The 72089-nt window shown below is 46.2% G+C and overlaps 3 protein-coding genes across 3 annotated transcripts in view; all 3 read right to left on the bottom strand.

Moving 5' to 3' along the window:
* Positions 1–6742, bottom strand: part of LOC142470849 (vitelline membrane outer layer protein 1-like) — a 7426-nt gene extending 684 nt beyond the window's left edge. Inside the window, exons 1-4 of the mRNA XM_075577647.1 lie at positions 5665–6742; positions 2772–2887; positions 1032–1144; positions 1–329 (exon numbers count right to left, since the gene is read on the bottom strand). The exon at positions 1–329 is cut by the window's left edge and continues 684 nt beyond it. Coding sequence (XP_075433762.1) covers positions 1–329; positions 1032–1144; positions 2772–2887; positions 5665–5899 — 793 coding nt within the window. The 5' untranslated portion in view covers positions 5900–6742. The remainder of the gene's footprint in view (positions 330–1031; positions 1145–2771; positions 2888–5664) is intronic.
* Positions 6743–10975: 4233 nt separating this feature from the next.
* LOC142471187 (uncharacterized) lies at positions 10976–22455 on the bottom strand. The gene is made up of 4 exons (XM_075577975.1): positions 22166–22455; positions 20690–20767; positions 19715–20324; positions 10976–11159 (listed from the first exon to the last, which is right to left on the bottom strand). Exons 1-4 carry the CDS (start codon positions 22440–22442, stop codon positions 10976–10978), a joined length of 1149 nt encoding a protein of 382 aa, XP_075434090.1. The 5' UTR covers positions 22443–22455.
* A 10006-nt stretch (positions 22456–32461) lies between these two features.
* On the bottom strand, positions 32462–58765 carry LOC142470850 (vitelline membrane outer layer protein 1-like). The gene is made up of 3 exons (XM_075577648.1): positions 58453–58765; positions 34390–34499; positions 32462–32986 (listed from the first exon to the last, which is right to left on the bottom strand). The coding sequence occupies exons 1-3, from the start codon at positions 58615–58617 to the stop codon at positions 32689–32691; spliced, it is 573 nt and encodes a 190-aa protein (XP_075433763.1). The 5' UTR covers positions 58618–58765; the 3' UTR covers positions 32462–32688.
* Positions 58766–72089: the final 13324 nt, after the last annotated feature.

The following is a 72089-nucleotide window of genomic DNA, read 5'->3' as shown; positions in this document are numbered from 1 at the left end:
GAGACCCTTCATGGGGAAGCTGAGAAGAGAGAAGACTGTTGCAACAGCAGGTGAACTGGACATCATTGAGGGCCGTGTCATCTCTTTTTCCTTGGGGTCCCTCCACCTTGGTGCGGATGCCACAGATCGATATTTCGCAGGACTGGCTCCAGGGTCCGTATGTCCCCCACGAGAGCCCAGATCCCTCTAGTATCGATTCGTCTGAGCACTTAAATATGATGTTGTTGGCGGCGGTGTCGTCGCCGAACCACTGAAATTTCTGTACTCTCAAGGAGAAGCCGATGAGCCGTCCTTGGCGACAGAAAACAGGGGAAGTCCATGAACCCCAGCTGAGAGAGAAGAAGGAGGACGTGGTTAGTGGTGAAGAGGAAACTTCCTAGGTTCTTCTGCAGAGGAGACCTGACCTGTAGGACGGGGCACAGGACTTTACGTGAGGTCAGACCAATTATCTATACAGTGGCATTTCTCCTGTCCTACGTCCTTCTGGGGAGTATAGGGGATTTCTAATAGGGTGATAGTAAAGGGGATTTTTAATCTGTAAAGAGGTATCACCCCCTCCCTTAATCTCTTGTGATACCCCTCTCTATATACCCGAACACCACGCTATCCTCCCAGCTGCCTTAATTTCCCTCCCTATACACCCCAACATGTTGCTGCCCTCCTCACTGCCTTATACACCCCCGCTTATATTCCCCAACATCCTGTCATCCTAATAGTGTATATGTTTGGAAAGCTCTGTACATGTGAAGAAGAGACCTGTGTGGTTTGGAAATCTCTGTACATGTTAAGAAGAGACCTGTGAGGCTTGCAAAGCTCTGTACATGTGAAGAAGAGACCTGTGTGGTTTGGAAATCTCTGTACATGTTAAGAAGAGACCTGTGAGGTTAGGAAAGCTCTGTACATGTGAAGAAGAGACCTGTGAGATTTGCAAAGCTCTGTACATGTGAAGAAGAGACCTGTGAGGTTAGGAAAGGTCTGTACTGGTGAAGAAGAGACCTGTGAGGCTGTGAATGTTGTGAAGACTTACTCACTTTCCTTCAGCAGATTGAATTAAACGTTCCTTCTGACTGGCATATTTGCTAACACAGTGCAGTCGTATCCCGTTCAGAGCCGTATCATCACCCTTCCCCTGATCTCCTTTCACCTGTATCAGGAAGATCAGTTACAATGGTTCCATCTCATATATAACTACGCATAGCCCCTCAACCCATTAAACACGTCCCTGTCATTAGGTCACTTTGGCCCTAAGTGGGACTGACCCTTTAACCCATTAATAACGTACCTGTCATTATGTCACTTTGCCCCTACGGGGGACTGACCCTTTAACCCTTTAAACACGTCCCTGTCATTAGGTCACTTTGCCCCTACATGAGACTGTCCCTTTAACCCATTAAACACGTCCCTGTCATTAGGTCACTTTGCCCCTACGTGAGACTGACCCTTTAACCCATTAAACACATCCCTGTCATTAGGTCACTTTGCTCTGATCACAACAGCCATAATTAAAGGGAATGGAAATCGCTGGAGGGCGTTATAGTGAGGTTTGGGATTAAGGGGATAATGGGAAAGCAAAGAGGATTTCTAATAGGGGAGTAAGAGGGATTCTTATAGGGGGAGTAAGGTGGATTCTAATAGGGAGCGAAAGGGAATTCTAATTGGGGGGAATGGGGGATATTAATAGGGGGAGTACGGGGTGTTCTAATAGGGTGATTAGAAAAATATCTAATGGAGGGAGTAAAGGGGATATTTAGTAGGGAAAGAAAGTAATGGGTAATTCTAATAGGGGGAGAGAAACGTGGATTTCTAATAGGGGGGAGTAAAGGGGATTTCTAATAAAGGGGAGAGAGTAAAGGGGATTTCTAATAAAGGGGAGAGAGTAAAGGTGATTTCTAATAGGGGGAGAGTAAAGGGGATTTCTAATAGGGGGAGTAAAGGGAATTTCTAATAGGGTGAGAGTAAAGGGAATTTCTAATAGTGGGGGAGTAAAGGGAATTTCTAATAGGGTGAGAGTAAAGGGGATTTCTAATAGGGTGAGAGTAAAGGGGATTTCTAATAGGGTGAGAAAATTTAAATGGATTTCTAATAGACATAGGGTAAAGGGGATTTCTCATAAGGTGTAATATGTGGGATATTTAATAGGGGGGAGTAAGGGGGATTTCTAATTGGGGGAGAGTTAAGGGGATGTCTGTACAGGTAAAACAGAGGTCATCTCTAATAGGGAGAATAAATGTGTTTCTAAATTAGGAGCTGTGGTAGGGGACATCAAGGGAAGTCTTGTATTTCCCATATATAGCACTGTATGTATGTTCCGGTGTCAGGTAAACACACCCCGTTTTTTTATGGAAAATTAAAGGGGTTTTCTAATGGGGTGGAATAAACAATTCATTTAATAGGTAAAGTAATGGGGATTTCTAAACGGGGGATTTCTCTAAGGGGGAATAAAATAATTTCTATTGGGGGAAATTAAAGGAGATTTATAAGAGGGAAAAGGGGTTTTGTCTGATATAAGATGGTAAAGGGGATATGTAATAGGAAGAGTTTAGGGCATTATGTATTGGGAAAGGTAATTTCTAATACAATGATTAAAAAGCATTATTCACAGTTAAAAAAAAGGAGATGTATTTGCAGTAATATGCTGGCCTCTGAAGTGGTCTTCGGATAAGTTAATTGATGTCACTCCGACTGCAGAATTAGTGCCAGCAAAATCCCATATACATCACAACATACATTGCCATGCAAGAAATAATATTGTTAATATATATATGTCTCACCTTGAGATCGAATCCTTTGACATGGAATCCTTCGGGACAATATTCATAGTCCCCCCACTTCCCCCAAGAACCTCCGTTGGGGACACCGATGAAATTAGGTTTCTGCCCGTATCCTACTGAGAAGAGAGAGAGGAGGAGGAGGGATGAGACCGCCTGGAACATCATGGTGGGTTCTTGAGGAACTCAACTGGAGATGTCAAGAGATGTCAACTGCATTGTCTATTTATAGACCAACCCATCCAGAATGAGCCAACCCAATTCCGGATCTTCTTGAGTTAACACCTCCCACCCAACCCCCCTTCTAGATTTTGCAAGAACTCCTCTAACCGGTTGAAATTTGAGTAGCTTATTTGCCCAATTAGAAATCCCCTGTACAATACCACCATTATAATTTAATTTACTTTCTTTATTAGAAATTACAATGATTTTACCTTTTAAGACATCCCCGTTACTCTCCCCCTAACAGAAATCCCCTTTACTCTCCCCCTAACAGAAATCCCCTTTACTCTCCCCCTAACAGAAATCCGTTACTCTCCCCTAACAGAAATCCCCTTTACTCTCTCCCCCTAACAGAAATTCCGTTACTCTCCCCCTAACAGAAATCCCATTACTCTCCCCCTAACAGAAATCCCCTTTACTCTCCCCTAACAGAAATCCCCTTTACTCTCCGCCTAACAGAAATCCCCTTTACTCTCCCCTAACAGAAATCCCCGTTACTCTCCCCCTAACAGAAATCCCCTTTACTCTCCCCTAACAGAAATCCCCATTACTCTCCCCTTAACTGAAATCCCATTACTCTCCGCCTAACAGAAATCCCTGTTACTCTCCCCCTAACAGAAATCCCATTACTCTCCCCCTAATGGAAATCCCCTTTACTCTCCCCCTAACAGAAATCCCCTTTATTCTCCCCCTAACAGAAATCCCCTTTACTCTCCCCCTAACAGAAATCCCATTACTCTCCCCCTAACAGAAATCCCCTTTACTCTCCCCCTAACAGAAATCCCCTTTACTCTCACCTATTACAATTTCTCTTTACTCTCCCCCTAGAAATCCCCTTTACTCTCCCCCTAACAGAAATCCCCATTACTCTCCCCCTAACAGAAATCCCCTTTACTCTCCCCTAACAGAAATCCCCATTACTCTCCCCTTAACTGAAATCCCATTACTCTCCCCCTAACAGAAATCCCTGTTACTCTCCCCCTAACAGAAATCCCATTACTCTCCCCCTAACGGAAATCCCCTTTACTCTCTCCCTAACAGAAATCCCATTACTCTCCCCCTAACAGAAATCCCCTTTACTCTCCCCCTAACAGAAATCCCCTTTACTCTCCCCTTAACTGAAATCCCATTACTCTCCCCCTAACAGAAATCCCTGTTAATCTCCCCCTAACAGAAATCCCATTATTCTCCCCCTAACGGAAATCCCCTTTACTCTCCCCCTATTAGAAATCCCCTTTACTCTCCCCCTATTAGAAATCCCCTTTACTCTCACCTATTAGAAATCCTCTCTGCTTTCCCATTATCACAATAATCCCAAACCTCACTATGAAGCCCCCGAGGGGTTTCCATTCCCTTTCACTATGTCCGTGTTGTCAATCCTCTAAGAATTACCCTGTAACTCAGTCCTGCAGCCACTGCAGCCTTCTTATCCCGTTTAGGTCTGATCCCTTAGTGATGCCTTAATGAGAGCGGTGTCCCCGATAACCCCATAAAGTGATGAATGTTCCAAAATCCCACTATTAGCTTTTATCTGAAAACCATTTAATGGGTTAAAAGGTCAGTCCCACGTAGGCGCAAAGAGACCTCAGGACAATAACGTGTTTAATGAGTTAGAAAACCACACAGAAATTGCCCACAAGGTCACGATGACCTCGTGCTTGGTTTATAGGGTAGACAACAATGGACAATGGGTAGCTCCAGGATGTTGGCCAGTGGAAGAGAGCCAGGGAAGGTAGACCACGAGTTGATGGAGCTCCTCCATAAATAAAGAGCTGAAGAGCTTCCCTCATTCCTTGTGCATGAGACCCTCAAGGAGACAAGATGGTGCTCTTGGCATCTCTCTAGCCCCTTCTCTTCTCCTTCCTTATGTGTGCGTTTAATTGCGTTTAATTACGTTTAATTACTGAGGCAAAATATAAACGTCGTTTGGTAGTTTTTTTTTACACTGTCGTGAAAACGTCAATCTCGCAGCTGGTTCATGATAGGGCTGGGCTTATGTTGTTTCAATGGGGAAAAAATAGTCCGTAAGACATAGGAAAGGAATGAGGAAAATCAGATTTCAACAGAAGTGTGTTTTGGACCAAACACATGATGTCTCGTTTCTGCGCCAGTGACCTCTCCGGGAGAAAATCCCGATCTATGGTAACGTAATGTGCAGGGATTTCTGGTTAATCCTTGATAGAGAAAAACACTGAGGAGCTCTGATGGCAATGCCAAGATTAAATGTATACATATGTGAATATAATACAAAATGTGAATAAAATCAAATAATAATACACTACAATTATTTGCTGTGCTGCACTACCCAATAGGTCCTCATGGGGAACGTAAAGTCATTCATAGAATGCAAAAGTAAATTCACGCATAGTGCAATATTGTAACAAGTCCAATGTGAGGTAAGATGTAGGAGTAGTATTAAATGGACGATTGCCCCATCTCACATGTCTCAGTGAGAATAAAGTGCCTTAAAAGGTATCTTTAGGAGATCACCCTCAGACGCCTTCTGTCTAGCAGGGTCTGGCACTTAAATGGTGGATGGATGGTACAGTAGATGTATACTTTTCCCCACATGTAGGACCAATGGTATCCCGCAGTATTCAATGTGCAAAAAGATAAATGGGGGTATAAAAAAACATTTATATAGAACACGTTAAAAAAGCAATAAAGCACTTACAAGTAGTGTAGAGGCTCTGACAGACAGCAGAATTAGATGACACACAGTTCCTCAGACCGCTCCGGGGAAGTAGAGTCCCAGCTTCCGCGTCTGCCCGTGAACGTTCTATTCTTGACTCCAGACGGCCACCGTAGGTCATTCCAGCTCCAGAGATCAGCTGTGCAGCAGGCCCGCTATCCGTACGCGGAATTGGGGACTCTCCTGTAGCGCAGCGCTCTGAGGAACTGTGTGTCATCTAATACTGCTGTCCGTCAGAGCCTTACATTGTATTTTTATTGTACTGTTGCTGCCCTCGGAGGACATGGACGGGTGGGATGGTGATGAGAATGGTCTTCATCCTGGCAGGGGTAAGTGCAAGTTTTATTTACTTTATTTCTGTTGGCTGGCTAATGTTTGATTTTGATTGGGCAAATGAGCTATTATCCATAGCTGTCTTGTTATTTCAGCACTGCTGTAAGTAGGATTCCAATTTTACTCCTACTGGATGAACTTGTTCTGCTTATGTCCCAAGCCTTAATAGGCAATTGTTTGTCTTTTTTATATTCATTTACACTGTTTTATTAAATTGTAACAGCTATTTGGTTATTCTTTGTATGTGTTTGAATTTTCATGCTTTATTTATTAGGGCTGCACTATGATTTTTTTCTTTGTCTTTTTTGTCTCTCGTGTTTGTTTGTCTTTGCTGTGAGACTTCAGTCAAGATCCTTCTCAGGAACTGTTTGGTATCCGTGATTGGATTCTTCATCTGCTCAGAATTTATTCACCGAGTTATTTTATTGTAGGGGCCGGCTGTTTGTTTTTTTATCTGTATTAGATCTGTCAACTATCTCCGGTCAGCAAAATTTAACACAGATTTTGTACACATCTGCCCCCCAACATTCACCCTTAACATCCTGCTCCCAAAGTCCCAGTTCTGCAGCAATTTCCTATAAGGGACCCTTACCACACATGGCATCCATAGCTTATAACCCTGCGGGGGACAATATTAGGGGAGCAGAGTAACACGGAAACATAACAATGTACATTACGAGACCCAAGAGCTGACACTCTCAGCCCTTGAAACACTTTTTTTTTTTTTATAACTTCAAGTTTATTGGAAATTTTCAGTATAAATAGCATCGCGATACATATAACATGAACATTCACAGTATTGCAGTCATTTACGATACTGTTAGACTTTCCCACTGGTACATCTGGTGATCACATATAAACATAATGTCCCTGATACCAGCCGGTATATTTAGGCAATTTAAACTTAGGGGAACAAGAAATTAAAATTCAGGGGGGGAGGGTGGGGGGGGGAGGGGGAGGAAGGGAGGGGGGAGGGGGCGGGCACAGGCACTCTACTCTACCTTTTTCCTATAAGTGGCTGACTAATTTGCTGTGCACGATTTGTTTGCAAACCCCTTGGGCTGCCCATAATGTTCACACGGTGTACCCTCATCTAGGTCTCATAGTCCGGTTCGCTCTCTTTGAACGAGAATGCACCTGGGATTATCATTGCCAAATCGTGGTTACCTCAACCCCCGGGATGTCTGTCTGTTCCAGCCAAGGCGTCCAGACTTTTAGATTTTTGCTACCAGTGTCATTGACCAGACTCGTCAATTTTTCCATCTGGCATATGTACCATAATCGATTCCGAATCTTAGGGATATTTGGGATCTCTGGTTGTTTCCACATAGCTGCGATCTCGCACCTCGTTGCTGTTGCAAAATGTGCAACTAGTTTATTGCCTGATTTTGGTAGGCCGTTCCATGGTCTGTTCAATAGGAACAGCCACGGATCAGGGGGAATTGTGAGGTCAAAAATCCTCTGGATCCAATGTCTAATTTCTTCCCACAGCTGTGAGATCCGAGGGCAAGACCACAGCATGTGTAACAGGTCCGCCGATTCTCCACACTGTTTAGGGCACAGCGGGGAGTATCCAGTGACAAACCTTGATAATTTTAGTGGGGTGAGGTACCACCTCATCAGTACTTTATATGCCTTCTCCTTCAAAGTAGTGCATATGGAGCTCTTAGCAGTAGCCTCTAAGATAGCCGTCCAGTCGTCCTCCTCCAACTCCTCCCCTAAATCCGTTTCCCATCTAACTTGGTACGCCAGTTTTTGTCGTTGCTGTGAGCTCCCAGAACCGACCACTTCTCTATAAATCTGCGATGTAAGTCCCCGCGTGTCTGCTTTCGTCAGACAGAGCTTTTCAAATGTGGTTAGGGGCGGGAAGGGAGAATTTTTGGCGAAGAACGCTCTGACCTGGAGGTAACGGAAGAATTCGGAAAGTGGGACATTTTTTTCAGATCGGATTTGTTCGAATGATTTAGCCCTGTTCGGTATACCCTCCAGATCTCTTAGCCTATGATATCCGTATCTTTTCCAATGCCCCGCGGCGTTTGCTGCTAGTCCCGGTGCAAAGTCAGGGTTGCCCCACAAAGGGGACATCATGGAGCGTCTTGAAGTCAAGGCATGTTTATATTTCGCGGTCTCCCATACTGACAATGAGTTGGCCACCATAGAGAGCGGCCTTTCAGCCCATTTAACAGCTGTTTTGGGTAACCACAGCAAATTATCTATCTCTAATGGGGCACAAGCCCTCTTTTCTAAATCCACCCACCTTTTCAGTAAACAAACAAACAGGGAAGCGCTATATGAGTTAGGATCAGGCCCAGCAGAAACTTTATGTTGAAAACCACATATGAAATGAGCATAAAATTGCATGAATAATTACACAAAAATATATAAAATAAATAGCACAAGTCTCTGCCAGAGAGAAATTGTCCAGGTGGTGTGGATACAAGTTAATGCCCCTGTCTGATAGGACAGACTCGGGCAAGAGTGGCCTGTGAGAGGTGAAAATCCAGAATGGTAGCTAGGATGGAAAGCGCTACCAACTGTGCAGGTATTGAAGTGTGTAGAAATGGGAAGGTGCCGTAGGCATCAAATGTGGAAAGCGCTCACCCAGACTCCATACACTTCGCGCTGGTGGCTCCTTTTCTTTCCTCCTTACCAGCACTTGTTGCAGAAACACCGCTCCACAGCTCTCCTGAGCTCGCACACCAGCTAGGAGGAGGAGCTTTGAGGGGTTACAGCTTTTGTGCATTCCTGTCTCATTGCCACAGTCCTGGTGGTTTAACGTGGAGTCCCTTGGAGAGTATACTGCGGAGGCTGTGAAGATTCTGAAGCTGTGTGGGGTGTGTGAGATTTGGCTCTCAGCCCCTGTGCGCTCCGGTAGTTCCAGGCAACGGCCGGGAAGGGTTGGTGAGTCACGTCCAGCCGTGACGTCATACCCGGAAACCCGGCGCCCTGTGAGCAGTTCCATCACTGGTGTGCGAGCTCAGGAGAGCTGTGGAGCGGTGTTTCTGCAACAAGTGCTGGTAAGGAGGAAAGAAAAGGAGCCACCAGCGCGAAGTGTATGGAGTCTGGGTGAGCGCTTTCCACATTTGATGCCTACGGCACCTTCCCATTTCTACACACTTCAATACCTGCACAGTTGGTAGCGCTTTCCATCCTAGCTACCATTCTGGATTTTCACCTCTCACAGGCCACTCTTGCCCGAGTCTGTCCTATCAGACAGGGGCATTAACCTGTATCCACACCACCTGGACAATTTCTCTCTGGCAGAGACTTGTGCTATTTATTTTATATATTTTTGTGTAATTATTCATGCAATTTTATGCTCATTTCATATGTGGTTTTCAACATAAAGTGGCTGCTGGGCCTGATCCTAACTCATATAGCGCTTCCCTGTTTGTTTGTTTATTGTCCTTATATAGCAAGGTTTGGGTACCTTGCATTGGAAGCTGCTTATCTGTTTGGGTCAATTTGGTTCCGTTTGCCATTTTTTGTTTTATATCCACAATCAACCCCTCTTACTCCTAATGGTTCATGTCACACAACCTATCTATGGTTTAAAGTATATATATTTATAGGATTCAATTTTATTCACATCATTAAGGTGTATTTCGTTTTAATTTATTTATTTTATTTTTCAATCACACCTGGATTTATTTGTCAATACCTTGTACGGTGAGTGGTTTCACGAAATGATCACCAGGCGCACGAATTTTTCTTTTCTTTTGTTGGCTTGTTCACCTTTTCAGTGCTGGGTTGGTCTGCCATTGTGTGAGTTGACACAATTGCGCCGCCTTATAATAAGAGACCAGGCAGGGTACCGCTAGGCCTCCTGTCTGTGTGTTTTTTTTCATAATTGTCTTATTTCCTCTCGGTTTTTTCCCTCCCCAAATAAACTCGGAGATATCAGACTGAAGTGAGAGTATATCCTTCAGTCTAAGTGGCACCGGTAGAGTCTGAAACAGGTATAGGATACGGGGGAGGAGATTCATCTTTACACTATGTATCCTACCTATCCAGGAGATCTTATAGGGCATCCATTTTTTAAAGTCCGCTTTCAGTGTCTTAATTAGCTTGGGGTAATTAGCGTCATAGATGCCTCTTTAATCTTTGGTGACGTGTACTCCTAGATATTTAATGTGTTTCGGTTGCCAATTAAAATTAAAGTTCAGACTCAGTAGTTTTTCAGTTTCTTTTGGGAGGCTAATATTCAAGGCCTCGGATTTGGTTTTGTTTATTTTGAATCCTGATATTCTATTGAATTTATCCAACATGTCAAATAGGTTCGGCAGGGAGGTTAGAGGCTTGGAGATCAGCAGCAGTATATCGTCTGCATACAGGGCAACCTTATGGGATTGTGAATGTACCGTAATCCCTGATATATCCGGGTTGTTATGGATCTGCGCTGCCAGAGGCTCCATACATAGGGAGAATAACAGGGGGGATAATGGGCACCCCTGTCGTGTGCCGCTTTTAATTTGAAATAGATTCGAGGGGAAACCCTGATGTATGACCTTGGCAGCGGGGCCCGAGTATAGCGACATTATCGCCCTACTCACCCTTTCCCCAAATCCGAATGCCCCGAGCGTCTGTTTTAAGTAGGGCCAGTCAATCCTGTCGAACGCTTTTTCTGCATCCAGACTCAACATCATAACGTTTAATTTCTGATTAGTGGCTATTTCTAGCAGATCAATGATTCATCGGGTGTTGTCCGCAGCTTCTCTAATCATTATAAAACCGACTTGATCTGGATGAATGAGTCTGGGCAGGATATGACTTAATCTATTGGCCAGTAGTTTGGCGTAGATTTTAACATCCGTGTTGATTAGGGAGATTGGTCTATAACTTTTGCAATCCTGCGGATCTTTCCCTGGTTTATAAATTACTGATATTGACGCCTGGAGCATCTGCTTCGGGAACGGGGCTCCTGCTAAAACAGCGTTATACATTCAGAGCAGCCACGGGGCTAGTTCTTGGTGAACGCCTTATAATACTGCCCTGAAAACCCATCCGGCCCCGGGGCCTTTGAGGGTTTGAGGTCTGTGATGACCTGGGTAAGTTCTTCCAATGTGAAATCAGCCTCCAACCCCTCCCTGTCCTGCGCGCTCAGCACTGTTAGGTTGGACCTTGCTAGAAAATCTTCCATGGCCCTTGCCGTTTTGAGATTATGGGCCTCATGCAGTAAGCGTTGATAAGGGAATTATCACCATTTTATAGCCAAAATTGGGTTTGAGATTCAGTAAGCGCCGATAAGTGCTTGATTTCGCCAGGTTTCGGAGCCGATTATTTTGTTATGGCCAGTCGGCTGCCGATAAGCCTGTTTTCGCCACTGATCGCCACTTTTTTAAATCGGCTGGATTCAACAAAAAAAAACAGCTTATCGGGCCTGATCGGCACTACGAAATTGAGATGTTATGGCCAATTTCTCCCGCCAACTAAAGTTGGCAGTTTGGAGGGGAGAACGATCGCTAAGGCTGCCGCAACGGCACTTAGAAAAAAAAAACTTCTGTACATCAATGGAGTCAATGGAGCGGGGACGTATAACAGTAAAGTACTGTTTACGTTTCATTGCTCACAATACAAACGTCATTTGCATTACAGTGTGGGGGCATTCCCTGCATTGTGTCACAGCTGACGTGTATTATTTGCATAACATTATACTTTTACATGTTTGCAGCATTTGCGGGTCACATTACTCATCATGTGATGATGTGCCAAGGGAAAATACTATACTCAACTCTTAAAGGAGAACCTCACATCATATCACACATTTTAATGAACTGAGCGACAATTATTTACATGATGTTACACATGTCACACATGTCACACATACACAGTATATTCATGTTCCTTTACATTACACAATGCTTGTAATGTGTCACGCATCTTTAAACGTTCATGTACATCTAAATTCTCATGTTTACATATACTTTTGGGTCCTCCCTATTTTCATGACGTCACTTATTGGACGCTCAATCACATTGCATGTTTACATTGTAACCGTAGCATTACAAGCACTTCAACCTAACTTATACACACATGTACAGTAATTCAGCATTGGGACACCTTGTTAACTCATTCTATACCAACTATCCTCCTTACAGAAATGCATGCATATGCACACGACTATTCATTGTTGTCAACATGTCACAATAACATGCCTAATTACACATGTTACACAAAACTTTTCCCACGTCAATCTCAGCCTTTTTGCCTAATTACATGACTGACTGTTGCGTTCACAAGTGTTACATGCATTGCACATGCAACTATTTATTTGCAAGCAATGTTTCTACAAAGGTTCACGTCACATCATTGCCAAATATCATCATTCCCTGCAGAATACACACAACAAATACTTATAACAAGAACTGCACACAGCTTGCCACAGAAGTACTTTATTATGTTAATGTAACACCTTGCATTTTACTATGTCACCTGACATCATCACATACCTATTTAAAGGACGCCCATTACCTGATGATTCACAGCTACTCATTTCAAAATGTTGAGATTGTTTAGGAGACGGAGGAACATTCTTTTCTATGACATGCTTGATGATGAAGACAATCATATAGGGCAAGGGAGGGACACACCGAGGGACAGTGACAGTGACAGGGACAGTCACGCGGATACGACAGAGACAGGGAGAGGGACAGGAGATCAGAGGAGAAGACAGAGGAGACAAGTTGTGCCTCGTCCGCGTCTGTACAGGGAGAGAACCCTGTTAGATGGGATGAGTGAGGAGGAGATTGTAAGTCGCTATCGTTTGAGTTCAGCAGCAATCTTAGCTCTTTATCAGGAGATAAGGGGAGATTTAGATTTTTTCACAGCCAGAGGTCGTGCAGTCCCTGGGCTTGTTAAAATGCTGTGCTCATTACATTATCTTGCTTCCGCGTCATACCAGACAACTGTGGGCATAGTGGGCGGGGTCTCGCAATCTACATTCTCGCGGGCCTTGACCCAGTTTCTCTATGCACTCAATAGACGCGCTAGGAATTATATTCATTTTCCTACAGAAGCGACAGAGTGGCTGGAAGTCAGGACTGGCTTTTATAATATAGCAGGGATACCATGTGTGCTGGGTGCAATCGATTGCACACATGTTGCTTTGATTGCACCTAGTCAGAGTGAGCATGTGTACCGCAATCGGAAGCACTACCATTCACTCAATGTACAGGTGGTATGTGATGCCACGATGAGGATAATGCATGTGGTACCCAAATTCCCTGGTTCCAGTCACGATTCCTCTATCCTGAGGAACTCTTCAGTCTTCCATGCGTTCGAAGAGGGACATTTTGAACATGGTTGGCTGCTGGGTGAGTACACATTTACATGTTCTAACACAAAACACTTTTTTATTTAAGAATGTTGGCATTGTACAATTTGATCACTAATGTCAGCTTATGTGTGCTCCATTCATTATAGGTGACTCAGGATACGGAATTAGGCCGTGGCTGTTGACTCCGGTGCTAAACCCTCAAACTGAAGCAGAGGACAGGTACAATGCAGCCCATATCTCTACAAGATCTGTTATAGAGAGGACATTTGGCCTACTCAAGACCAGATTTAGGTGTCTGGACAGAACTGGTGGGGCTCTTCTATACAAGCCTCAAAAAGTGTCTGATATTATCCTTGCCTGTTGCATTTTGCACAATGTTGCACTGAGGCACAATGTACAGTCAGACCTAGCTGAGCCTGTGGTAGACGAGCATCCCACCCATGTAGCTGCTGAAAATGAACAAACAGCCAGTGGTGGCCAGACACGCCAGAATCTCATCAATTCATTTTTTTCTTGTAAGTACAAACATATATGTTCCAAGTTCTACTTTTATACTTACATTATGTTATCTTAACAATAATGTTTTTTTATATACCCTTCTGGTAGGACACAGATGAATATGGGTTGCACACCTTTCTTCTCTCTGCTGTGTGCACAAAGGGATGTGGCACCGGTATGTTATTGTTGCACAGGTTATATAATCCCTCTTCAATTTTACTTTAGTTGTGTGTATGTGAATACAACTGGGGTAACAAAGCACTAATATTTTAGCATTGTGTTGTTCCTTATGCTAACACAATACACATATTATGCCCATACTCATTCATGCTTCTAGTATGCTTACATACAATGTTATTGGTGCAGTGTAACATGTACATCCATATGATGTGTACACCAGCCTAGTTTACATTTTGAATGTCATGAAATATACATGGTGTTGCACATTTAACACCAAATACACACTTTGCTGTGTTGTTTACGGTACTGAAGATGGCATGTCAATGTTTGCAATTTATATATTGTTCCTTTGCATTATAGGTATATCTCCAGTATGACTGATCATGGTGTGTTTATTTGCTGACATCTCTCATAAGATGTGCCTACTTCAATCTTCCTATAATTATTTGAAGTCAAAACCCAACATATTGGTTTAAACACAAATGTTACATATATGTACTTTCTGTATCATGTATATGCATTTAGCTACTCTTGAGCTTTCATGTGCATTGTATTAGAAAATGATTACTCCCATTTCATCACATTTTATGTATGTTTCCTTATAAATTCCATTAATGTAATATAGAGGTGTTTGGAGACAAGGGGATAACTGTAGTTATTTCTTTACTTACGGGAGATCATTCATCACGGATGAAATTGACTGATCATAAAACTCCATGCATGAATGCCTGCAATCACAACAATGCGTACTACATCTTATATTTAGCAATGTTGGTGTTTTGTAATGCTAGGAATTAATAGTCAACATTAATTTAAATTTGTGACATGTGTATGTATAAGTCACACGTGTGTGGATGTGTCCTACATGTACCAAGTGTTAAACTGTTAACAGAGAAGACAAATTTGTCACTAATGTTACTGTCATTTAGCATTTATAATTTACCAATATGACAATGTTGGTAATATTTTTGCAATATAAATCACGTCACTTCATCATTATCATGATGATAATTATCAAGTATTGTCACAATTGTAACGTCAATCACGTGCACATTAGCATAGACACACTTTGTAAGACAACTGTTTGTGTCTGTATCAATTTGTGTAGGATCCATGTATAACACCGACAAATGATAACACCAGCTTTATTATGGTAGCTTATATCATCATATTGACTATACTATGTATTTTTAGAACGTTTAATAAACACAGTAAACTATAGTTAGTTAGGTTAATGAAATATACACAGAAACGTACTTCATTACATGATGTTGATGTCATAATCAGAACATCATGCATTGTAGGGGACCACAACATCTGGCCAATAACATTATTTGCTACAGTCCCAAACCATTTTATCAACATACCCATGTAACAAGAGATTTTTAACAAGAAATGGCTAGTTGGTTGTAAGTGTCCTTTACATTGGGAGAAGGAGTGGCTCAGTGAGTAAAGACACACACTGGCACTGAGATTTTGAAGCAGGGGAGTCTGGTTCAATTCCCGGTGTCGGCTCCTTGTGACCTTGGGCAAGTCACTTTATCTCCCTGTGCCTCAGGCGGCAAAAAATACATTGTAAGTTCCACGGGCCAGGGACCTCAGCCTGAAAAATGTGTCTGTAAAGCGCTGTGTACAACTAGCAGCGCTATACATGAACATGCTCATATTATAATTATTATTATTATTATTATTATTATTATTGTTACATAGTTTCGACAGTCATACGTTCCATTACACAATATAATTCACAAATGTGTTAGCAGAGTGGGAATGGTTGTTATATATAAAACACACCATGCCATAAAATGATAGTAGTCATTAAAGAACACTCAATAAAAATTCATGAGGCACTATTTTGCAACATCATTATGTTAATTAAGTGCTTATGCAATATAGGCATAAGGGTATCACATTTTTTTAATTGTTTGTTAATAAGCGCTGCAAGCAATATAAAATTAGTTCCATATGTAGTATAGTAGTCGGTGGCTCCTCCTCACAATCATCTCATATAAAGGTAGACTCTTCTGAAATCATACATTGATCCGATTGTATCTTCCCCGACATCTCTGAAATACAGCAAACACATGATGGTCAAAGATGGCACTTTACTATATATGTATCCGTGACAACGCATTACACAGCTCTATATGATTGTGTACATACACACGTCACTCACTTATATGTTAGAAGTACAAGTGTACATCAGTATGTAATGTTTCTTTAAATTTGTAGCAGGCATAACTATGTATATGATGTGAACGTTGCCTGTATACTGAAAATTGTGCGCGCACATCTTAGTGTGCGCACGCACTTCACGCTTGGCTGCACTAACTGTTAGCGCATGCGCAAAACAAAGCGTACGTTGTGCGTTCAATACATCTTGAAAATACCATTAAACATAAAATCTTTATTTCAAATACAATGAATACGAAACTACATTCGTTCTAAACGAGTACATCTGTATTCTTTTTAAACAGACGTGTTTGGACAGAAAGGACGGCCGATAACACAATGCGCAAATGCAATACGTGTGACGTCATGTTAAACCAGCGTGAAACGCACGCTAACACTCCTCCCACTCAATTAACATTCGGCTAACGCCCAGTGTACGCCCCCACTGTATGACACACTGCAGTTACCGTTACTATAACAAAACATGACAGCCAATAGGCTTTGAGGCGCGCACGTCGCTTGGGGGCGGGACTTACATCCGTAATCCTTTGTAAGGACGCCTTGGCCCATGACAAGGGTCCCACGTCATACGTGGTGGACCCGCTTTTAAATGTTGTAGATGTAGCATGATAACAAAACAGGTATGTGTTAGAGTTATGGTAAAATGTTGCTAATATGTTTAAAGTGATAGGAAAGTACGTATATTTATTCCGTCAGCAATGTTTACTACTCTTTCAGGTTCTACTATATTGTATTCGGAAACAATTTGTTTGTGATCGCTACATGTTATGCAGTCTGCTATGTTACGCTGTATCCACGCATTGAAAGGGAAAATGGTGGTTAGAAAAAAAAAATATTTAAACGCAGAGTCAACTCATAACGGTTGTTATATTTACCATTCTTCTAGAATTAACTCTTCGTCTGGCTGCAACTGGTCGCTCCAGAAATGCAAGGCTTTTTCATCCACGCTTGACCCACCCGCTGAATCCAGTATGACACACATCTCCTCCATGAAGCGCTCATAGGAATCGCCACTGCTTTCTTCAAACAATTGGTCGGGAGGTATGTTCATTTCTTCGGGTACCCATTCCAATGCATTTTCAGCTGAAAGGCTTGGTACATAATCATAGTAGTTATGTTCTTGTACAATGTGGGTTTCAGGAATGGAGGGTGCAGATATTGCAGCAGGTATCGATTCACACGGAACAGTAGTAGCGGATCCATTGCTATTGGCATTAGGAATAAATATGCCTTTAACCACAATATATGTGCCTTCTTTCACGGTGAAATGTTTTTCTTTGGCAATCTTCCAGAAACCATAGTTGTGTTCTAGCTTATCCTGCACACGTTCAAAAAAGTCATTAGTTGATAAAGTGAATGTTATTGAGGAATTAAAATTGCGCGCATGCCGACGGTTTTGGTAATAAGGATATTTTGCTCAAATCAAATCATAGATTTGGCGTGTGCTTGCTTGGTGTCCGCAAGTTGATAAAATTGCTTCTGAAATCATGTATTTATAACCTAAATTCGGATTCATAATTGTCACCAATTCATCAGACATTGCAGAGTAGCACAAAAGATGTGTGCAGGTATCTGTTCTTTGCTCATCAAAATGAAACTGCTCAATGGCTAACAAATTGCTGTGTTTCCTTTTCAAGGTCAACAAAAGTATAAACTGTAACTCCTTATTTCAAACGCCAATTGGATTTCTAGTTATAATTGCTTGAACATTTGTGGTTTGTGATAGCCGCATGTGGGACAAACATGTATCCTTTTTTTATCTCGTTTCTGAAAACATTACTACACTTTTCATTCAGTAACATTGAGTTTTCTTGCAAAATAACAAAGAGCAGTGTGTGAAAATAGTGCTTAGACAGCCATATCAGTAAATACACACACCTGCAAAATGAAATGTTTTGTTCCCACATACATTTCTGTGTGTATTTGAAAGTCTGGTTAAGTCCCTGTCTGCATGAGTTTAAATACGTGTGTATCTATATATATATAAATATATCTCTCTCATAAATATATATATATATATATATATAAAGTGTATATTGTACTATATGTATATTGTGTGTATGTGTATGTGTATGTGTATATATATATATATATATATATATATAAAAATTAAAAAAAATTTTTTTTTTATATATATATATATTATATATATATATATATATATATAAAAAAAATGTTTTTTTTTTTTTTTTTTAAATATTGCTGGAGTACACACAACATATTGATGGCAGTAAGTAGGCCTTGTATGAAACCTATTTAAATGGTGATAAACATGAGTGAATTAAGTAATAAACATTTGTTTGCACCCAATAATGTTAGAGGCTCACACTTAGTATAGTTGTCAAACATTAGGCCTGTATTATTAAAATAGTGTGTTTTCACAAGGAAGCATGAAGTGTATGTTTTTTGGAAATACATCTATACCAGTTTAGATAGTACTATATACACACACACACACACACACACACACACACACACACACACACACACACACACACACACACACACACACACACACACACACACACACACACACACACACACACACACACACACAGTGTGTGTCTGTGTGTGTGTGTGTGCATATATCAATACATACTACATATATATTAGTATCAATTCAGAGATGTTCTTGAAACAAGAACACATAAATGATTAAAGGACAACATTACAATGGCCACCAAAGGTAAGTAATATTTAACACAAAATTCTTCTGTACACGTACAAGAAAGATGTTTGCAGTTAAATAGGTGCTTTTATAATTGCATGAAAATAATATGCACATGCAATGATTACATCAATTAACACACCCAAATGCAATGTTTTGCTGCAAAGTCAATGGCAGCTTCTCTAAACTTAGCAACTGACTCCTGGTGGACCATTACTGAACAGACGATTAAAACATAAATATTTATAACACTATTCATTAATTAGGAGTGTTAACATTTCCAAAACTTCACGTGTACAAAAACATACTTGAAAGTTTGGAAACAACACAGTCTTCAGCATACATACAATAGTAATTAGATAATCTGAAGTCAACAAAACAAGGCCAAAGACATATTTTCTGAATTATAACATTTATTTTTTTTGTTCCTTTTGCGAGCGAGTAACAGGCCTGCTTGTTGTCTCTTGAATTTTCCTTTTTCTTTTGCCACCAACTTTAGGCACAACAGAGCCACTTTGAGTGGCCTCTGGCACTTCACGGGCAGGGCTTGTGGCCAGTGACTCACCTACAGGGCTTTTGGGCAGTGACTGTTCACCTACGGGGCTTGTGGCCAGTGACTCACCTAAGGGCTTTTGGGCAGTGATTCACCTACAGGGCTTTTGGGCAGCGATTCACCTACAGGGCTTTTGGGCAGCGATTCACCTACAGGGCTTTTGGGCAGCGATTCACCTACAGGGCTTTTGGGCAGTGACTCACCTACAGGGCTTTTGGGTAGTGACTGTTCACGGACAGGGCTTGTGCCCACTGACACATGTGAGCAAGTTGATAGACACTGCACAAGTGATGGTTGGTCTGTTTCATGTGTGTCTTTTGTTGTTTTTGACCAAAAACTGGTCAGTAGTAACTGCTTGTGTTTTCTTTTTGTGGCCTCCTTTGTAGGTGTCAGCTGCTGAATTTGTACAGATGGCAGCGGTAGGATGTCGTCAGGAACCTGCACAGCAATGTCTGCTACTTGACCGGTAACATTTGGGCCTGGTGAATGAATATCAGATGAATGTGGTGAAAACTGACCTGCATGAACAGATCCTGGCTGTGAGGTGTTGAATTGTGGTACATTAGTCATTCTCCAGTAATTAGCTTGTGTTTGCTGAACAACTAATGCTTCGAATGAGGTGTTGATTTTTTGCAACTGTTTAGGCACTTCAATGAAGACTCTGTGGAGATGTGCCAATTGTGAAACTGTTTCTTCCTGCAGTGCAATCATCCTTTCCAGCACTGTCATCAGGTCAGAATGGCGACGATTTTCTGCTTCCACAATTTTTCCCTCAGAAGCTACAATTGCATCATATGTGGTATTTGCTGGACGTTTTGGCGGTAAAACAGTTTCAATTGGAACCTCTTCATGGTCACTTGCTTGTATTTGTGTGTCTATGGCGGCGGCGGCGGCATCATCATCATCATCATCATTATCATCAAAATCCTCTTCATCATGTTCTACAAATAAATGTACACATTATTAAATGGCATGTTAATCTCTGCTGTGTTACTATGTAATTGTACTGTGTCATAAGTAACAACTAACATGTTTCCATACGTTTTATAACCTCACATTAAAAACTACCTTGACTTAAGAATAATGTTTGGACTCAGTATGAAATATGAGTGAATGAAAACTTGCTGTAAACTCACAACTCCTACATGATATTTAACATCACTAACACAATACAAGTTGGCTTACACTTCATTTTCACTGACACTAAGTAATCCTATTTAAAGAAGATGTGCAAAACAAATAATGAACATGACAACATAACATATAGAAGAGCACATATTATATGGCCACCAACTGATACACTCACCTTCTAGGTGTGTTGAGCTGGCTGACCCAGGTGAAGACACTTGTTCAGTCTCAGGTGACACATGTCCTTCAGGGGCAACTATATATAACAATAACATAAGTTTTACATTTACATGTGTAAATATTGAACAAACAGTTATTGTATGTTCTGTATTTATGAGTACCTAACAGCATCATTTCCTTAACCCAAAATGTGTGTGTGAAAGTGAACATAAATAGTTGTAATAACAATGTACATGCCTGTGTACTTAGAACTTTTGAGTTCCCTAACATAAAACATACTATGTTCCTGCAGTAATGCGTGAGGATAAATAGATTAAATTTGAACATAAAAATCATATGTTGTGTAGTGATATCAGTATCATAATGTACATAACTATCATGAGATGACCATTCACAATGGTTATCATGAAGGTGGTCATATTGCACAAAGTGTTGTTTTTGGTAGAGGATATGTGTGGTACATTAATATAAGATGTGGCACACATGAATGTGGCTGTGACTAAACAAGACAACACATGCAGTGTGTGATAATGTGTCGTTGATAGTAGTAGTTCAACTATAGATATGAGTGTACTAATGTGTGACGTACGGTTTGATAAGTAATGAGTTGTTGTGGCATTTAGTAGCTAAAGTGAAGCTTTCAAATGAGTGTGATTAACTTCAGTTGTGCTAGTCAGGTTGTAATAACGGTATTCCCTTCCCCAAAAAGCCTAATCAGCCACACCTTTCAATGACTTGAAACAGGTGAAAATGGTGTGAACTAAGTTGACCCTAAAATGAGGCTGTAATTAGTGTGTGTGCTGAACCCCACCCCCTCTGTTGAAGTGTATGCTGTGATGAGATATTAATTGCAGCTGCTTTAACACAATGGTAGATGAGCTAAATAGTCGTGTGCAGTTTTTAAGTTATGAAAACAATGACATAAAATATGATACGTGTGCCTCATTATGCTGTCTGTATATGAGTTAAAGTAAAAATGGACCTTTTCATAAACAACTATAGATGTGTTAGTGCAAGTGATGTTTGTAGGCCGTTGCATGCAATATATTTGATGCATGCTTAAAATAGGCAGTAATGTCATGTTTGTCGGAGTAAAATAAATAAAATACACAATAATATTCTACATATTTCTGTTCTGTACCTGTAGCTAGTAATAATTTCTCATTAACATGTGTTACACATGTGTACTACCCTGTTGTTCCCCATCTTCGCCCACCATCAATTGCTTCCACTGCAGCAATGCATTTTGGGAATTCACATGTAAATGAGCACGCAATGGCACGTGCTATATTAGTTACTGCTTTTAGTAGGACTACAACATATATGTCTATTTTGAGATATATATATATACAGAATCAGACATATACATATATAGATGCAGGTATGCTTATATTGTGAAGACAGTATAAAAAGCAGTGTAACTATGCAAAATAACTGTAAGCAATGACACGCCTAGTACAGTAATATTTCTCACCTGGTGGAAATTGTGAGGGGTAAATTCCTATATCACGGTCACCAGGTAAGCCTTCCACGACGACGGGAAGTAATTTTGGCCGAAGCAGCTCCTCCAATGGACTTAATATGAGACGTTGTGGTGTGGGCCCACCTCCAGTGCCAGTAGCATGCATGCGTTGGTGTTGTATTTTCTTTTTCAATTTGGACCTAATATCATCAAATCTCTTGTGACAACTCCGCTTGTCCCTCACATGATTCCCACACGCATTGACACCAATGACTATTGTGTCCCACATCTCTTTTCTGCTTGCTGAACTTGTCCGCCCTTGAAAAACATATAAAATATATGAGGTAAATTAATAATAATATAAGCACCAGTTTCCTACACTGCTAGCTGTTCCAAGAGATAGCAAACATGCTGTTTTAGGTGTAATATGTGAAGCACATGAGCATTCACTACTAAACCTATACATGTAAGCAAGGTTGCATTCATATTGTATGCAGTTATGGCAAATTGACCGCCTGTGTTTAGTTGTCCTTGTAAGGCATGATAAAAAGCTGTGTTTCCAGACTAATTAACATAGAAAGATATTGTGAACCCATATTTGCATATGAACAAAACTCAGATGACCTAGGATCACATGTATTTGAATAATAAATGTAAAGGTACACTTACCTAGTAAATGTCCATATATACTGTCATAGTGCTCCAGAATGCCAGTGACAAGAGCTGTATTTTCCTGGTCATTGAAGCGAGGATTACGTGGCTTCTCCACACGTTTCTTCCGAGCAGGTTTAGGGTCAGAGCTTGGCTGGTGCTGACTGGACTCTCCTTCTTCCAATGGAAGAGCCTCCAAAAGCTGCCCACCAGCAAGCACGCCACCACCATCCACCCCATCTGCAACTGCGCCACCAGCAGCACTCCCAGCACCAGCACTCCCACTCCTAGCACCAGCACTCCCACTCCTAGCACCAGCACTCCCACTCCTAGCACCAGCACTCCCACTCCTAGCAACAGCACTCACACTCCTAGCACCAGCACTCCCAGCACTCCCACTCCCAGCAACAGCACTCCCACTCCCAGCAACAGCACTCCCAGCAACAGCACTCCCACTCCCAGCAACACCACTCTCACTCTCAGCAACATCACTCCCCTGAACAGTACGTTCACTCTGACGCGTACTCGCACGAGTAGCACTCCCACTCCCACCGGCATCACTCTTCCCACGCTTTGCGGGCATACTTCCAGCACTCACAAAAAACAGACAAGAAATGTACAGGCAATCACACGAAACACTTCCACATATAAAACAAGACAAAGATGTAAACAAAACAACAAAGGACAAAGCTTTCCCAATACACAACAAGTCTCTCAGTCAATATGCAAATCTTAAATCACCAAGCTCTGTGCGTCTCTCTCTCTCTCACTCCCAACAACACAGAGAATGATTAGCAGTACACGTTGCCTTTAAATATGGCGCGCAATCCAAAACATGCTTGTTTCGCCTGATTCAGCAAGATTTGTGATTGGGCAACCTAACAGCACCGCGCCACGCACGCCGATACACCTGTGTGTGATCGGCTAATCATCGTGAGAGTGGGCGGATTTGTTTTCGGGTTGATTTTGAATGTATTCGGCACTTACTGCATACGGAGAGGAAAAATCGCCAATAACATGACTAATCGGTAAGATTGCCGATTTCACATAATCGACGCTTACTGCATGAGGCCCTATGTGCCACTTTCTCTCCATTATATACATTTTCGTAAAATGATTTTAATTCCTCGACTATGCTTTTCGGGTTGGATGTGGACGAGACGTCTTTCAGACGCACCGCCTGTATGTTATAATTGGGCTGCCTAGTGTGTAGTTTGCGCGCTAGCATGGTATCCGGCCTGTTCGCCTTTTCGTAGAATTTCCTCCGTGACCAACTCAGAGATTTATCAGCCTGGGAGACCAACAGCAAATTTTGTTCAATTTTGGTGTTCTTTAACTCAATTAGGGCCCTCGGATCTTGTTTCAGTTTGTGCCTTGATGTAAGAGAATTTAATTTGGCTTGGAGGGCTGCTATCTTATTATTGTGGTCTCTCTTTCTACGGGCTGCAATGCCAATTAGCGTGCCCCTTATGGTTGCCTTATGGGCCTCCCAGAGGGTGAGGTCTGAGCTCACCGAACCATAATTAGTCGTAAAGAATTGATCAATCTCCTTTCCGACTGAGCCACAGATATCTGGGATCTTAAGGAGTGACTCGTTTAGCTTCCAGTTTGCACCGGGTCTATCAGGACGAATTTGGTTGCACCTCAGCTCTAAAGGCGCGTGATCCGACCATGAAATATCATGGATCGTTGCCTGGGCGACCAAGGGGACCAGTCTACTAGATATGAAGAAGTAGTCGATTCTGCTGTAAGCGTCGTGGGGGTGAGAGTAAAAAGTATAGTTTTTTTCAGTGGGGTGAATTCCCTCCAAATATCCACTAACTGGGCTTTCTTAAGACCTGCTTTGAGATTGTCAATTACTTTCTTATGACAGTTTCTAGCGATACCTGATCTGTCTAGCTTCGGGTTCATGGTAAGGTTGAAGTCTCCTGCTAATATTATGTGTCCTTTGGCTACCTGATTTCGTTTCTGAAAAAAGTCCCTAAGGAATTCATGGCTTTGTTCACCAGGGGCATACATCGAAGCTATCGTTAGTGACTGTTCTTGTACCGAACCCACCACTATTAGTATACTATACTATCAAGTATCTGCCTTCGCTATCTCTCCTGATTGTTTCTAAAGTGAATGGTACCCTGTTGTGGAAGAGAACTCCGACCCCTCTTTTTTTTTTTGCAGCGGACGCCAAGTAGAATTGTGTGAATTGTCTATCTAGGAATTTGGGTGCACTGTTATGGCTGAAATGGGTTTCCCGTATTAGGAGGATGTCGGCCTGTTTTGTCTTAAGATCTGTGAATGCTACTTTTCTTTTCGTAGGGTTGTTGAACCCCTTTACGTTAATAGATATGAAATTCAGCTCCATAAAGTAAGATCGGTGTCTGGGATCCGCCTAGTTCTGATTTTATTCTGAGGTGTTCTAAATCTGGGCCTCCTATTATCGTGTGTGTGGTCTGTGGTAGAAATGTGCATCAGGGTTAAACTTATTCTACTCTGACGAGAGGCCCGCAGCCCCAAGGGGTGGAGAGGGGGGGGATTAAGGGGGAGGGGGAGGAGCAAAACAGGGTTAAAAAAAGAAAAAGAGAAGAGCCGTGTCTGGGCTGATCCAGAGTCGGCTCTCGTGCCCTGCTTGTCGGACAGCCAACTGGCACCCACATATCAGGTGTTCCAGCATTTGCGGGCCTCTCCTCTGTAGGGCCAATTGGCTCTCAATGACTACCTCCATGAGATACCACTTGAGGCGCCGGCGAAGACCAAAGGTGTCTCGCACCGACAATAGACCTTGTATATGAAGTGAAATGTGTAGCGGCACAACATATCAGTCTTTATTGCTACTTAATAAAACTGTTTGTAACTTCAAACTTAGCTTAATTCAGCTTCGGCTCCACGGACGCATCCCGGCGCTCGGGGGCCTCCTCCAACCGACGTCCCCCCACTCCCATCGTTGATGCTTCTTGTTAGTGTCTGAGAAGGGGGCTTACGTACCCTCGCTCGCCCCGTCCATGGCTATCATGCGGGGTGGGGGCCCATGTCTCGGCCAAGGAGCAGTCCATTGTTGTGGGACCTCCACGAGGGTGTCACCGAGCACCCCGATACGCCGCCAGCCGATCGCCGTGGCCACATCGTGACCTTAGAGTAGATAAAGTACATTCAACATTAACTTTCTATGTTAACTATAATCATTTTGATTAAACAAACAAACGTGTGTCAAACATGAACCCAACATGGACCCGTCCCCCACGAGCCCGTGGGGTCCCCGATACCCCTCACCCCTTCAAAACACTAATGTGTCAGTCTGGCCATTGTAAAAACACCGCTAAAGTGAAACTCTTCTTTCTCCGTGAACTGCCCCATCCCCTGCCCAGGGCATATTTCTCGTCTCCCTCTGTTTATTGAAAGCGCTATCTGGCTGTGTCTGTCCTAGGTAGTTATATGCGCTGCCCTAATCTGACTGAGCTGGGGCTGATGGTGTGCGGGTGCGCCTTATAAAGCCAAGCCTGTGAGGGGGGGGCGCCCACGGGGATCCCCCCGCGCCGCCGGCCCCCCTGCTGAATCGCCGGAATTGACCCCCACCCAAGCCGAAGCCTGCCTAGGGCACGCGGGGAAACCAGCCCTCCTCAGCTGCTCCCCATCGCATTGCACCGGCAAAGTCTCTATTCTTCAACCTCCCCCCCCCAAGATCCCGATCACCGCTCCCTTAGTCCTGAGGCTGTGGCCCGGCTGCCGATCCCTCCACTGCCATTTTCCTCTGACCCGGAAAAATCCCCTAGGGGGCGGAAGTGCCCGAGCGCCGGGGAGTCTCAGTCATGACGTCATGGTGTGCGCAGGTCTGTAGCTCCTCCCTCACTTTCTTCGCGCCTTTAGCCTGCTTTCCCGCTCGCAGCCTCCCAGCACGTCGCAGAAGATGGGATCCAATGTCATGATGCTGCAGTTCTCGGAGAAGACCACCAGGGGGGGACATTACAGGAACACCTATAGCCGGCCATTTTAACACGAGGGGGGGAAACGGGGTTCGGGTCCCTTTAAGCGCCCAACCGGTCCAGCTGAGCTGCGGAAGACGTGTGATCTCACGTGGCTTCCTCCGACCCGGCTCCCACTCTGCTCCAGGACGTTGAAGGCACCAGATCAGCTTCTGATTCCAGGTAAGGGGGCTGAGAAGAGCCAGGGCTGGGGGGGTTCTGTTGCAGTCCCAGCTTCTTGAGGAAACTGTCTCCATCTTCGACCCTTCGCAGTGTATTTTCTACCCCGTTCCTCACTACTAGGAGGGCGAATGGGAACAGCCATCTATACTTGACTCTTTTGTCCTGCAGAATTTTAGTCACCGGTCCCAGGCTGCGTCGTCTTAGAAGGGTAGCCGGGGATAGATCCTGGAAGATCTGGAGCTTGACGCCTTCAAACTCCATGGTTCTTGCTTCCCTGGCTACCCGACAGACCGAGTCCTTTATTTTATAATAATGAAAACAGACTATTATGTCCCGTGGGGGGGCTCCTGCCTGTGGCCTCGAGCGGAGGGCCCTATGGCACCTGTCAAGGTGTAAATCCTGGGCGGATTTATCTGGCGGTAGATGTTCCAGCCACTGCTGTACATATTCCTCCGGATCGGTCACTGTCTCTGGCACCCCACGTATGTGGACATTGTTACGTCTGTCCCGGTTTTCGGTATCCTCTTGTCCTGCAACTGGGCTACCGCCTTGTTAGTCTGCTGGATGGCCCTCGTGTTGGCGTTCATCTTGGTCTCTAGGGACCCGGTCCTCTCCCCCAGCCCATCTAGGTCCCTCCTCAGATTCCACAGTTCTCTGTTGAAGAACTGTTTCATCTCCGTGCAGAACTCCCTGATGTCTTTTCTAGTGACCGGTTCGTTGTCATCCGCTCTCGCTGCTGGTCCGGCTGCCTCAGTCTCTGTCTCCATCCCTGTTGGAAAGGGTCTGGGGAAATCTCCCGCTGCTGGGGTTTTTATATTCAAATAAGTGGTGACCGAGGGGTCCTTCTGCTTGGGTTTCCCTCATGTCGGCATCACTGGGTGATCCCGTGAACGATCGTGCTTAACTGCTTCTTGTGGGGTCGCTTGCAGTGCCGCTTTTTATTGCTTATTATGCCGATGCGAGCAGAGCTAGAAACCTAAGCTTCCATCTAATCTGGCTTCGCGCATGCGCCTCTCGAGAGAAAAGTTTTAAGTGAAAACCAGGTCTAGGTAGTGGCCATCTTTGTGGGTACTAGCTTCAGTCCTCTGTTGCAGGCCAAAAGAAGAGGTTAGAGAGAGAAAGCGGGAGGCCCAAGCAAGAGAGGGGTCATCAATGTGGCAGTTGAAGTCCCCAAGGAGAAGAACAGGGGAGTCTGAGGTGAGAAAGAAAGAGAGCCAGGATTTAAAGTGAGAGAGAAAGGCAGAAGGGGAATGACCGTCACGTGGACTGGGAGAGGCGAGAAGATCTGGACAGTGTGAACCTCAACGGAGGGAAAAGCAAGAGAGGGGGGAATAGGAAGGGTTCGGTAACGGCAGAGAGAGGAGAGCAGGAGCCCCACGCCTCCACCCCTGCCATCAGGGCGCAGAGTGTGGGAGAAGGAAAGGCCACCGTAGGAGAGGGCAGCTTCCAGAGCAGAGTCAGACTGAGTGAGCCAGGTCTCAGTTATAGCAAAGAGAAGCAGAGAATGAGAGAGAAAGAAGTCATGCACAGAGAGGAACTTGTTAAAGAGGGAGCGAGCATTCCAAAGGGCACAGGAGAAAGGGAGAGAGGAGGGAGGGTGGCAGGGGATGGGTATGAGGTTGGAGGGGTTGACACCAGAAGGAGTAGAGGTTGCAGTTGGCAGGCGAGGACGAGAGCATGTAGAAATAAGGCTGGGACCAGGATTGGGAGAGATATCCCCAGAAGCAAGGAGGAGAAGCATGGAAAGAAAGAATGTGTGAGGATGATTTGTAGGGGTGTTTTTTAGTGCAGGGGATATAGCTGTGGGGTGTCAGAGGGCGCAGGTAATAAAGGAGTTCATGTGAACTGAGAAGTGGTGAAGAAAGGAGAGATGGAGATATATGAATGGAGGCTGGTGGAAGGAAGTGCATAATTTGAAAATAAGTGAGGTTACAGCAAATATAAAAAGTAAAAGCGGCATCACAGCAATAGGTAAGTGTTGAGATGCGCAGTCTAGGATAGATGATATCCTCCTTTCCAGCGTAGATCAAAGGCAGGAATTAGAAGCAGTAGGTGGTGTCCACTTTCCCAAATCTTTTTGAACTTCCTTTTTAAACTTCCTCACTACTTTAAACATTTCTACTTAAAAGCATTTCCGCTTAAGAGCATTGGCTGCAGGCCCCAAACCGGGGAAATTGGGTGAGCTGGGATCCCTCAGCAATGTGTCCAGAAAAAACTCCTGGCCAAAGGGTTCAGCATGGTGACGGCCGCAAGGCCAGTTTAAGGTGGCAAAATGCCCTTGCTCATGGCAGGATGGTGTGAATATAGCGTTGGGGGCCTTACCAGTTTGGCTCTTGATGGAGGCCGTTGACCCTTGTGTGGTTGGTGGAGTCCTTCTTGTGGCACCATACGAGGCGCACGTGGCGGGTCTGGGAGTGTCCTCCCAGTAATGTGATGCAACATGCGTCATCAGGCCGAGAGTGGCGGTGGCGTTTTCCATGTACAAGCCAGAGGGATCCTGGGGGCTTTCAAATGTGTGGTAAACTGGCAGGAACCCCAGTGTTCACTGGTACACTTGCTTCTTCTACAAATACTTCAACAGTAGGTATTTTGTCATTACACACTTCTACCTGCTTATCTGTGTGTGCGTTAATATTGTTATCGATAGCAGCGTGGTCGTGGGAGGGGGGAGTGGGTTTAGCAGCTCCCTTCCTCCTACTAGGCCCTAATTCTATTATTGTTGGGCTACCCTGCCCTGTCCTCATATATTTTTTGTATTAGGGGCAGTTGCTCTAAGGTTGAGTAGAGGTTCATTCTTCTGAATCTCATTGTGCTCCAGGGAGTTTTAAATACCCTATTTTTTTATTATTATATATTCATTAAAAGTGTATTTTTAATATATACATCATATTTCATAATTTTTTCACTAATGTACAATCTGAGTGCTGTGGGTTTTTTCTAGTTATTATACAACATACTATAGATAGACCTTGAGTGCTGTTACATAGGGGGCTCTACTGGACCACGGACCCCTTTTTGAGACTAATGTTTGCCAGTGTTTTCTTGTTCTTTCTAACCTTCCCCCTACTGCACCGTTCACTTGTTTACCATATATTTAGACTAATTAGGGAGTGCTGGTGTACCGTTTGTTGTTGTTTGTGTAAACTGACAGGACCCTGGGGAAGTTAGAAAAGGTTGTGTGTTGTTTATTGGTTATGTTATCTATATATATAAAAATGAAAGTTGTTTGATTGTTAGTAGATGTGGGAATTCTCATTGGTCCGTTGAACCGTCCACCCATGCCCCGCCTCCCCCACGGCTCTCATTGGCCAAGAGGTATGCTGACATCACGGACACACCTACTCCACTGTGACACACACAGACACACACAGACATACTGCCACAGAGTCTCACCCCTGCAGACTAACCATACCCCGAGACTGTCACCCGAGGCTGAAGCCTAATAGCCTCGGAGACCCTCTCCCTGCAGACTCACCCTACACACCTGGGATCACCCCTGCGGAGTCACACACCCACCTTGGTAAGTTTAACCCACTTATCACACAAACCGCCTTTGCTGTCCACCCCCCCACCCCCCTCTTACCCGCTTTCACAAATGATGACCTCAGCACTCCCCTTACTGTCACAAATCACTCCCTCTGCCTTTCCGCCCACTCCACGCTCACCAGCCCGATTACTGTCTGCACCGCTACTGCCCACATCTGGCCCCATCATCATCACCCTGTAGCCCGCTCCACGCTCAAAATTTCCACATTCCCGCATGCTCACAAAATGGCCACCTTCCTGCACCAATAAAATTAATTGTCAACCTTACTTACCACACTTCATGCATGAATATTTCAGCCTTCCGAGACCCCCGCCCACTACCAAAATGGCCGCCTTCCCACCAAAGACAATATTCATTGTCCGACCTAACATACCACCCATCCTCAATCAAATTTTCAGCCACCCCTGCTTTGCAAAAATGTTCCGTTTTTCCCTCCCCCCAGCTCCATTTTTGTCCCCCCCCAGCTCTGTTTTTGCCCACCCCCCCACACACAGTGACAGACAGACACACAGAGACGCGCGCACACTGACACGCACACACACACAGTGACTGACACAGTGACTCACACACAGTGACTGACACACACACATACAGTGACAGACACACTGGCTCACACAAACTGTGACATCCCAAAACCATACCCCCCGGTCCGATGGAAAAACTGTCTTCCACGAAACCGGTCCCTGGTGCCGAAAAAGTTGGGGACCGCTGCACTAGCGCGCCACCGCCACTCTGGGGGGGAAAGCAGGAGAGAGGGGGGGCAAGCCCACACATACTGACTGAAACACACACACACACACACACACTGACCGACACACGCACACTGACTGACACGCACACACGCACACTGACTGACACGCACACACGCACACTGACTGACACGCACACACACAAACTGACTGACACACTTCCTCCCTCAGTCAGCTCAGCTGCCAAACACACAGGGGTAATCCCAGCTGGCAATGGGGGGGGAGGGAGGGGGAACGGAGCTGTGAACGAGGGGGGGGGAGAAACAAAGTGTTGAAGGGTGTGGTGGAAATCGGAGATGTGAACTGGGGGGGGGTAACAGAGCTGTCAAGGGGGGGCTTATTGCTGTGAACAGGGGAGAAAGAGAGGGGGAGCCAGAACATTATATCCCGGGCAACGCCGGGTATACACACACATAATAGGAGGAGTTGTAGGGAGGGGTTACATGGGGTATTCGGAGTTGTTGGGAGGGGTTACATGGGGTATTCGGAGTTGTTGGGAGGGGTTACATGGGGTATTCGGAGTTGTAGGGAGGGGTTACATGGGGTATTCGGAGTTGTAGGGAGGGGTAACATGGGGTATTCGGAGTTATAGGGAGGGGTTATGTGGGGCAATAGATGGAGTTATAGGGAGCTGTAATTTGGGGTAATAGGAGGAGGTTTGGTGGCATTTATATGGTGTAATAGGGGGAGTTATATGGAGCAGTTGTATGGTGTAATAGGAGGAGTTATAGGAAGTGGTTATATGTGGCAATAGGAGGAGTTATAGGGAGGGGTTATATGGGGTAATAATAGGAGGTATAGGGAGCGGTTATATGGGGTAATAGGAGGAGTTATAGGGAGCGGGTATATGGGGTAATAGGAGGAGTTATAGGGAACGGGTATATGGGGTAAAAGGAGGAGTTATAGGGAGTGGTTATATGGGGTAATAGGGGGAGTTATAGGAAGTTGTTATATGGGGTAATAGGAGGAGTTATAGGGAGCGGTTTTATGGGTTAATAGGAGGAGTTATAGGGAGCGGTTATATGGGGTAATAGGAGTTATAGGGAGCGGTTATATGGTGTAATAGGAGGAGGTATAGGGAGGATCTATATGAGGTAATAGGAGGCGTTATAGGGAGCAATAGGAGAAGTTATAGGGAGAGGTTATATTGTGCAAAATTAGGAGTTATAGACAGGGGTTATATGGAGCAATGGGAGGAGTTATAAAGAGGGGATAAATTAATTGAAATATTAAAAAGGAATTCCTTTATTTTACAGTATATAAGATTAAAATTCAATTTTATTTCACAATTTCAAATTGAACAGTACGAATGTCCCACTAATTTGTGCCCTACAAGATCTGCATCTCCAACCATCAAAAGGCTTGAACCCCAAACTCTCCCTCCCAAGACCTTCCCGATTTAATGTAGACCAATTGGAGACCCTACATTGGGAAGCTGAGAAAAGAGAAGACTCAGTTTCTACAGCAGGAGAACTTGACGTCATTGAGGGCCGTGTCATCTCCGTCTGATTGGTACACCTGCACCTTGGTGCGGATGCCACAGATCCCTATTTCGCAGGACTCACTCCAGTCTCCGTATGACCCCCAAGGGTTTCCAGATCCCTTGATTACCGATTGGTCTGAGCACTTAAACATGATGTTGCTGGCGGCGGAATGGTCATCACCATATATCCAACGTGGCTCTGCTCTCAAGGAGAAGGCGATGAGGAATCCTGTGTGACACGAAAAAGTGGAAGTCCATGAACCCCAGCTAAGAGAGAAGAAGGAGGATGTGGTTAGTGGTGAAGAGGAAACTTCTGGGGTGCTTTTGCAGAGGTGGCCTGACCTGTAGGACGGGGCACAGGACTTTACGTGAGGTCTAACCAATTATCTATATAGTGGTATTACTCCTGTCCTACGTGCTTCTGGGGAGTAAAGAGGATCTCTAATAGGGGTGAGAGTAAAGGGGATCTCTAATAGGGTGAGAGTAAAGGGGATCTCAAATAGGGGGGAGTAAAGGGGATCTCTAATAGGGTGAGAGTAAAGGGAATCTCTAATAGGGTGAGAGTAAAGGGGATCTCTAATGGGGTGAGAGTAAAGGGGATCTCTAATAGGGTGAGAGAAAAGGGGATCTCTAATAGGGTGATTTTTATCTGTAAATATTATCATCCCCTCCCATAATCGCCAAGTGATACCCCTGTCTACAGTATATACCCGAGCACCTTGCTATCCTCCCAGCTGCCTTAATTTCCCTACCTATACACCCCAAAATTTTGCTGCCCTCCTCAGTGCCTTATATACTGCTCCCTATACACCCCAACATCCTGTCATCCTAATATATGTTTGGAAACCTCTGTACATGTGAAGAAGAGACCTGTGAGGTTTGGAAAGCTCTGTACGTGTGAAGAAGAGACCTGTGAGGTGTGGGACGCTCTGTACATGTGAAGAAGAGACAGGTGAGGTTTGGAAAGCTCTGTACGTGTAAAGAAGAGACCTGTGAGGTTTGGGAAAGTGCTGTACATGTGAAGAAGAGATCTGTGAGTTTTGGAAAGCTCTGTACATGTGAAGAAGAGACCTGTGAGGTTTGGAAAGCTCTGTACGTGTGAAGAAGAGACCTGTGAGGTTTGGAATGCTCTGTACATGTGAAGAAGAGACCTGTGAGGTTAGGAAACCTCTGTACATGTGAAGAAGAGAACTGTGAGGTTAGGAATGCTCTGTACATGTGAAGAAGAGACCTGTGAGGTTAGGAAACCTCTGTACATGTACAGAAGAGACATGTGAGGTTAGGAAAGCTAAGTACTGTACATGTGAAGAAGAGACCTGTGAGGTTAGGAAAGCTCTGTATACGTGAAGAATAGACCTGTGGGGTTAGGAAAGCTTTGTACATGTGAAGAAGAGACCTGTGATGTTAGGAAAGCTCTGTATATGTGAAGAAGAGACCTGTGGGGTTAGGAAAGCTCTGTACATGTGAAGAAGAGACCTGTGAGGATAGGAAAGCCCTGTACATGTGAAGAAGAGACCTGTGAGGTTAGGAAAGCTCTGTATATGTGAAGAAGAGACCTGTGAGGTTAGGAAAGCTCTGTACATGTGAAGAAGAGACCTGTGAGAATAGGATAGCTCTGTACATGTGAAGAAGAGACCTGTGTGAGTGTGCATGTCCTGTAAATGACTCACTCTCCTTCAGTAGACTGGATTGAATATTCCCCATTGTTGATGCTGCTAACACAGTGCAGTCGGATCCCGTTCAGAGACGTATCATCACCAAACCACTGGAATCTTTCCACCTGTATCAGGAAGATCAGTTACAATGCATCCATCTCATATACAGGTATAAGTGCTCATAACCCCTCAACCCAGACTGCACCCCTGAGGAAGCTCACATTGTTGATTGAAATGCAGCGTAGGGTAGTCCCTACCTACAGGGCCACCGACAAAGAGTGAGCCGGGCCTGGCCACAGGTCGGGCCTAACTTGCAGAGCCGGCCGGGCCTGAAACCATCCCCAAGGTTATTCTTTTTTTTGTATCAATCTTTTTTATTGGCATTGACATTTACATGAATGAGTACATACTTTTCAATAACATAAAATTGTTTAAGTACGACTTTATAGAGTGCATGCTAGCGACATTGTTTTTTAATAGTAGGGGTTAAGGGAGTGGAGGCGGGGGAGGGGTGGGGGGGGACTGGGAGTGGAGGAGGGTAGACAGACAGAGGGGGCAGGGGGGAGGGAGGGTTGGAGAGAGGGAAAGGGAGGGGGGGCACGGGGGGGGGGGAGTCCCCCTTGGCTCATCTACATCTCCCACCTTTGGGATCTGTGTTATTCCCTTCACTAGGGTTTGCGCTTTATGTCTTTATCTAAAGCCCTGGGGGCCTATCCATGGGTCCCATGTGTTCCAGAACTGTGTCATTTTTTTGTGCAGCATAGCTGTTAATTTTTCCATAGACATTACTTCGTCCACCCACCTTATGACTGTGTTTCTTGCAGGGGCTTTGACCTGCTTCCAGGCTGCTGCTATTGAGCACCTGGCTGCAGTCAAGATTGCAGAGACCAGTCTACTCATGGGTGGGGGTAGGTCGTCAAAGGGTTTACTCAGCACCAGGGACAGTGGATCTAGGGGGAGAGGAATTCCCGTTGTCTCATAGAGCAGCGTCTGGATCCTAACCCAGAACCTCTGAGTCTCCGGACATTTCCACCAAATATGGACCATGTCTCCCTTTTGACCACATCCTCTCCAGCACAGGTCTGGGGTGCCGGGGAAGATCTGGCTCAGTCTATCTGGGGTCAGGTACAATTGGAATAGAATTTTGTAGATATTCTCCTTTGTTACTGTGCAGATTGAGGTTTTTGCTGTCATCTCCCAGATATCCTCCCACTCCTCATTGTCAATTTGTATATTTAAGTCCGCAGACCATTTTTGCATATAGTGGTGGGTCGGGGATTCTGATGCTGACTCTATCCCCCTATATATCTCAGAGATTAGGCCTCTTTGATACCTGCCTTTACTGCATGGTTTTTCGAATCTGGTGGGTGGGGGAAATTTGGAGTTCTGTGAGAGCGAGAGCAAAAAATGTCTAATTTGTAGGTATTTGAATAGGTGGAGGTGTTTGGTTTGGTATTTGTCCCGTACCTCTTTAAATGTTACAATCTCTCCATTTTTCAGAAAGTCTGCAACCAGCCTTATTCCAAGGCCCTGAAATTGGGCAAATTGCTTTTGGAGCACCCGGGCAGGAAGTTCGGGTTCCCAAAGATCGGGGTGATTTGTGAGGGGGTGTTTAGAAAGCCATACGGTACTTCCCTTTGCTTTTCAGCCACGAGTCCCACGTGCATCTCATTGCTCCTAGATCAAACCTCCTTGATCCTCCTTCTTTTCCTCCTTGGGACCACATAAGTAGCTGAAGTGGTAACGGGGCTGCGTAATGTGTTTCTATCTCGAGCCAGCGGGCCGCCGCCGGGTCGCAATTCCAAACTACGGCTTGCTTTAGCTGGGCTGCGAGGTAGTACCTGACCACATCGGGGACCCCCGGACCTCATCTTAGTTTGGCTGATAACATTACTATCATGGCTGTTAGTGGGACGACTACGGGGAGTGTTTGGAAGTAGTACAACAGCCAAGGTAGGATGTTCATTTTGAGGGAGACTATTCTCCAGAACCATGATATTTGATGTTTTTTCCAAAACTCTAAGTCTTTTTTAATTTGATCAAATAGTGGGGGGTAGTTGTGTTGATAGAGGGATCCATGGGAGCTCGAGATTCTTATACCTAGGTATTTGATGTATGTGGTGCTCCACTTGTATTTATAATTGGACTGCAATAGCTTCCATGTTGTGTTTGGGAGGGATATGTTAAGTGCTTCTGACTTGTCTATATTTATTTTATAGTCAGAGACCTGTTCCAAATTGGTGCAGTACCTTTTGTAGGTTTGGGAGGGAGATGTGGGGGTCAGCGAGGGTCAGGATCACATCGTCCGCAAATAGGGAAATTTTGTATTCCTTTGTGGAGATCGAAATCCCCTTGATGCCCTTGTCTTGTCTAATTTTGGCTGCCAATGGTTCAATTGTTAGGGCAAATAGGAGTGGGGATAGCGGGCAGCCCTGTCTGGTCCCATTTCTGATTGTAATTGGGTCTGATAGTCCTCCTGAAATTTTTACATATGCTGTGGGGTTTTGGTAGAGGGCTCTAACACCCTCTAAATAGGGACCACTAAAACCAAACTTCAGCATTGTTTTGTCTAGGAAGGTCCATCTGATCCTGTCGAACTCTTTTTCCGCGTCAAGGCTCAGGATCATTGCATTGGTTCCTGTGAGATGCACGTGGTCGATGATATCCACTATTTTGCGTGTATTGTCGGAGGCCTGTCTTCCTGACACAAAACCTACTTGATCTGTATTAATGAGTCTGGAGAGAATTGGGTTGAGCCTGTTTGCTAGTATCTTGCTGTAAATTTTGAGATCTGAGTTAAGTAGGGATATTGGCCTGTAGTTGCCACAAAGGAGCGGGTCTCGACCCTCCTTGTGGATAATGGCAAAATTTGCTGCAGTGATGGTAGCGGGGATTGGCTCTCCTTGTAAGAAAGAGTTGAACATGTCAAGCAAGTAAGGGGACAGGGTCAGCATGAATGTCTTATAGTAAGTGTTGGAAAATCCGTCCGGGACCGGAGTTTTTGCTGGTCTGAGGGAGCTAATGGCTTCGGTTAGTTCTTCTAGGGTAATGTCTTTATTTAGTTTATCTAGTTCGGCCTGTGAAAGGGAGGGGAGGGAGCACTCCTCCAGGTATTTTGAGATTGTGTCTAAGGGGGTCGGATTTTGGCCCAGAGGATGTAGGTTATATAGTTGAGAGTAGTAGTCAGCAGAATATTGTGCTATTCCTTTTTCGTCATATGTGATTTTCCCTGATTTTGTGCGGATTTTGGATATTTGTGACTTTACCCGTATTGTGTTTGTTTGAGAGCTGCTCGCGCTTGGTTTAATTGCTTTAGTATTTTTTTGGATGCTGTTGTTTTGTGTTGCTGCTCTAGGTGTTTGATTTTATCTGTTAGTTCAGTTTGGAGTTTAGCTTTTTGTTTTTTCTTACAGGCCGATATCGAGATTAATTCTCCTCTAATTGAGGCCTTGTGTGCTTCCCAAAGCATAACCGGGACCGAGACCGTACCTGCGTTTATCTGGAAAAAGGAGGAGAGTTTGCGTCTTATATTTGTCTCTGTCTCTGGGCAGTTGAGTAGGGAATCATCGAACTTCCATTTGTAGGGATTGTAGGGGGTGGGAGGGGTGGGAAAAAAAAAGGGGGGGGAGGGGAGGTGGGGGGAGTCTCTGGACAGGATAAGAATGTCTGTCTGGTTTGTCTTAGCTCGGGATCGTGTTGTTCCCTTTCTGTCTTTGCATGTATCTTGTCATTTGGGGGGGGAGGGAGAGCGGGGGGGTGAGGAGGGGGGGCAAGGATTGAAGGGGGGGGAGAGGGGGTGGGCAGGGGGGTAGGGGAGGGGGAGGGAACCACTTGTCAAGGGGTGGATGCCTATCTGGCTTATCTTATTTAGGAGCCCATGTGGTCTGGGTAGACATTTTTTTTGTATTAACCCTTTGTCTCTTCTCTTTTTGACAACTTGTACGGAAAAACACAACATTTGGCACTTATCATATGACATTTGCATTTTCTTATCATCCGATACATATATCCTATTGCTAGGGGGTACATTTGCTTTTATCTGCTTATCAACTCTATTTCTTACATGAGCAATTGGCATCTTACATATATCATTTGCATTTACTAATTGTCTTCTGCTTATATCTTATTTCTGCATAGTCCATTTGCTAGTATCTGCATTACCACATTGTTCTCTGTTATGATCATTCGGTTTCCACCTTACCACATTTGCATTTTGCTTTTGATTGTTGCTTAAGGCTAGACAATAAAAAACGGGGGGATCGGGAGTGAGGATTGGCAGGTAGCGGGGGGGGTGGGAGAGAGGGGAGCGGGGGAAGGGGAGCGGGGGAGCAGGGGAGGTGGAGCGGGGGGGATGGAACGGGGGGAAAGGGGAGTGGGGGGGGGGTGGAAGGGGAGCGGGGTGGGGTATGTAAGGGAGTGGTATAGGGGTTGTAGGTACATCCTGGATAAACAGTATATTCATTGCTCTTTCTAAATTGGCTAACTTTCACCTGCTAGGCTGCTTTAAAGAGCATATTGACAAAAGTCCGGGGGGGACTGGGAAAAGAAGGGTTCATATGACCTGGGCTCCTCGGGCCGTGAAGTGACCGGCCTGTCACTGCGTCCCATCGTCCTGTGTGAGGGGGGGGGTATGAAGGGGGACAGGGTGTCTACCCCTTCTGTTCATACAGGGGGTTGCGTCCTCTGTTCGTGCAGGCGTGTTGCAGGTGCGTCGGTTGGCTTTGCTTACTGCGCCCGTGGAGGGTGTCAACAGGACCTCAGTTCAATCCGTAGGTCAAGGTGGTGCTTGTCCTCCTCGGGGGGGCCTTCTTGGTCAATCAGCCCTCTACCCCGGGCAGGACTTCGATCGAACGCTGACCGGCCTTGACGCGGTCGACCAGGATACCTTCTGGCGCTCAGATGAGATGAGTAGTGAGAGCTTTTCCTCCTCGATGGGGTGGGGGGGATATTAGTTCGCTGGTGGGGTTTGTTGCGGGATCGCAGGGCAGGATGTGTGGGTGGGGGGGGAAGGGGGGTGAGTCAGGGGGTGAGGGGGGGAGAGGTGTCTGACCTGCATTGGTTAATTGCTGGGTAATGGGATTGGAGGTGCGGGCGAGGCATCAGGGAGGAAGGGGGGGGGGGGCAAGTTTGTAGAATAGGTTCCATAGGCGGATTGGTGGTTGATGGGGTTTACTTGCTTCGAGGCTGCTTTCATAGTTCATTGTTCCCATTGGGGGGACCGCCATCGTGCTTCAGGTGGTATGTCCGTTACTTAGGGGCCTCTGTGTTCTTCTGATTGGCCAGCCTTTCAGAGGCCTGGGGAACCTCCATCTCATCATTGTTTGTGGGGGACTTGGCTGGTGGTCTGTTGTCCTGTTACTGACTCAGCCCCAACGCTTTTAGGAACGCTGGCGAATCCTGTGGTCTGGAAATTGTGTGGTGACGTCCATTCTTCAGGACGATCAGCTTAAAGGGGAAACCCTAAGTAGGAGATTCCCCTTTCTTGTAGTATGTTCCTGAGGGGCTTCATTTCTTTCCTTTTTTCTAGCGTGGATCTGGATAGGTCACTGAAGATCTGTAGATGTATGTTCTCCACTTGGATATCTCTTGCTCTCCTGCTTGAAGCCATGATCTTCTCCTTGGCTGAGTATGCGTGGAGCTTTATGATTACATCCCTGCGTCGTTCAGGGTCAGCAGGTTTGGGGCCCAGCGCTCTGTGCGCCCTGTCCATCTGGAGATCATGCTCCGACAGGTCTGGGGCTAGTTGTATTGTATTGTATGTCCTTATTTATATAGCGTCATTGATGTACATAGCGCTTCACAGTAGTAATACATGTGGTAATCAAATAAATAACAGATAATATAAATAACAGGTCATGGGAATAAGGCTTTAGACATAAAAGTAACATTTCGGAAGAGGAGTCCCTGCCCCGAGGAGCTTACAGTCTAATTGGTAGGTAGGTAGAACGTACAGAGACAGTAGGAGGGAGTTCTGGTAAGTGCGTCTGCAGGGGGCCAAGCATTATGTATCATGTGTTTAGAATGTTCACAGTGCTATTCATATGCTTCTTTAAGCAAGTGTGTCTTAAGGTGGGTCATAAAGGTGGATAGAGAGGGCATTCCAGAGGTGTGGGGCAGTCAGTGAAAAAGGTTTAAGGCGGGAGAGGGCTTTAGATACAAAGGGGGTAGAAAGAAGACATCCTTGAGAAGAACGCAAGAGTCTGGATGGTGCATAACGAGAAATTAGGGATGTATGGAGGGGCAGAAGAATGTAAAGCTTTAAAAGTGAGGAGAAGAATGGAGTGTGAGATGCGGGATTTGATCAGAAGCCAGGAGAGGGATTTCATGAGGGGAGATGCTGAGACAGATCTAGGAAAGAGTAGAGTGATTCTGGCAGCAGCATTTAGGATAGATTGTAGGGGAGACAGGTGAGAGGCAGGAAGGCCGGACAGCAGGAGGTTACAGTAATCAAGACGGGAGAGAATGAGGGCCTGAGTCAGAGTTTTAGCAGTCGAGCAACAGAGGAAAGGGCGTATCTTTGTTATATTGCGGAGGAAAAAGCGACAAGTTTTAGAAATGTTTTGAATGTGACGGGCGAATGTGAGAGAGGAGTCGAGTGTGACCCCTAGGCAGCGTGCTTGGGCTACTGGGTGAATGATTGTAGTTCCAACAGTAATGTGGAAGGAGGTAGTAGGGCCAGGTTTGGGAGGAAGTATGAGGAGCTCTGTTTTAGCCATGTTGAGCTTAAGACGGCGGAGGGCCATCCAGGATGATATAGCAGAGAGACATTCAGAAAGTTTGGTTTGTACAGCAGGTGTAAGGTCGGGTGTTGAAAAGTATATTTGTGTGTCGTCAGCATAGAGGTGATAATAGTTGTAGGAATAGTTTGCGAAGGTAGGCATGGAGCCCCTCGGCGGTGACCGTCTCTGGTATATTCCTGATTCTCAGGTTTTGCCTTCGGTCCCTGTCTTCTTGTTCTTCCAGGGCGTCTCGCAGGTCTGCGACTTCTTGGCCGAGTCTTATGACTTCTTCCTCTGTTGCGTGTTGTGTGCCAACTACGTCTGTGACTTTGCATTCCAGCACCTCAGTGCGCTTGGATAGCCCGTGTATTTCCGTTCTGAGGCCTTCCAGCGCCATGTTCATGTCCGTTTGGATTCCTTTGCGTAGCTCCTTATGCATTCTTTGGAAGAGGGCTTCGAAATAGTGTTTGTTCAGCCCCGGTTCTTGTAAGTCTGCTGCGCCTGAGTCGGGGGCTTAGTCCGTTAGGGTCGCATGGGCTGCTTCTTTGTCACCATCTTGGGAGTCCCCGCTCTGTTCAATGGGGCGGTGCGCGGGGTAATGTATTTTGTGACTCCTGGGCCTTGGGTCCCTTTTGGGCGGGCCGGCATCTTCCCTAACGTCTGCTAAGTTGTTTGTGCGTTTTTTTATGCTTTTTTTTGTGTGGTTGGGTCGCTCAATCATGCAATTTGCTCGTGAGGGTGGCAGGGGCTCCTCGGCTATCCGACCATGTTCCCTGACGTCGCTGGAAGCTCTCGGAACATCTTTGTTTTAATTACTTCTGTTTCGGTAGTTCCCAAGTGGTGCGAGGCCGGGACCCCTCCAGCTATATCTCTGCAGGTGGGTACTGTTTATTGACCTTAGTTTATTTATCATTCAGGGTCTGTGGTATTAGGTATCCTATAAAATGCGTGTATAGACTCTGGTTATGATTAATCTTTAACCCTTAGTCTTTGAAGCCCAGGTTATGAGGGGATATATGGGGTCTTTGCACCGTGGCAGTGTGATTCATTCAGCAGCTCAGTGCAAGATGGTCACCCCTCCTCCCACTTGTAGCTGTGGTGATGTGCCCCTCTGATCTGTCTCCTTTGTTGTGGGGACCACCCCCCCTGCTCCGGAATCTGGGTTTAGGGTTTTTTGCTATTGTCAATTGACAATTGGGGAGAGCAGTGTCCGGTGGCGTCCCGGTGGGTCTCTGAATAGAAAATGGCCCCCTGCCTTCTCAGCCTGCCATTGTGTATGTGCTTCACTCTTTTTTATTTGTCTTTATTTGGGGGTGAGGGGGGGGGATTGTTGCGTCTTTATTTGAGGGATGGGGGGAGGGGGGGTTTATGCGACCCCACCCAACGGCACTCGGTTTGGCAACCTCAGGAGCGGAGACACCAGCCCTGGGCTAGTCCCCGCGTGCGAGCCTGGCGGCGAGTCTTGCGGTGTGGTGTGCTCTGGTTCCCGGCCGGGGCCCAGACCAGGCACCCACGCGCTGCTTCTCTCTCCTCATCAGCTGGGGACCTCAGATCATTGCAGGGGCAAGATGGCCGCCCGCTCCTCTCCCAGCTCCCCGCGCAGCCGCCCCTCCAGAGCCCTCGGTGCTCGGGCTCTCCCGCTGCTGCAGGTGGCTCCCGCACCACACCGCCAGGACCCCACACAAGCTTCAGCCGTCCCGCAGCACGGGGCAGGGCTGGAGGCCTCCGCAGGCTGACCTGGTGGGGAGATCTCCTGCGTGGCGCTCACCGCTCTCTGTCCGCACCTGCGACGGGCCAATGCAAGGCACGCCGTGCAGATCTTGTCCTGCGGAGCCCCGGCGGCCCGACGAGCTGTTGGACTTGGACTCCTGCTCCCCTCCGGCGCCGCCACTACAGATCCCAGGGGGAAGAGACGACCGACCCGCTCATCTCCCCTGATCCCCAGCCGCCCCGGGTCCTAAAGCTCCACTGGTGGTGGGGGGAAGACCCACCCGTGGCTGTAGGGAAGTTAGGGGTTTATTTATGTTTCATTTATTTATTTGGCAGCCCACTGTTCTCTGCTCACCTGCCTCCTCAGCAGTCCTCCGTGGAGAAGATGGCCGCCTCGTCTCCCAGAACACGAGCCTCATGTGGCAACCGCTAACAAGCTGGGACCGGAGACTGTCGGCAGGTATCACTTTTTTATTTATTTAATGCGTCAATATGAATGTCTTTCCAACCGCCTCCGGGCTGCTTTGCTTCGCTGTTCTGATAGGTTTTAGTTGCTGTTTTTATGCAGTTGCGGCAGCCATTTTAAATTTTTCTGCCAGGAAAGCCTCCGGGGGCTGTTTTGTTGCCTCTGGGCTCTCTTCTGATTAGTTTTCAGCACGTATGGAGCCCTCCACGTTTAGAGGGGATCTCCCCCCTTAGTATATTCAGTTTGGGGATCTGTTTTTTTTTACCCTTTTCGCCCGGTTTTGGGGATCCTTGGGACGCAGCTCCTGTGAGACACGTCTTCCCTGCTTAATGTCTTGGCCACGCCCCCCCCCCTCCCCCCCAAGGTAATTCTTTAAAAAAAAAATGTATAATATATCTATACCTTGCTAGCCAAGCTTAATAATGAAAAACGGATAGACGATACCGTTCTGTGGCTAATGAAATGCAATGTGTTCAGGCAGAGGGTGTTTGAGGGGAGGTGCATAGGACTCAGCACCTTCCTGATTGTGTCACCTTCTGTAACGGGTGCTTACCAGAAACTGGATGGACTGCGAGGCTGATTATTGGGGGGAAAAAAGCGCAAGGATGAAGTCTGGCCTGAGGAGTTTCTCTTTGAGACAATTCCGCTCTGGCCCCAACATCAGAAGCTTCCACCTCGAGTGTGAAAGGCAATCCTGGATCGGGATGCACGAGTACGGGAGTTGACACGAAGGCCTTCTTCAGTCTCTCGAATGTCTGAATAGAACCAAAGCCCAGGATCATCTCCTTTCTGTGTCATCGCAGTAATAGGTGCTACCACTGATGAAAAGTGTGGAGTAAATCTCTGATAATAGTTAGCAAAACCCACGAACTGTTGAGAGTCATTGGACGAGGCCAATCCACCACCGTCTTCACTTTGGCTTGATCCATGGCAAGACCAGTGTCAGAGATGATGCATCCCCAAAAAGACGTCATGAACTGATGGAACTGGCATTTTTCCAATTTGGCGAATAGGTGGTTTTCCAGTAATCTTTGAAGCACCTGTCTAACGTGTCCCGAATGTCCCAGTACGGTCTTGGAGCAGATCAAGATGTCGACCAGGTAAACAATAACGTATTGATCGAGGATATTTCTAAAAATTCATTTACGAAACTCCTGGAACACCGCGGGTGCATTGCAAAGTCCAAAAGGCATCACAAGATACTCATAATGTCCGTCCCGAGAGTGAAAGGCCGTCTTCTTCTCATCCCCCTTACGAATTCTTACAAGGTTGTATTCTCCTCGTAGGTCTAACTTGGTAAAAATGGTAGACCCCTGCAGTCTGTCGAAGAGCTCGGAGATCATTCTTGATCGTCACCTTATTGAGTCCCCGGTAGTCGATACAGGGTCTGAGCGATCCATCCTTCATTTTCACGAAGAAGAAACCCGCACCTGCGGGCGACGAAGACTTGTGAATAAATCCCCTTTGTAAATTCTCCTGAATGTACTCTTTCATGGCTTTGGTTTCAGGAGGTGACAACGGTTATGAACATCCACGTGGGGGAAAAGCGCCAGGCAGTAGATCGATGGCCTGGTGAGGTGACAGTTCCTCGGTAAAAAACGTCTCGGAATTCTGCTTAGATGTCAAGCAACTGAACGTTTACCTATTCCGGTATGGATACCCCAACTAATCTTTTGGAAGGAATCGAACAATTCTTGAGGCAGTGCGGGCTCCACTGGAGAGGCAGCGACTCCTTCCAGTCTATTTAGGGGTTTTGTAGTTGCAGCCAAGGTAATCACAAAATGACATAGACTGAAGGCGTATGAATGACATCCAGTTGAATCTTCTCATGTGACTTTTTCCAGACTGTAACAGAAAATTAATGGTTTGCAGTGATATGAAGACAGGTTGTAAGGGACGACCATCGATGGCTTTCAGCCCTATGGAGGGATCCTTGCATATCAAAGGGATCTTGTTTCTGTCGGCGAACCCTTGGTCAATGAAGTTCCCACCTGACCCGAAGTCTAGAAAGACTTCTGTGGTGGTCTTAAAGGTGTCCCCAAGTAGTGTGATGGGAATGAAGATCCTGGTAGACCATTTGGGAGGAGAAGAAGATATGGTTCCGAGTGCGACCATCCCGGCTCTCACTGGGATTTTGGCATTTCCCAACATAAGAGGACAAGTATTTACCAGATGTCCGGTGTTACCGCAGAAAAAGGCAGAGACCGGCGTGGCGCCTGCATTGTTTCTCGCCGACAGACAATATGTTACCTCCAAGCTGCATAGGTTCTTCCAAAACCAGGGAGGGAAGGTAAATGACTCCTGTAGATCGACTAAGAAGAGGCTGCGTACCTTGTTGGTGCTGGTTCCTCTCGGTTCTTCTCTCCAGAAGCTGTTGGTCCATCTGGATACATAGAGCGACGAACTTCTCTAGTTCACTGGGACCTTCCTGTACCGCAAGTTCGTCTATGAGATTTCTGATTGGCTGTGCCTCTGCATATGTTGCAGCCAACCCACGACAGGTATCAGAGACTCCTGACGAAGCTGCCAGCGAAACGCAGAAGTGCCCTTGCATTGAGTCCTTGTTTCCTGTGAAATCAGAAGCCCGTGGTGTGACGCAGTGTGACGCAGACGTTGTCACGTGTAGCGGAAGACTGAGTGAGAGGTTCTAACCCGAAAGTTCTGTGATGTGTAGCAGTGGAGGAATCGCCCGCGCAGCCTGACCCCCCCCCTGCAACCCCGTAACCGCGTCCGGAGTGTCAGAGTCAGGGTCGTGTAGCCGGGTCAGGGAAGGAGAGGTCTGGACCTTAGTAATACTCGCCGTAGTCTGGGGTTGGAGAAAGTAGAATCGGCGTTATCCGTAGCCGTGGTCAAGGAGGAGAGAAAGCGGGAGTCCAGAAGCGAGCCGAGGTCAAGGGGTCAGAGAACACAGGGGTCCGGGTACAAGCTGCGATCAAAAACAGGAAGCAGAACAAGACAAGGCACGGCAGCAGGATGCTTGAGGCAAGCACGCGAAACACAAACCTAAATTTGTGCTCAGCCAGTTTGCAAGAGGGCTGGCTGAGCATATAAAGGGCAGGAGCCAATGAAGAAGCAGCAGGAGGCTGTCCGCAATGAGTCATCACAAGTGGACTGTGCACTGATTGGCAGGGGTGGAGTGAGTAGCAGCTGTGGAATATTTGAGTGAATTAACTCCTTGTATGCCTAAGTCTGTGCGGCTACGAAGCGTAGCCGGCGTGTGCCGCGCTTTGCGTGTCATCATGGGGGCGGAGCCTAGAGACGGTCCCTGTGGCGTTTCCCTTCCTGGCAGCGCAGCATCTGCCCGCTGGTTGTGGCTGACGCGTGTCACTCCTGACGTTGCAACAAGCATCAGGGAGGCGGGGCGGCGTCAGGGAGGCATCTGAGAGCACACATACCAGACAGCCTCCCGTGCTGCTGAGAGCACACATACCAGACAGCCTCCCGTGCTGCTGAGAGCACACATACCAGAAAGCTTCCCGTGCTGCTGGGAGCACACATACCAGACAGCTTCCCGTGCTGCTGAGAGCACACATACCAGACAGCTTCCCGTGCTGCTGAGAGCACAAATACCAGACAGCCTCCCGTGCTGCTGAGAGCACACATACCAGACAGCCTCCCGTGCTGCTGAGCGCACACATACCAGACAGCCTCCCATGCTGCTGAGAGCACACATACCAGACAGCCTCCTGTGCTGCTGAGAGCACACATACCAGACAGCTTCCTGTGCTGCTGAGAGCACACATACCAGACAGCCTCCCGTGCTGCTGAGAGCACACATACCAGACAGCCTCCTGTGCTGCTGAGAGCACACATACCAGACAGCTTCCTGTGCTGCTGAGAGCACACATACCAGACAGCCTCCCGTGCTGCTGAGAGCACACATACCAGACAGCCTCCTGTGCTGCTGAGAGCACACATACCAGACAGCTTCCCGTGCTGCTGAGAGCACACATACCAGACAGCTTCCCGTGCTGCTGAGAGCACACATACCAGACAGCTTCCCGTGCTGCTGAGAGCACACATACCAGACAGCTTCCCGTGCTGCTGAGAGCACACATACCAGAAAGATTCCCGTGCTGCTGAGAGCACACATACCAGACAGCCTCCCGTGCTGCTGAGAGCACAAATACCAGACAGCCTCCCGTGCTGCTGAGAGCACACATACCAGACAGCTTCCCGTGCTGCTGAGAGCACACACACCAGGCAGCTTCCTGTGCTGCTGAGAGCACAAAAACCAGACAGCCTCCCGTGCTGCTGAGAGCACACGTACCAGACAGCTTCCCGTGCTGCTGAGAGCACACGTACCAGACAGCTTCCCGTGCTGCTGAGAGCACAAATACCAGACAGCCTCCTGTGCTGCTGAGAGCACACATACCAGACAGCTTCCTGTGCTGCTGAGAGCACACGTACCAGGCAGCTTCCTGTGCTGCTGAGAGCACACATACCAGGCAGCTTCCTGTGCTGCTGAGAGCACACATACCAGACAGCCACCTGTGCTGCTGAGAGCACACATACCAGACAGCCTCCTGTGCTGCTGAGAGCACACATACCAGACAGCTTCCTGTGCTGCTGAGAGCACACATACCAGACAGCCTCCCGTGCTGCTTAGAGCACACATACCAGACAGCTTCCCGTGCTGCTGAGAGCACACATACCAGACAGCCTCCCGTGCTGCTGAGAGCACAAATACCAGACAGCCTCCTGTGCTGCTGAGAGCACACATACCAGGCAGCTTCCCGTGCTGCTGGGAGCACACATACCAGACAGCCTCCTGTGCTGCTGAGAGCACACATATCAGGCAGCTTCCTGTGCTGCTGAGAGCACACATACCAGACAGATTCCCGTGCTGCTGGGAGCACACATACCAGACAGCCTCCCGTGCTGCTGAGAGCACACATACCAGACAGCCTCCCGTGCTGCTGAGAGCACACATACCAGACAGCCTCCCGTGCTGCTGAGAGCACACATACCAGACAGATTCCCATGCTGCTGGGAGCACACATACCAGACAGCCTCCCGTGCTGCTGAGAGCACACATACCAGACAGCTTCCCATGCTGCTGAGAGCACACATACCAGACAGATTCCCATGCTACTAGGAGCACACATACCAGACAGCCTCCCGTGCTGCTGAGAGCACACATACCAGACAGCTTCCCATGCTGCTGAGAGCACACATACCAGACAGATTCCCGTGCTGCTGAGAGCACACATACCAGGCAGCTTCCCGTGCTGCTGAGAGCACACATACCAGACAGCCTCCCGTGCTGCTGAGAGCACACATACCAGACAGCCTCCCGTGCTGCTGAGAGCACACATACCAGACAGCCTCCCGTGCTGCTGAGAGCACACATACCAGACAGCCTCCCGTGCTGCTGAGAGCACACATACCAGACAGCTTCCCGTGCTGCTGAGAGCACAAATACCAGACAGCCTCCCGTGCTGCTGAGAGCACACATACCAGACAGCCTCCCGTGCTGCTGAGAGCACACATACCAGACAGCCTCCCGTGCTGCTGAGAGCACACATACCAGAAAGCTTCCCGTGCTGCTGGGAGCACACATACCAGACAGCTTCCCGTGCTGCTGAGAGCACACATACCAGACAGCTTCCCGTGCTGCTGAGAGCACAAATACCAGACAGCCTCCCGTGCTGCTGAGAGCACACATACCAGACAGCCTCCCGTGCTGCTGAGCGCACACATACCAGACAGCCTCCCATGCTGCTGAGAGCACACATACCAGACAGCCTCCTGTGCTGCTGAGAGCACACATACCAGACAGCTTCCTGTGCTGCTGAGAGCACACATACCAGACAGCCTCCCGTGCTGCTGAGAGCACACATACCAGACAGCCTCCTGTGCTGCTGAGAGCACACATACCAGACAGCTTCCCGTGCTGCTGAGAGCACACATAACAGACAGCTTCCCGTGCTGCTGAGAGCACACATACCAGACAGCTTCCCGTGCTGCTGAGAGCACACATACCAGACAGCTTCCCGTGCTGCTGAGAGCACACATACCAGACAGCTTCCCGTGCTGCTGAGAGCACACATACCAGAAAGATTCCCGTGCTGCTGAGAGCACACATACCAGACAGCCTCCCGTGCTGCTGAGAGCACAAATACCAGACAGCCTCCCGTGCTGCTGAGAGCACACGTACCAGACAGCTTCCCGTGCTGCTGAGAGCACACATACCAGGCAGCTTCCTGTGCTGCTGAGAGCACAAATACCAGACAGCCTCCCGTGCTGCTGAGAGCACACGTACCAGACAGCTTCCCGTGCTGCTGAGAGCACACGTACCAGACAGCATCCCGTGCTGCTGAGAGCACAAATACCAGACAGCCTCCTGTGCTGCTGAGAGCACACATACCAGACAGCTTCCTGTGCTGCTGAGAGCACACGTACCAGGCAGCTTCCTGTGCTGCTGAGAGCACACATACCAGGCAGCTTCCTGTGCTGCTGAGAGCACACATACCAGACAGCCTCCTGTGCTGCTGAGAGCACACATACCAGACAGCTTCCTGTGCTGCTGAGAGCACACATACCAGACAGCCTCCCGTGCTGCTGAGAGCACACATACCAGACAGCTTCCCGTGCTGCTGAGAGCACACATACCAGACAGCTTCCCGTGCTGCTGAGAGCACAAATACCAGACAGCCTCCCGTGCTGCTGAGAGCACACATACCAGACAGCCTCCCGTGCTGCTGAGCGCACACATACCAGACAGCCTCCCATGCTGCTGAGAGCACACATACCAGACAGCCTCCTGTGCTGCTGAGAGCACACATACCAGACAGCTTCCTGTGCTGCTGAGAGCACACATACCAGACAGCCTCCCGTGCTGCTGAGAGCACACATACCAGACAGCCTCCTGTGCTGCTGAGAGCACACATACCAGACAGCTTCCCGTGCTGCTGAGAGCACACATACCAGACAGCTTCCCGTGCTGCTGAGAGCACACATACCAGACAGCTTCCCGTGCTGCTGAGAGCACACATACCAGACAGCTTCCCGTGCTGCTGAGAGCACACATACCAGACAGCTTCCCGTGCTGCTGAGAGCACACATACCAGAAAGATTCCCGTGCTGCTGAGAGCACACATACCAGACAGCCTCCCGTGCTGCTGAGAGCACAAATACCAGACAGCCTCCCGTGCTGCTGAGAGCACACGTACCAGACAGCTTCCCGTGCTGCTGAGAGCACACATACCAGGCAGCTTCCTGTGCTGCTGAGAGCACAAATACCAGACAGCCTCCCGTGCTGCTGAGAGCACACGTACCAGACAGCTTCCCGTGCTGCTGAGAGCACACGTACCAGACAGCTTCCCGTGCTGCTGAGAGCACAAATACCAGACAGCCTCCTGTGCTGCTGAGAGCACACATACCAGACAGCTTCCTGTGCTGCTGAGAGCACACATACCAGACAGCCTCCTGTGCTGCTGAGAGCACACATACCAGACAGCTTCCTGTGCTGCTGAGAGCACACATACCAGACAGCCTCCCGTGCTGCTTAGAGCACACATACCAGACAGCCTCCCGTGCTGCTGAGAGCACACATACCAGACAGCTTCCCGTGCTGCTGAGAGCACACATACCAGACAGCTTCCTGTGCTGCTGAGAGCACACATACCAGACAGCTTCCCGTGCTGCTGGGAGCACACATACCAGACAGCTTCCCGTGCTGCTGAGAGCACACATACCAGACAGATTCCCGTGCTGCTGGGAGCACACATACCAGCCAGATTCCCGTGCTGCTTAGAGCACACATACCAGACAGCTTCCCATGCTGCTGAGAGCACACATACCAGACAGCCTCCTGTGCTGCTGAGAGCACACATACCAGACAGATTCCCGTGCTGCTGAGAGCACACATACCAGACAGCTTCCTGTGCTGCTGAGAGCACACATACCAGACAGCCTCCCGTGCTGCTGAGAGCACACATACCAGACAGCTTCCCGTGCTGCTGAGAGCACACATACCAGACAGATTCCCGTGCTGCTGAGAGCACACATACCAGACAGCCTCCCGTGCTGCTGAGAGCACACATACCAGACAGCTTCCCGTGCTGCTGAGAGCACACATACCAGGCAGCTTCCCGTGCTGCTGAGAGCACACATACCAGACAGCCTCCTGTGCTGCTGAGAGCACACATACCAGACAAAATCCCGTGCTGCTGGGAGCACACATACCAGACAGCTTCCCGTGCTGCTGAGAGCACACATACCAGACAGCTTCCCGTGCTGCTGAGAGCACACATACCAGACAGCTTCCCGTGCTGCTGAGAGCACACATACCAGACAAATTCCCGTGCTGCTGAGAGCACAAATACCAGACAGCTTCCCATGCTGCTGAGAGCAGACATACCAGACAGATTCCCATGCTGCTGAGAGCACACATACCAGACAGCCTCCTGTGCTGCTGAGAACAGACATACCAGACAGCTTCCCGTGCTGCTGAGAGCACACATACCAGGCAGCTTCCCGTGCTGCTGAGAGCACACATACCAGACAGATTCCCGTGCTGCTGAGAGCACACATACCAGACAGCCTCCCGTGCTGCTGAGAGCACACATACCAGACAGCCTCCCGTGCTGCTGAGAGCACACATACCAGACAACCTCCCGTGCTGCTGAGAGCACACATACCAGACAGATTCCCATGCTGCTGGGAGCACACATACCAGACAGCCTCCCGTGCTGCTGAGAGCACACATACCAGACAGCTTCCCATGCTGCTGAGAGCACACATACCAGACAGCCTCCCGTGCTGCTGAGAGCACACATACCAGACAGATTCCCGTGCTGCTGAGAGCACACATACCAGACAGCTTCCCGTGCTGCTGAGAGCACACATACCAGACAGATTCCCGTGCTGCTGAGAGCACACATACCAGACAGCCTCCCATGCTGCTGAGAGCACACATACCAGACAGCTTCCCGTGCTGCTGAGAGCACACATACCAGGCAGCTTCCCGTGCTGCTGAGAGCACACATACCAGACAACCTCCTGTGCTGCTGAGAGCACACATACCAGACAGCTTCCCGTGCTGCTGGGAGCACACATACCAGACAAAATCCCATGCTGCTGGGAGCACACATACCAGACAGCTTCCCGTGCTGCTGAGAGCACACATACCAGACAGCTTCCCGTGCTGCTGAGAGCACACATACCAGACAGCTTCCCGTGCTGCTGAGAGCACACATACCAGACAAATTCCCGTGCTGCTGAGAGCACAAATACCAGACAGCTTCCCATGCTGCTGAGAGCAGACATACCAGACAGATTCCCATGCTGCTGAGAGCACACATACCAGACAGCCTCCTGTGCTGCTGAGAACAGACATACCAGACAGCTTCCCGTGCTGCTGAGAGCACACATACCAGGCAGCTTCCCGTGCTGCTGAGAGCACACATACCAGACAGATTCCCGTGCTGCTGAGAGCACACATACCAGACAGCCTCCCGTGCTGCTGAGAGCACACATACCAGACAGCTTCCCGTGCTGCTGAGAGCACACATACCAGGCAGCTTCCCGTGCCTCTGGGAGCACACATACCAGACAGCCTCCTGTGCTGCTGAGAGCACACATATCAGGCAGCTTCCCGTGCTGCTGAGAGCACACATACCAGACAGCCTCCCGTGCTGCTGAGAGCACACATACCAGACAGATTCCCATGCTGCTGGGAGCACACATACCAGACAGCCTCCCGTGCTGCTGAGAGCACACATACCAGACAGCTTCCCATGCTGCTGAGAGCACACATACCAGACAGATTCCCATGCTGCTGGGAGCACACATACCAGACAGCCTCCCGTGCTGCTGAGAGCACACATACCAGACAGCTTCCCATGCTGCTGAGAGCACACATACCAGACAGATTCCCGTGCTGCTGAGAGCACACATACCAGGCAGCTTCCCGTGCTGCTGAGAGCACACATACCAGACAGCCTCCCGTGCTGCTGAGAGCACTCATACCAGACAGCCTCCCGTGCTGCTGAGAGCACACATACCAGACAGATTCCCATGCTGCTGGGAGCACACATACCAGACAGCCTCCCGTGCTGCTGAGAGCACACATACCAGGCAGCTTCCTGTGCTGCTGAGAGCACACATACCAGGCAGCTTCCCGTGCTGCTGAGAGCACACATACCAGACAGCTTCCTATGCTGCTGAGAGCACACATACCAGACAGCCTCCCGTGCTGCTGAGAGCACACATACCAGACAGATTCCCGTGCTGCTGGGAGCACACATACCAGGCAGCTTCCCGTGCTGCTGAGAGCACACATACCAGACAGCTTCCTGTGCTGCTGAGAGCACACATATCAGGCAGCCTCCCGTGCTGCTGAGAGCAGACATACCAGACAGCCTCCCGTGCTGCTGGGAGCACACATACCAGACAGCTTCCTGTGCTGCTGAGAGCACACATATCAGGCAGCTTCCCGTGCTGCTGAGAGCACACATACCAGACAGCTTCCTGTGCTGCTGAGAGCACACATATCAGGCAGCCTCCCGTGCTGCTGAGAGCACACATATCAGGCAGCCTCCCGTGCTGCTGAGAGCACACATACCAGACAGCCTCCCGTGCTGCTGGGAGCACACATACCAGACAGCTTCCTGTGCTGCTGAGAGCACACATACCAGACAGCCTCCTGTGCTGCTGGGAGCACACATACCAGACAGCCTCCTGTGCTTTTGAGAGCACACATACCAGACAGCCTCCCGTGCTGCTGAGAGCAGACATACCAGACAGATTCCCGTGCTGCTGAGAGCACACATACCAGACAGCTTCCCATGCTGCTGAGAGCACACATACCAGACAGCTTCCCGTGCTGCTGAGAGCACACATACCAGACAGCTTCCTGTGCTGCTGAGAGCACACATACCAGACAGCCTCCTGTGCTGCTGAGAGCACACATACCAGACAGCTTCCCATGCTGCTGAGAGCACACATACCAGACAACTTCCCGTGCTGCTGGGAGCACACATACCAGACAGATTCCCGTGCTGCTGGGAGCACACATACCAGACAGCCTCCCGTGCTGCTGAGAGCACACATACCAGACAACTTCCTGTGATGCTGAGAGCACACATACCAGACAGCCTCCCGTGCTGCTGAGAGCACACATACCAGACAGATTCCCATGCTGTTGGGAGCACACATACCAGACAGCTTCCCATGCTGCTGGGAGCACACATACCAGACAGCTTCCCATGCTGCTGGGAGCACACATACCAGACAGCCTGCCGTGCTGCTGAGAGCACACATACCAGACAGCTTCCCATGCTGCTGAGAGCACACATACCAGACAGATTCCCGTGCTGCTGAGAGCACACATACCAGACAGCTTCCCGTGCTGCTGGGAGCACACATACCAGACAGCTTCCCGTGCTGCTGGGAGCACACATACCAGACAGCCTCCCGTGCTGCTGAGAGCACACATACCAGACAGCTTCCCGTGCTGCTGGGAGCACACATACCAGACAGCCTCCCGTGCTGCTGAGAGCACACATACCAGACAGCTTCCCGTGCTGCTGAGAGCACACATACCAGACAGCTTCCCGTGCTGCTGAGAGCACACATACCCGACAGCCTCCCGTGCTGCTGAGAGCACACATACCAGACAGATTCCCGTGCTGCTGAGAGCACACATACCAGACAGATTCCCGTGCTGCTAGGAGCACACATACCAGGCAGCTTCCTGTGCTGCTGAGAGCACACATACCCGACAGCCTCCCGTGCTGCTGAGAGCACACATACCAGACAGCCTCCCGTGCTGCTGAGAGCACACATACCAGACAGCTTCCTGTGCTGCTGAGAGCACACATACCAGGCAGTTTCCCATGCTGCTGGGAGCAAACATACCAGACAGCTACCTGTGCTGCTTAGAGCACACATACCAGGCAGCCTCCCGTGCTGCTGGGAGCACACATACCAGACAGCCTCCTGTGCTGCTGAGAGCACACATACCAGACAGCCTCCTGTGCTGCTGAGAGAACACATACCAGACAGATTCCTGTGCTGCTGAGAGCACACATACCAGGCAGCTTCCCGTGCTGCTGGGAGCACACATACCAGACAGCCTCCCGTGCTGCTGAGAACACACATACCAGACAGCTTCCCGTGCTGCTGAGAGCACACATACCAGACAGCTTCCCGTGCTGCTGAGAGCACACATACCAGACAGCCTCCCATGCTGCTGAGAGCACACATACCAGACAACTTCCTGTGCTGCTGAGAGCACACATACCAGACAGCCTCCCGTGCTGCTGAGAGCACACATACCAGACAGCTTCCTGTGCTGCTGAGAGCACACATACCAGACAGCTTCTCGTGCTGCTAAGAGCACACATACCAGACAGCCAGTGAAGGTATCAGTGAGAGACTGCACGTGGGAAGCTGCAGGTTTCGGGTGTAAAATGGTGAAAGAGCTTAGTTCTCCCACTGTTAGTTCGGGACTAAGCTGTATTAGTCAGAACTGAAAGGAGTTATGCCTTTTGGTTGGGTTGCATTATGAGTTAACCCTGAAAGTAAACCCCTGTTCCTCAAATTCTATGTTTCCTGCCTTTGGGCTCACTGCTCACACTAATTTTAACACACACACACACACACACACACACTGTGACAAATGTCCCTCTTTTGTAGCGCTGACGTCTGTCTGGGATCTTCCTAACACATTCTTCTAGGGTTAATTATATGAATAACCGGATCATACATAGCATTACGTTGCTTAACTCAGGCTTCTGCCTGCTTTATTTTCATCCCAGTAAGGGACTGCAGCTTTAACAGGTGTAAGCAGGAGGCACTCAGCTATTAACCTTCAGCAGTTTACTCATATCACTGTTATAATATTTCACACACTGTCACTTTAAGAAACAAAAATAAATCATATAAAGAAATCCTATTCCATTCAGGGATCTAACTACACAGTAGAATCAGCCTCTCTGACTTTTGCTGGGCCAACTGACCTGGTTTCCCAGCTTAAAACAATGCCCTCTCATTTAGGGTCACCAGATACAGCTGCATACAGTCTTTAGACACAGCAATAAACATTTGGGTTTATCTGTTCGTGGTGGGGAACTCGGTCCCAAGTGTCCAGGCAAATCTTCTGGTACTTGAAGGGGGCGTCCTCCCCGAACTGGATGCAGGGGAGTAGCGATACCCCCAGCCTCCAGGCTCTAAGAAGAGAGACTGAAATGCAACCCTCTCTGCTCTAAATACCTGTGCTAGTGATTAGGAGAGCAGGTGAGAGAAAACTAGACACATTGTAATCTGTGGTCTGGATTTTCCATCCACCAGCCCGAGTTAATGGAAGCTGTGGAACATTTTTTTTTTCACTATTCCTGCACTTTCTGACCTAAAACCGGGCAGAAAGCTGCCTAATATCTTTGGACTATGTCACTATATATATATATATATATATATTTTTAATTTTTATATATATATATATATAATATTTAGGGTTATACTATGTCCACCTCTTCTTTTTTCCTATGATTTGCAGAGTTCCAGTGATACTAAATCAATCTCGATTTACAGCAGATTGCATCCGAAAACGCCGGAATTATTTCACCGCCAGGAGAGCGGGCGCGCAAAGATTTCATCAATCACCACATTGTCAAAATTGCACATTTGCACTGTGAATATTTGTTTCTTATTTCTATGATTGCGGGGAGTTCTTGCGCTTCGAAGTTCTGTGACGCATAACTTCTCATAACCCATAAATCCATTAAACACGTCCCGGTCATTAGGTCACTTTGCCCCTACGTGGGACTGACCCTTTAACCCATTAAACACGTCCCTGTCATTAGGTCACTTTGCTCCTAGGTGGGACTTAACCTTTAACCCATTAAACACGCCACCGTCATTAGGTCACTTTGCTCCTATGTGGGACTGAACCTTTAACCCATTAAACACGTCCCTGTCATTAGGTCACTTTGCTCCTATGTGGGACTGACCCTTTAACCCATTAAACACGCCCCTGTCATTAGGTCACTTTGCCCCTACATGGGACTGACCCTTTAACCCATTAAACACATCCCTGTCATTAGGTCACTTTGCTCCTATGTGGGACTGAACCTTTAACCCATTAAAGACTTCCCTGTCATTAGGTCACTTTGCTCCTACGTGGGACTGACCCTTTAAACCATTAATCACGTCCCGGTCAGTAGGTCACTTTGCCCCTACATGGGACTGACCCTTTAACCCATTAAACACGTCCCTGTCATTGGGTCACTTTGCCCCTACGTGGGACTGACTCTTTAACCCATTAAACACGTCCCTGTCATTAGGTCACTTTGCTCCTACGTGGGACTGATCCTTTAACCCCTTAAACACGTCCCTGTCATTAGGTCACTTTGCCCTTACGTTGTAATGACCCGTTAACCCTATAAACGCGTCCCTGTCATTATGTCACTTTGTCCCTACGTGGGACTGACCCTTTAACCCATTAAATACGTCACTGACCTGACCAAATAATTTGCTTATGTTGCGTCTCAGATAAATCCTAATTGTGGGATATTAGAATGAGGGGCACTTTATGGTGTATAAGTGACACTTCTCAGAGCAAAAGCTCACTGCTTACTGCCCAGCCCCCATAGTATCTGCTGTATCCCCCCATCCGGTATCATGTAAACACACAGGGGGGGCTATGCACAAAGCAGTGATACTGTAAGGGGGTTTTAAGTGAGATAAATGCCTTATGGTGCAAAATTGCGTGTAGCGCGATTCACAAAGCAGTGATAACACTGCAGTATCGCGCTTATAAGGCTTTTAATCACCAAAACACAGTCATTGATAAAAAAAGTTGCACCATAAATGGCGCCATAACAGCATTTATCTCACTTAAAAACACTTACTGTACCACTGCTTTGTGCAAAGCCCCCATAGTGTCTAATATGGACAATGAAAGGGGGTTATCTCATACATGGGGAGGGAGTTTCGGCTACTTCTAAATACAGTGAGTAACAAGTATAAATCACAGTTATAAAGGAGATTTGTGCAGTAATTTACTGGCCTCTGAAGCAGTCCTGGCATAAGTTAAAATATTTGACTGTGCCTGCAAAATTAGATTGTAAGTTCTGCGGGCAATTTAAATATTGTGCCATCACAATCCCATATACAGAAGCACATACATTGCCATGCAAGAAATCATATTATTATTACTGTATATATTTATCTCACCTTGAGAGAGAATCCTCTGGCATGGGAACCGACGGGACACATTTCAACTGGCCCCCATTCACCCCATTCACCTCCGTTGGAGACACTGATGAGATTTTTAGAGTTCCCTTGTCCTACTGAGAAGAGAGAGAGGAGTAGGAGGGATGAGACAACCTGGAACATCATGGTGGGGTCTTGAGGAACTCAACTGGAGATGTCAAGAGATGTCAACGGTGAGAAAAACTTCGGCAATGTAATAATCGGGAATCAGGTTTGCCGTTCAAATCAGCAATCTTTATTTCTTCAATCAGCTCAGCGATTCAGCAAGGATACAAAATACTTCTATTCAAGGTGGCGAGTATCTGAGAAGGCAGTGGCGTATCCTGCGACAGCTACGTTTTATACCCTTAGATCGAAGAGATATACATCACTGGCTCAGCTAACTCGCTTTTGCCAACTAAATGACGTACTTGTTTACATACTTGTTTTTCTGTTGTTACCATCACGTACCTTATCTCAGGAACATTAGGAACTTACAAAAACAAGTCTTATCACTAAAATGGGCATCATACAACTTGCTTTCAGGTTGCCCCTGATACCAATAACATTGTATACTATTAGTTTCACACTGACCACAAGATTCCTTAAAACATCTTAACCTATGGAGTGCAGAATATATATATATATATATATATTGCTGCAGTGGAAGTGCTGTATGCTGGGTGATAATGGGGAAAGGCGGGGTGGCAGACCTGCCTAAGACATGCAGATGAGCATACAGTTGTATTTGCATATTTGCTTTCCTGTGGAGGGTTTTTGTCACTTTTTTTACTCACCATAACTTAACTCGGTATTATGGTTTAGCCTATCCCATAGCCTCTTTGCATACCCAGTTAAAATCAACCCCACACTGATGAGACCCATCAAGGTCAAAACAGCTGTCTGTGGGTGGTTTTCTGGGTATGCACCTTAACCCTGGCTGTGCTCAAAGCTGTGACCATGCAGCAAGCTTAAGCCTATAGGGAACCATGTTAAAAATGGTTTTTGAGGCAAAAAGTGACACTGTGTGCTCATTTGCATGTTATTTCCCAGAATCCCTTGCTGCAGTGGAAGTGCTGTGTGCTGGGGGATAATGGGGAAAGGCGGGGCTGCATGTCATTTCCCAGAATCCCTTGCTGCAGTGGAAGTGCTGTGTGCTGGGGGATAATGGTGAGAGGCGGGGCTGCATGTCATTTCCCAGAATCCCTTGCTGCAGTGGAAGTGCTGTGTGCTGGGGGATAATGGGGAAAGGCGGGGCTGCAGACCTGCCTAAGACATGCAGATGAGCATACAGGAATATTTTCATTTGCTATTTGCTTTGCTGTGGAGGGTTTTTGTCACTTTTTTACCCACCATAACTTAACTAAGTGTGTATATATATATACAAACATACAAAGGTTTAATCCATCACAAAAACATCAGGGGTAAATACAAGGGCGTTGTACCGGCTACTCTAGCACAGAGAACTTCCACTCTACAGTATTAAACAAACAACAACAATATTATACCCTCTACAAGCGCTAATCTACAATGTGCAAATGAACACAAATTAAAGTGAACATACAATAAGGAGATACACAAATGTGAACATTCAATAAAAGTGAGCACCACTCATTTGTGGTGTTAAGAGCTGCCAAGGGGACTAATAAACAGATTATTCCCAACATGTGAAATAAATGCAAATACAAAATATAAGTTCCCGGCGCTAAAAATGTCCAAGATACCGTTATCCAAACGAAAGCCCCAGATGAAGGTTTCTGATGGATGGTATATGGAATATAGACAGAGTCCCAGGGTGTTGTTGAATCCCTTAGCGATGTCCACAGTGATTCTGGGGAGACAGAAGAGATACACACCAATTGCGCACTATGCAACTACTCTTGACCCCAATCGGAACCAACGGACATAGAAACCCCTCTTACAAGATGTAAATTTGTGTATTCATGGGAGAGAATCTGTAACTGTGTCTTTACTCCGCCTCGGTAGTTCACGGATCCCACGTGACCGGCAGCAGTACTTTCTTATTCCATGCAGCAAACAGCACTCACAGGGGACGCAGGCGAGGCATGACCATACAGGAACAGAAAGATGACACAAATGGTGTAATACGTACACACTTTAATAAAAACTTTAAAACACAAATCACCCTCACTTACAATAGAAGGGGGATGACAATATGACTCACGAATGCCGTCCGCGACTTGTCAACAGCCTGATGCACGCTTGGGAGCCCTCCTGAATGGCGATCTCTGCAACTCCCAGACCGATGACGTCAGCGGTAGGACGGTGCAGGGCGCTCTCACAGCATCAGTTGGACTATGGTGGCTGGACCGGCTCAAACACTAAGCTCCTCCTCCCTACGCGTTTCGTGACTCTGCGTCACTTCCTCAGGGGATTGGGGGAGCTGAGTGGGAGCAGTGTTTAAATACTACTTACCATAAAAAGGTCAACCCACAAAGGGGAGGTCCTGGACATATTGCTAATAGATATTCGTGCCTGGCAATTAACAGCGATCTGGACCTACTACAAATGGCTGCTGGGATCAATTGCATTACAGTTTACATGCTAAGTGCCATACATAAATACATATTATTAATTACATATAATTAAAACACATCCATATGTTATGACACAACACAAATATTAATCTCGCAATGATTAAAAAATAAATGAAAAAATGAAAGAATAATTAAAATTAAAATTCTACGTATCCTTTAAAAAAGCTGCCAAATCAAAATCAATATTCAAACCTAGGGGAGACAGAGTTCTAAGTACATAAATCCAGTAGCTTTCCCGTCTGGATACTAAATTCAATCTGTCTCCCCCGCGCCACGTACCTTTTGGATTATCAATGCCCATGCAGATCAATCCCTGTGGGTCCTGATTATGTTTTAATCTGAAATGATTTGAGACGCTATGGTTCTCGAGGCCGCTCTTTATGTTATACACATGTTCAGCGAATCGTCGCTTGAGGGGCCTTCCAGTACGCCCCACGTATTGCAACCCACATGGGCATTGCAAGAGATACACACAAAAGTTTGTTTTGCAAATTAATAAATGTCTCAATGTCAAATTCCTTTCCAGTGACACTGGATGTAAACGTTTTGGTTTTTATACTATACTTACACCCAATGCAATTTTGACATGTATAATATCCCTTAAGACCATTAAGCCATGTGACATGGCGATCCCTAAGATTATCAATTGGACAACTTGGAGAGAGGGAGGACTTCAGATTTCTAGCCCTTCTATATACAATCTTAGGTCTGTCTGGAAGGCAGGTTTTTAAAATGGGATCTCTTTGGAGAATACTCCAATGCTTATTGAATGTTTTGGATATAACTGGAGCCAACCCACTATATTGAGTGATAAAAAAGGGAAATTTTTGTTCTGTCACATGCCCTGATGCAATGGCTTTCTTTGATATTAGAGTGGCTCTATCTATTTTGCTGACCTCCGTGATGGCCAAATCTAATTCACTACTCCTGTATTCTCTATCTAGGAATTTCTCTTTGAGATCTTTAACCTGTTGTTGGCTACTGAGTCTTCCGAACAGTTTCTCTTAATTCGTAGTGCTTGACCCTTGGGGATATTCTGAAGCCACCTGGGGTGATGGTGGCTTGATGCCAATAAATAAGTATTGGCATCAACTTCTTTGTGATATGTCCTTGTATGAATAATGTTTTCAACTATGTACAGGGAAAGGTCAAGAAAATTTATAGTGGACTTGTGATGATTGAAAGTGAACCTTAAGTTCCATGTATTGGTATTTAGATGATCCTGAAACTTTTCTAGTTCATCTAATGACCCCCTCCAGACACACAGCACATCGTCGATATATCTTTTCCAGAGCACCAGGTTTGCACTAAACGGGTTGGAGGACCATATATGATTCTCTTCTCAGATGGACATGAATAAGTTCGCATAGCTAGGTGCAAACCTGGTGACCATTGCGGTGCCGCATGTCTGGAGGTAGAACTCACGGTCATAGCTAAAATAATTGTGGGTCAGGATGAATTTAATCCCATCTATGTTGAACTGTCTCAGCTTTTCATCTACCTCCACATCTTTCTCCAAAACTCTTCCAATAGCATCCAGGAAGAGGATCATATATGACCCATAGCATCTCAAATCTTCAGATTAAAACATAATCAGGACCCACAGGGATTGATCTGCATGGGCATTGATAATCCAAAAGGTACGTGGCGCGGGGGAGACAGATTGAATTTAGTATCCAGACGGGAAAGCTACTGGATTTATGTACTTAGAACTCTGTCTCCCCTAGGTTTGAATATTGATTTTGATTTGGCAGCTTTTTTAAAGGATACGTAGAATTTTAATTTTAATTATTCTTTCATTTTTTCATTTATTTTTTAATCATTGCGAGATTAATATTTGTGTTGTGTCATAACATATGGATGTGTTTTAATTATATGTAATTAATAATATGTATTTATGTATGGCACATAGCATGTAAACTGTAATGCAATTGATCCCAGCAGCCATTTGTAGTAGGTCCAGATCGCTGTTAATTGCCAGGCACGGATATCTATTAGCAATATGTCCAGGACCTCCCCTTTGTGGGTTGACCTTTTTATTGTAAGTAGTATTTAAACACTGCTCCCACTCAGCTCCCCAATCCCCTGAGGAAGTGACGCAGAGTCACGAAACGCGTAGGGAGGAGGAGCTTAGTGTTTGAGCCGGTCCAGCCACCATAGTCCAACTGATGATGTGAGAGCGCCCTGCACCGTCCTACCGCTGACGTCATCGGTTTGGGAGTTGCAGAGACCGCCATTCAGGAGGGCTCTCAAGCGTGCATCAGGCTGTTGACAAGTCGCGGACGGCATTCGTGAGTCATATTGTCATCCCCCTTCTATTGTAAGTGAGGGTGATTTGTGTTTTAAAGTTTTTATTAAAGTGTGTACGTATTACACCATTTGTGTCATCTCTCTGTTCCTGCATGGACATGCCTCGCCTGCGTCCCCTGCGAGTGCTGTTTGCTGCATGGAATAAGAAAGTACTGCTGCCGGTCACGTGGGATCCGTGAACTACCGAGGCGGAGTAAAGACACAGTTACAGATTCTCTCCCATGAATACACAAATTTACATCTTGTAAGTGGGGTTTCTATGTCCGTTGGTTCCGATTGGGGTCAAGAGTAGTTGCATACTGCGCAATTGGTGTGTATCTCTTCTGTCTCCCCAGAATCACTGTGGACATCGCTAAGGGATTCAACAACACCCTGGGACTCTGTCTATATTCCATATACCATCCATCAGAAACCTTCATCTGGGACTTTCGTTTGGATTACGCTACAGTCTTAAACGTCCAACTATGATTGTGTATACATTGGTGCATTTGCCAAGTTACTGTGCATATTTGGGGCTCCCTAACTAGCGCTGGACATGTTCGATATTTACACCTTCTGCAGCGCGGCGCCTATGCATCATTCAGTCTGCGTGCTCTCCTGTTCTGCGTACAGTAGTGTGGATACTTATCCATGAGCGTGGCTGGATGCACTGTACACATGAGCTTTTGTTCTGGGGGGTGATGCCACATTGCTTTAGGGGTACATCACCAGCGTTGCTCTCCACTACCTCTCCGACTCACCACTGGGGACTTTTCAAACTACACTGTATATATTTTGTCACATTTATCGGCGGTTTTTACAGTTAATAAAAGTTTTTTGGGGGTTTTCAGTTCTGGGTTTAGTGGTCCTGTGGGAACTTTCTGTGGTACGTTCCCATTCGGGTTTTGTGGCACTGCTACTTTCAGTTAATATTTATCCATCTGTTTCAAGAGTGGACATCTTTGTAACGGTTTCATCTCCTCTGCGATGTCACAACACTGGGAGAGAAAGAAGACCATTGCGCAGTTAACTTCTTATACTTGGGGTGCTTAGATAACCCCCCCCACACACACAAAATGCCTACTTACAGCAATCAATAAGTAAGTATAGATATAGGATAAAGTATCTGTCATCTAAATTTAGCATAGGTTGAACTTGATGGACGTACGTCTTTTTTCAACCTCATCTACTATGTAACTATGTAACTATGTAACTAAGTAACTATGTAACTATGTAACTATGTAACTAAGTAACTAAGTAACTAAGTAACTAAGTAACTTAGTAACTATGTAACTAAGTAACCATGTACCTAAGTAACTATGTAACTACGTAACAGTGCTTTAATTGGTATCTTTGTGTCGTTGATCGGATAATGCCCCAATGCCTCTTGGTTCTTCAGTGGATCCTCCAACCCTGATCAATGCCCACGGGATAGACAGACACACATTGCGCAATACCAAAAGATAACAATGATTTATTTAAAAAGGACACACGGCATAGCCTTTTGGCTGCCAATCCTATTGTGTTTTAAGCGATCTGTGGGATTTGAGCAACATATCATTGTTCATTGTATGTTTGCAGCACTGTTATTGTGGCACGGCCTGTACACACCATCACTTGGTTAGATTTACACACACGTTTCAGTTTAGAATTAATGGGGGTTATGCACTAAGCAGTGATAAGTGCTTTTAAGTGAGATAAAAAAAGCCATTATAGCGTGATATTGCCTGCTGTGGGATTCACAAAGCAGTGATAAGTCTTTTAAGTGAGATAAATGGCTTTATAGCGTGATACTGTCTGCTATGAGATTCACAAAGCAGTGATAAGTGCTTTTAAGTGGGATAAAAAGCCATTATAGCACGATACTGCAGTGTTATCACTGCTTTCTGAATCCCACAGCAGGCAGTATCACGCTATAAAGGCAGGTATCTCACTTAAAAGCACTTAGCACTGCTTTGTGCATAGCACCCAGAAAACCCACTTATCACTGCTTTGTGCATAGCACCCAGAAAACCCACTTATCACTGCTTTGTGCATAGCACCCAGAAAACCCACTTAGCACTGCTTTGTGCATAGCACCCAGAAAACCCACTTATCACTGCTTAGTGCATGACCCCCAATGTGTACGTATCTTTGTTTGTACAGTATAGGGAGCCCAGGTAACTTATGCACGTACTGTACCATATGTGTGTAGAGACAGGGGCGTTGGTTCATCACTTGTCCCGCACGGTTTAACCATTTGTGGTAATTAAGTCACATAGTATTGGGTGGATTGTTATAGTTTAAAGATCACATATTATAAGAGTTAGTTGGCTCTAAATTGTGTTGGGAATTGAACCGATTATAGCATTTATAATAGGTTAGAGCACTTTAATGTGTAATTAGTCACTTTTTCTTGTTACATTTGTATCAAGAGTGCATTTAACAGAGACTTTAGTGACCCCTTGTGGTTATTTATATGTGTTTTCTACATGTTCTGTTTTCCCTTTGCACCATTTACGCCATGGTCTGTGTAAGGGCTGTTATATACAGCGTGCGGCCGTGCGTACCTATGCGAACGCGCGTGCACGTGCCGCATGCTTCTCGTAAGTATACTGTGTTGAGTGTATACAGTGGTGTGTGTGTGTGTGTGTGTGTGTGTGTGTGTGTGTGTGTGTGTGTGTGTGTGTGTGTGTGTGTGTGTGTGTGTGTGTGTGTGTGTGCTTCCTTATGTGTAATTTATTATTTATTAAAAAAAAAACATTGGAAAAAATAAAAATGTTATTAGACTTGTGCAGACACACACATACACACACACATACACACAAACACACACACATATACAGTACACACACACATACACACATACACACACACACACACACACACACACACATATACATACATACACATGCATACATTTACACACAAATACATATACATACATTCAGCGCCGGTAGCGGCGCGAAAAGATGAATTTCCTCATCTTCGCCGCTGTCTGTCGCCTCCCCTCTCCCTGCCGTGCGCGCGCGCGGCCCTTGTATAGAAAGGCTGACTGACGTCAGCCAACTAAAATTCTGCGCACGCATGCGGCGTGGCAGGCGCTCCGGCACTATAGAACGTGCCTTACTGTAGGTGAGTGAGGTGTTTCTGTGTGCGTCTTATGATGTTTCCAAAAAGAGGCAGCTGTCACTATTTATAGCCCATACGGAAAGTCCCGATAGATGGATCCCAATATAGCATTTATTGAACTTCAATTCTAAATGCAGTGTATAATGGCCTATTGAATTAATGATACAACTGGCTAATGTCTAGAATCATCATAAATGGTATAAGCACAAAAATGATGAAGACAAGAAAAACAAGAAAAACAATGATCAAGACAATGAAACATATGTATATATATATATATATATATATATATATATATATATATATATATATGCAAACATAACTGTATGCTCATCTGCATGTCTTAGGCAGGTCTGCAACCCCGCCTTTCCCCATTATCACCCAGCATACAGCACTTCCACTGCAGCAAGGGATTCTGGGAAATGACATGCAAATGAGCACACAGTGTCACTTTTTGCCTCAATAACCATTTTTAACATGGTTCCCTATAGGCTTAAGCTTGCTGCATGGTCACAGCTTTGAGCACAGCCAGGGTTAAGGTGCATACCCAGAAAACCACCCACAGACATCCGTTTCGACCTTGATGGGTCTCATCAGTGTGGGATTGATTTTACTGGGAATGAATGAAAGGCTATGGGATAGGCTAAACCATAATATATATATATAAAAGTGTCACTAATGGATAAGCATGGCTGCTGATATTCAAACAATGCATGTCACTATAAATCAGCGTGGTAACACATGAGAAATATACTCAATATTAAACGAACCACTTAACCAAACGGAAATATCAACACGGGGTATATTAGATAAATTAAATAAAGTAACCCAATTGTATATAAAAATATACATATACATACTATATACAGCTCAACCCCCTTATAACGCGGTGCTTGGGGTCCAACGAATCACATTGTGCTATGAGCGGATCGCGTTAGAAATGATGTACAATTGTATGCATTGTACAATAAAGTATTTAAGACACCAATAATCGTGCGGTAAAGTATTCATAAGTACGAAAATTGGGAGCCACGCTTACATCACGTTATATGCGGATTCGCGTTGTAGCGGATCGCGTTATAACGGGGTTGAGCTGCATGAATCTAATAGATACCGTATCCAATCAAAGAAAAATAAGGAATATATAATAATAATAATATATATATATATATATATATATATATGTGAATATATTACTCAAGGGGAATGGAAATTGATGCAGCGGATCCGAAATTAGAAGCTGGACACTAGACAATGGTTCTAGTGTCCAGATTATCATCAAGACCTCCTGGTAGCAAGCTATTTAGCTGGACTATCCACTAGGTCTCCCTACAAGAAAGCCCCTTAATCCTGTCTCCCGCCAAAATGGAGGGAGGGATGCGTTCCAAACCCCATGACTCTAAGACCAACAGTGGTCTTATTATGGCACACGAGGTGGTGTTAAGACAAATAATGATTAGTAACACCATTTAAAATGTTCCTCCTGTGCTCTAAAAATCTAGTGCAAAGGGGTCGTGTTGTGCGACCAACATACTGTAGGCCGCATCCACAAGAAATCAAACAGACCACAAAAGCCGTCAGATAGTTGATGAAGCCTTTTACGGGAAATGTCTCTCCATTAGAATAGGACACACATATTTTGTTTGTATCTAAGTACTGTAGGTACAAGTGAGACATCTCCCCCCATTGCACCTACAGTTACCTGATGGCTTAGAACCAAGGGTTACACCAGGTAAAGTACTTCATTTAGTGGGAGCAAAAATAGTTTTATAGCACTCCGCCTTCCTGTAAATGATAGAAAGTTGTTGATCTAAATTATCTCTCAAAGCAGGGTCATGTTTCAAAATGCCCCAATGCCTATTGAATATGGCTTTAACAGAGCCATAAGACTGACTAAACTTGGTAGAAAAAGACATTCTGTCTTGCATGAAGGACTGCCCTTTCTTCAGACCCTTAGCCAGATATTTCTCTTTGGTGGTATTGAGCAATACCTGTCTATCAAGACACGCAGCTCCCCAAAAGGACTCTTCAATATGAGAACTGTCCTAACCTTTCTCTACAAATTTAGCCTTCAAAATGTTAGACTGAACATCGAGATCGAGATCAATGGAGCAGTTGCGCTTTAATCTACCAAATAGACTAAAAGGAATGTTCCTTGGACAACCATGGTGATGACTGCTCTTAGCATGGAGGTAGCTATTTTAGCCACCTCCTTGATGTGTACATATGTCTGTATTTCATTGTTAGAGTCTATCTTTAGGCAATGATCCAGATAAACTAAGGAATTGGTATCTACCAAGAATGTGAAGACCAGACAAAACGTATTCAAAGAAAAGTGTTCAAACAAAGCCTAAATATCACCATAATCAGTGCCCCAAAAGATAAGAATATCATCTATGAAACAGCCATAGTAGACAACGCCCGCCCCATATGGGTTGTTGGTCCATACATTGCTTTCCTACCAACACCCCATGAGTATGTTGGCATAACTTGGGGCGAACCTGGCCGTCCACAGATCTGAAGATAAAAATGTGATTGAAATTAAAAATAATTGTGAGTCAAAATAAACTCTATAATAGAAAGAATACATGTGTTTGGGTAACAAACATATCACTATCAGCATCCAAAAAGTGTGTAATATCTGGATCTCGCGTGTATCTCTTCCTTGCGGCCGCGACTCAGAGCGCCAGGTCCACCTCAGATGACGTCACTATTCACCGTCGCTTCCTTCCTCAACCGGTACATGCATGCAGCAAAGCGTGCAGTCTAAGCTTTGGAGATCCCGCCTCTACACACACCACGCAACAGCTCCTCAAGCTTGCGGACGGCACGTTGTAAATCGCTTTGTAAGGTCATATAGCATGTGAGTGCACTGGCTGTTTGATCTTACTGTTTTATTACATTTTGTACTGTACTACCCCATTGGCATTTTATTATCTTATATGCATATTGGAACTGTGATCGATCCGTGTGCAGAGGGCGTAAACACCTGAAGACCCACTACTATCAAATTGTGTACATCAGAACGCCAGCCAAAGATACCTTTCAAGGCCTCGTTTCATCTACTTTGATGTGAGCAGCTAGTGGCTGTGTGGATGTGATCTCCATTTTCAGAGAGTACTGCGCAATGGATTCTTTTGTCTTGTCTGATTTCAGATATACATTTACCAGCAAAAGGAATTCTGAAAGATCTTCTGTGAGATCTACAAACTGTTCCTACATTCAAAGAGCTGGGAACAATTCATTAGGTTTATGTACCTGGTAGTGCGCCAAGGACTTTATTCTCTTTGTTTGTCAATTCGTCTCTAGCCCTATGGAAAGGCTTGATACTGCTGCGGCCAAGTTTATTCGAGCATTTGCCCGTTCTTGGCCGCAGCAGTAGCCTGGCGCGCGCCCGAGTGTGACGGGCGCGCGCCGAAGCAGCGGAAGAGCGCCCTCCGATCGGGGCGCTCTCCCTACCGCTGCCGGGTCCGCCGGGTCCGCCGGAACCCCCTGCCGCCGTCCCGCAAATCGCGGGACACCAGGGCTCCCTCGGGGAGCCCTGTACGTGCGTGCAGGGGGCGCAGGCTCCCGAAGACGCGTGACCGCGCGTCTATGACGCGCGGCACGCCGAGGGGCGGCCACTAGCAAGCCGGGAAATCTCCCGGCTTGCGGTACCGACCACACTGCAATAAAGTGTGTCGGTACTGTATGCAATCCTAGGCAGCACACCTCCATCCCTCCCCATTCATTATCTTTGGTGGTTGTGGGGTCCTTTGTTATATTGATTATCCTGCACAATTAGGGCTAATCATTTTTGCACATTGTTATGTTGATTCACATTTATTTTGTTGTAATCATCACGGTATATTACTAGGTTGAGCGCTTGTTTTATGGTTTGGGTTCTCTTATACATCAATCTAGCCCCTTAGGTCTTACTTACCTGGGGGTAGATCTTGTAAAAACTAATTGGAGAGGTGGGAATAAAATAAAAGATGTGTCTCAAGAAAAACTGTTCTGGATGAACAACAAAATGCGTACTTTAAAACCATTGGGTTTAAAGCTGCAGTTCAAGCAATGTCCAACGTGTTTTTTTTTTTTTATAATAATAAATCAGCTCTGTACTATGTTATTATATATTCCTTATTTTTCTTTGATTGGATACGGTATCTATTAGATTCATGCAGCTCAACCCCGTTATAACGCGATCCGCTACAACGCGAATCCGCTTATAACGTCATGTAAGCGTGCCTCCCAATTTTCGTACTTATGAATACTTTACAGCACGATTATTGGTGTCTTAAATACTTTATTGTACAACGCATACAATTGTACATAATTTCTAACGCGATCCGCTCATAGCACAATGTGATTCGTTGGACCCCAAGCACCGCGTTATAAGGGGGTTGAGCTGTATATAGTATGTATATGTATATTTTTATATACAATTGGGTTATTTTATTTAATTTATCTAATATACCCTGTGTGGATATTTCCGTTTGGTTAAGTGGTACGTTTAATATTGAGTATATTTCTCATGTGTTAGCACGCTGATTTATGGTGACATGCATTGTGGATATCAGCAGCCACGCTTATCCATTAGTGACACTTTTTATTATATATATATATATATATATATATATATATATATATATATATATATATATATATATATATATATATATATATACATATGTTTCATTGTCTTGATCACTGTTTTTCTTGTTTTTCTGGTTTTTCTTGCCTTCAACATTTTGTGCTTATACCATTTATGATGATTCTAGACATTAGCCAGTTGTATCATTAATTCAATAGGCCATTATACACTGCATTTAGAATTGAAGTTCAATAAATGCTATATTGGGATCCATCTATCGGGACTTTCCGTATGGGCTATAAATAGTGACAGCTGCCTCTTTTTGGAAACATCATAAGACGCACACAGAAACTCCTCACTCACCTACAGTAAGGCATGTTCTATAGTGCCGGAGCGCCTGCCACGCCGCACGCGTGCGCAGAATTTTAGTTGGCTGACGTCAGTCAACCTTTCTATACAAGGGCCGCCCGCGCACACGGCAGGGAGAGGGGAGGCGACAGACAGCGGCGAAGATGAGGAAATTCATCTTTTCGCGCCGCTACCGGTGCTGAATGTATGTATATGTATATGTGTGTGTGTGTGTGTGTATATATGTATGCATGTGTATGTATGTATATGTGTGTGTGTTTGTATTTGTGTGTTTGTATGTATGTGTGTGTGGACGGACGTTCACAGAGGTACACAATTGGAGGCTTTTGTAAGGTGAAATTATAATAGGCTTTATTGTGCCTTTTCCTTTTCATCAGGAAATCAACCAAACACAGGGGGGGGAACAAAGCTTCTATTCACTTGGGAGTAGTTCTAGTGAAATCCTATGCAATTAATTCACATCTCCCTTGTCATGTCTCGCAGCCCCAAAACATATAGCATGAAATAAGCAGATATAAGCAGTCTCTTAATAATGAAAGTCTTATCTGTTTCTTGCTGTAGAGTAAGCTTCTGTGCTCTCCTGGAACCGCACCCGTGCGTGCACAGAAAATATCAGCATCCAGGTTTAGAAGTCTTATTTGGTGTCTTACAATCAGCTATGCTGGGCAGAGCTCAAGACCGGTCAGCTCCAGAGATGTGTGTTCTCTTGGTCAGTC

The sequence above is a fragment of the Ascaphus truei genome, chromosome 20 (assembly GCF_040206685.1).
Source record: "Ascaphus truei isolate aAscTru1 chromosome 20, aAscTru1.hap1, whole genome shotgun sequence".
In the NCBI taxonomy this organism is placed as follows: domain Eukaryota; kingdom Metazoa; phylum Chordata; class Amphibia; order Anura; family Ascaphidae; genus Ascaphus; species Ascaphus truei.
Note: the sequence above shows the minus strand (reverse complement) of the source record. Positions and strands in the feature narration are given on the sequence as shown.

Excerpts from the sequence above, each read along its gene's own strand:
- LOC142471187 (XM_075577975.1), bottom strand. The coding sequence starts at position 22,442 with ATGTGGGACACAATAGTCATTGGTGTCAATGCGTGTGGGAATCATGTG. Across the intron at positions 20,768-22,165 it reads CCCCTCACAATTTCCACCAG|TTGCCCCTGAAGGACATGTG; the intron begins GTGAGAAATATT and ends TGTTATATATAG. Across the intron at positions 11,160-19,714 it reads TTACTACTGACCAGTTTTTG|GGCCATGGAAGATTTTCTAG; the intron begins GTCAAAAACAAC and ends CAAAACGGCAAG.
- LOC142470850 (XM_075577648.1), bottom strand. The coding sequence starts at position 58,617 with ATGATGTTCCAGGTTGTCTCATCCCTCCTACTCCTCTCTCTCTTCTCA. Across the intron at positions 34,500-58,452 it reads CCAGAGGATTCTCTCTCAAG|GTGGAAAGATTCCAGTGGTT; the intron begins GTGAGATAAATA and ends TTCCTGATACAG. Across the intron at positions 32,987-34,389 it reads ATCCAGTCTACTGAAGGAGA|CTGGGGTTCATGGACTTCCA; the intron begins GTGAGTCATTTA and ends CTTCTCTCTTAG.